We start from the raw sequence: 72089 nt of genomic DNA, 5'->3' as shown, positions 1-72089 counted from the left end.
AAATGGCACTACATCAAATTTAAAAACTCCTACACAGCAAAGGGGAAAAAAAACAGAAGAGTGAAGATGCAGCCTAAAAATTGTGGAAGGTCTTTGCAAGGTATTCTTATGGGACAGGAAAGATGTTCACTAACATACAGAATTTTTTTAAAGCACCAAAACAGTAAGAATCCACTCCTAAAATGGAAAAGTTAGCTGAACAGAAAATTTTCAAAAGAAAACAATTAAAAATTGTCAATAAGTTAACTCAAAATGGATCAAGGAGCTTGATATTAAATCAGAGACACGGCATCTGATAGAAGAAAAAGTTGGTTATGATCTACACGCTGTGGGATCGGGCTCCAAATTCCTCAATAGGACACCCATAGCGCTAGAGTTAACAAATAGAATCAACAAATGGGACTTACTCAAACTAAAAAGTTTTTTCTCAGCAAAAGAAACAATAAGAGAGATAAACAGGGAGCCTACATCCTGGGAACAAATCTTTACTCCACACACTTCAGATAGAGCCCTAATAACCAGAATATACAAAGAACTCAAAAAATTAGACAATAAGATAACAAATAACCCAATCAATAAATGGGCCAAGGACCTGAACAGACACTTCTCAGAGGAGGACATACAATCAATCAACAAGTACATGAAAAAATGCTCACCATCTCTAGCAGTCAGAGAAATGCAAATCAAAACTACCCTAAGATACCATCTCACTCCAGTAAGACTGGCAGCCATTAGGAAGTCAAACAACAATAAGTGCTGGAGAGGATGCGGGGAAAAGGGCACTCTTGTTCATTGCTGGTGGGACTGCAAATTGGTGCAGCCAATTTGGAAAGTAGTATGGAGATTTCTCGGAAAGCTGGGAATGGAACCACCATTTGACCCAGCTATTCCCCTTCTAGGTCTATTCCCTACAGCCCTAACAAGAGCATGCTACAGGGACACTGCTACATCGATGTTCATAGCAGCTCAATTCACGATAGCAAGACTGTGGAACCAGCCTAGATGCCCTTCAATAGATGAATGGATAAAAAAAATGTGGCATTTATACACTATGGAGTATTACTCTGCATTAAAAAATGACAAAATCATAGAATTTGGAGGGAAATGGATGGCATTAGAGCAGATTATGCTAAGTGAAGCTAGTCAATCTTTAAAAAATAAATACCAAATGACTCCTTTGATATAAGGGGTGTAAACAAGGACAGGGTAGGGACGAAGAGATTGAGAGGAATATTTACAGTAAACGGGGATGAGAGGTGGGAGGGAAAGGGAGTGAGAAGGGAAATTGCATGGAAATGGAAGGCGATCCTCAGGGTTATACAAAATGTCATATAAGAGGAAAGGAGGGGTAAGTCAAGAGAATACAAATGGATGAAATGATTTACAGTAGAAGGGGTAGAGAGAGAAAAGGGGAGGGGAGGGGAGGGGAGGGGGGATAGTAGACAATAGGACAGACAGCAGAATACATCAGACACTAGAAAGGCAATATGTCAATCAATGGAAGGGTAACTGATGTGATACAGCAATTTGTATACGGGGTAAAAGCGGGAGTTCATAATCCACTTGAATCAAACCGTGTAATATGACGTATTAAGAACTATGTAATGTTATGAACGACCAATAAAAAAAAATAAATAAAAATAAAAAATAAAAAAAATAAAAATATTACAAATGTAAAAAAAAAATAAAAAAAATTAAAAAATAAAAATAAAAATTGTCAATAAACATACATAAAATAATCTCGTACATTTAATTAGAGTAAAATGCTGGGATTGGAAGATGGTAGAGTGCAAAGAAAGCAAAAGGAGATAAAAGTAAAGTGCAAAGGCAAAGGAAAGTCTGCTTCTCTAAGCTGCCAGCTTTATTTAAATCCATAGGTTGCATTAAGTCATTGGCATCATTAGTACATACTGTTCATTTTATTACTGGACAGGTTACAAAGTTAGCAAAATTATGCAGCTTATTCCTCAGTTGCATACTAAGTTGCAATGTGCAGTGTTAGGAGCTTTGTGTATCTCACAAGAAAGTCCATTGTAAAAGTTATGTTATGTAGACAGGTTCAAGTACAGTGAACTATTGTGATTATCTAACAAGAGAGTTCCTTTATTGCCAGAAGTTCAGTGTCTGAGATTAAGATCAAGGATGACAATACATTCCACTATTGTCATGTATATGAAAAATAAATTTAAAAAACAATAAAGAAAAAAAAGATCAAGGCTGACAAGATTCTAGCATACAGCCTATTCTTAGCATTACCAAGCAACTAGACATTGCACATGTATTAGTTATCTTTCTAGTCCCTAGGAGAAACTGCAGAATATTTCATATATAGAAAACAAAATGTCTGTTATTCCCTGTGAGTTTGCTCATCAGAGAAAATTTACCATCTTGTACAGTTCCACATCTGGAACCCTGACAGTCGAAGAGAGAAGGTTGCTTTCCAAGCTGCTCCATGGCATGAGACCAAAAAAGCAAATAAACAGATTCTCAGTAAGGTGGTTGAAAGAGGGATTTTACTGGGTTTAATACCTCACTCTGAAAATAGCTAGGTACTAAGAAGACTGAATAAAATAAAATAAGAAAAACACACACTGGCAGAACTGATTCACTATAGGCAAAGTGGGGAGAAGGATTAAAGATCCACCTTTCGTTTGTCACTGTGGCAAGTGTTGATATGGAGATATCAGAAATGAAGCACTGCTGGACTGATGCCAGACAGGTATGGCTATGAGAGTAAGCCCAGAACCCAACACCTGGGTAATCTGATGTGAGTTTGAAAATTAGACATGGCAAAGGCCAGTCACAAATAGAGTGTGCCTAGGAGACCAGGAAATATTTAGACACAAGAAGTATTTTACCAGTCATTTAATACAGGTCATTGAAACCTGAGAGATACATGGTCTGATGGCTCACTGGGCAGGTCAGAAATTTGATCTCTTGAATGGGAGGGACTGCATGTGGGGATTGAGCCCAGGAGTCCAAGAAAGATAGAATCCATGGATGGTAGAGGAGGTAAAGAATTGCCACAGAAGTGGAACCCAAGGAAAATTTCTAGAATACAGCCTCTCAATGTGGATTAGAAGCCTCTGTGCCCTGGGGGTGCTCTGATTTAAAATCTGCAGGCCAATTACATTCAACAAACACCTGAGGTCTATCAGACCTAAACCCTACCTTCAAGAGCCTACAGAAACTCTTTTCAGAACTCCTCAGTGATCCTACTCTGAGAGTTGAACAGACAATATTCTCCAAGCTGCTGCCAATAATGAAAGCCAAGAATTTTTAAATTCAAACTGGTAGCTTAACAAGCAACACAAAAAAGAGAAAAAAAAATGATGTCTGTGGCTACTACACTTACATATTGTTCATACCTCAAGAAAATAGTGGTGAGAGATTTGGAACCAGACAATGAACATTTATTTTCATTGACAGTTTTTGACCTCCTCAATGGAAACAAAACTCTAATGGAGTTTTTTTAATCAAAAAACTCTTTTTTATTTTTATTATTTTATTTGTTATTTGTTATTTTTCTTTCTTTTTTCTCTATTTTTCGTTATTGATCATTTCGATAGACATTTATCTACAAATGTGCTTGTCTTAATTTTCTCATTTTTAATTTTAATTTGAAAGTACTTTTTTTTGACTGTCTTTTGAGGGTAAAGATTTTTGATCAATATATTTTGGCTTTATTTTTTATATTTTTCACTTGCCTATTTCTTTTACTTTTCTTTGTCTCTATTCTTTCCTAACAGATAAATTCTATTGTTTTTTCACTTGTTTTTCAAGTGTCTCCTCCTCCCTGATAAGCAGCACAACTTAAATTTCTTTGGCATTCTCCCTGTTCATCTTTTGAAATAGAGAGCCTCTTGTAAATGTACTCTTTTTATTTTTCATAATTTTTTTATTAAGCCAATTTTTCTTTACTGTGTTAATTCACATTAAGATGTTATAATCGGAATTAAATATTTAGTTTTATTATGCATATTGTTTTTATTGGTTGTTATTAACTTACCCTATACCATGAGGTATTGAAAACCTTTAGAGACACTATAAATTTATAGAATAAAAACTCTGCCACCTCTGATTTAAAATAATAAGTGGGCAGACACATGAAAAAACAAAGGAAATGAAACATACCAAACATATCAAAATATCTCAAAAAACAGAATTTATGACACCACAGTGCAGGAATAACCAGAGAAAGAATTTTTAAATTTTATACTTAAGTTGATCTATGAGGTAAGAAAAATTCAAGAAGTAAAATCAGAGAAAATACAGAACATAAGAAACACTTTAATATAGATATAGAGATTTTGTAGAGATTTTGAATAAGAATCAAACAAAAGTTTTCAAAATGAATGAATCAATAAACCGGATTAAAAAATTTAATGGACAGCATCACTAATATACTAGAACACTAGGAAGATAGAGTTTCACACAATAAGACAAGATATATAATCTTGAAAATAAAGTTAACTGTGGAGACAAAAGAGATTAGGAGACCAGGAAAAGAATTTTCAGGAAATATGGAATAGGATGAACAGGCCAAATCTAAGATTCTTAAGTAAAGGAATGCACAAATTTCAGTGAAATAATATCAGAAAATTTTATAAATCTTTTTTTATTGGTTGTTCAAAACATTACAAAGCTCTTGACATATCATGTTTCATACATTAGATTCAAGTTGGTTATGAACTCCCATTTTTACCCCAAATACAGATTTCGGAATCACATCTGTTACACATCCACATTTTTACATAATGCCCTATTAGTAACTGTTGTATTCTGCTACCTCTCCTATCCTCTACTATCCCCCCTCCCCTCCCCTCCCATCTTATCTCTCTACCCCATCTACTGTATTTCATTTCTCTCCTTGTTTATTTTCCCTTTCCCCTCACATCCTCTTATGTGTAATTTTGTATAACAATGAGGGTCTCCCTCCATTACCATGCAATTTCCCTTTTCTCTCCCTTTCCCTCCCACCTAATGTATCTGTTTAATGTTGATCTTTTCTTCCTGCTCTTCCTCCCTGCTCTGTTCTTAGTTGTTCTCAGTATATCAAAGAAGACATTTGGTATTTGTTTTTTAGGGACTGGCTAGCTTCACTAAGCTTAATCTGCTCTAGTGCCATCCATTTCCCTGAAAATTCCATGATTTTGTCATTTTTAGTGCTGCATAATATTCCATGGTGTATAAATGCCACATTATTTTATCCATTCATCTATTGATGGGCATCTGGCTTGGTTCCACAGTCTAGCAATTGTGAATTGTGCTGCTATGAACATCGAAGTGGCAGTATCCCCGTAGTAAGCTCTTTTAAGGTCTTCAGGGAATAGTCCCAGAAGGGCAATAGCTGGGTCAAATTGTGGTTCCATTCCCAGCTTTCCCAGGAACTTCCATACTGCTTTCCAAATTGGCCACACCAGTTTGCAGTCCCAACAGCAATGTACAAGAGTACCCTTTTCCCCAAATCCTCTCCAGCACTTGTTGTTGTTTGACTTCATAATGGCTGCCAATCTTACTGGAGTCTTACTGGAGTGAGATGGTATCTTAGGGTGGTTTTGATTTGCATTTCTCTGACTGCTAGAGATGGTGAGCATTTTTTCATGTACTTGTTGATTGATTGTATGTCCTCCTCTGAGAAGTGTCTGTTAAGGTCTTTGGCCCATTTGTTGATTGGGTTATTTGTTTTCTTATTGTTTAATTTTTTGAGTTCTTTGTATACTCTGGATATTAGGGCTCTATCTGATGTGTGAGGGGTAAAAATTTGTTCCCAGGATGTAGGCTCCCTATTTACCTCTCTTATTGTTTCTCTTGCTGAGAAAAAAACTTTTTAATTTAAGTAAGTCCCATTTATTGATTCTTGTTATTAACTCTTGTGCTATGCGTGTCCTATTAAGGAATTTGGAACCCGACCCCACAATATGTAGAGCAGAGCCAACTTTTTCTTCTATCAGAGTCTCTGATTTGATATCTAGCTCCTTGATCCACTTTGAGTTAACTTTTGTGCATGGCAAGAGGAGGGGATTCAGTTTCATTTTGTTGCATATGGATTTCCAGTTTTCCCAGCACCATTTGTTGAAGATGCTATCCTTCCTCCATTGCATGCTTTTAGCTCCTTTATCAAATATTAGATAGTTGTAGCTTTGTGGATTAGTCTCTGTGTCCTCTATTCTGTATCATTGGTCCACCCGCCTGTTTTGGTACCTGTACCATGCTGTCTTTGTTACTATTGCTCTGTAATATAGTTTGAAATCTGGTATCGCTATACGGCCTGATTCACGCTTCCTGCTTAGAATTGCTTTTGCTATTCTGAGTCATTTATTTTTCCATATGAATTTCATGATTGCTTTATCTATTTCTACAAGAAATGCCATTGGGATTTTGATTGGGATTGCATTAAACCTAGAGAGAACTTTTGGTAATATCGCCATTTTGATGATGTTAGTTCTGCCTATCCATGAACAGTTTATATTTTTCCATCTTCTAAGATCTTCTTCTACTTCTCTTTTTTAGGATTTTGTAGTTTTCATTGTATAAATCTTTCACCTCTTTTGTTAGGTTGATTCCCAAGTATTTTATTTTTTTTAGGATATTGTGAATGGAGTGTTTTTCCTCATTTCCATTTCAGAAGTTTTGTCGCTGATATACAGAAATGCCTTTGATTTATGCGTGTTGATTTTATATCCTGCCAATTTGATGAATTCATTTATTAGATCTAGAAGTTTTTTTGTAGACCCTTTTGGGTCTTCTAGGTATAGAATCATGTCATCCACAAATAGTGATAATTTAAGTTCTTCTTTTCCTATTTTTATGCCTTTAATTTCTTTCGTCTGTCTAATTGCTCTGGCCAATGTTTCGAGAACTATATTGAATAGAAGAGGTGATAGAGGGCATCCCTGTCTTGTTCCAGATTTTAGGGGGAATGCCTTCAATTTTGAGAATGATGCTAGCCTGAGGCTTAGCATAAATAGCTTTTACAATGTCGAGGTAAGTTCCTGTTATCCCTAGTTTTTCTAGTGTTTTGAACATAAAGGGATGCTGTACTTTGTCAAATGCTTTTTCTGTGTCTATTGAGATGATCATATGGTTCTTATCTTTTAGTCTATTGACTAAAATGTTATTGGTGAATAACATTTATTGATTTCTGTATATTGAACCATCCTTGCATCCCAGGGATGAATCCTACTTGATCATGGTGTACAATTTTTTTGATGTGCCTCTGTATCCGATTCACCAGAATTTTATTGAGGATTTTTGCTTCTAGGTTCATTAGAGATATTGGTCTGTAGTTTTCTTTCTTTGAGGTGTCTTTGTCTGGTTTTGGAATCAGGGTGATGTTGGCCTCATAGAATGAATTTGGCAGAGTTCCCTCTTTTTCTATTTCCTGGAATAACTTGAAAAGTATTGGTAATAATTCTTCTTTAAAGGTTTTGTAAAACTCCGCTGTATACCCATCCGGTCCTGGGCTTTTCTTGGTTGGAAGTCTTTTGATGGCTTCTTCTATTTCATCTATTGATATTGGTCTGTTTAAGTTGTGTGTACTTTCCTGACTCAATCTGGGCAAATCATATGACTTAAGAAATTTATTGATGTCTTCACTATCTTCTATTTTATTGGAATATAGGTTTTCAAAATAATTTCTAATTGTCTTCTATATTTCTGTAGCATCTGTTGTGATATTGCCTTTTTCATCCCATATGTTGGTAATTTGAGTTCTCTCTCTTCTTCTCTTCGGTAGCATGGCTAGGGGTCTGTCGATCTTATTTATTTTTTCAAAGAACCAACTTTTAGTTTTGTTAATTTTTTCAATAGTTTCTTTTGTTTCAATTCCATTGATTTCTGTTCTGATTTTAATTATTTCTTGCCTTCTGCCACATTTGCTGTTGTTTTGCTCTTCCTTTTCTAGGGCTTTGAGATGAAGTGTGAGCTCATTTATTTTTTGGTTTTTTCCTTTTTTTTTTTTTTTTTATTTTGAGGAATGACCTCCAGGCGATGAATTTCCCTCTTAAAACTGCTTTCATTCATTGTGTCCCATAGATTCCTATATGTTGTGTCTAAATTGTCGTTTATCTCTAAGAATTTTTTGATTTTCTCCTTTATGTCTTCTGTAACCCATTGATCATTCAGTAACATATTGTTCATTTTCCATGTGATGTAGGATTTTTCCTTCCCTCTTTTATCATTGATTTCCAGTTTCATTCCATTATGATCAGATAAAATGCATGGTATTATCTCCACCCCTTTATATTTACTGAGGGTTGCCCTGTGGCATAATATATGGTCTATTTTTGAGAAGGATCCATGTGCTGCTGAGAAAAAAGTATATACACTTGATGATGGATGATATATTCTATATATGTCAGTTAAGTCTAGGTTATTGATTGTGATATTGAGTTCTATAGTTTCTTTATTCAAGTTTTGTTTGGAGGTTCTGTCCAATGGTGAGAGAGGTGTGTTGAAGTCACCCATAATTATTGTGTGTGGTCTATTTGATTCTTGAACTTGAGGAGAATTTTTTTATGAATGTCACAGCACCTTTATTTGATGCATAAATATTGATAATTGTTATGTCTTGTTGGTGAATGGTTCCTTTTAACAGTATATAATGTCCTTCCTTATCCCTTTTGATTAACTTGGTCTTGAAGTCAATTTTACTCGATAAGGATGGCCACCCCTGCCTGCTTACGAGGACCGTGTGCGTGGTATATTTTTTCCCAACCTTTCACCTTCAGCCTGTGTGTCTTTTCCAATCAGATGTGTCTCCTGGAGGCAGCATATTGTTGGATTTGTTTTTGTAATCCATGTTACCAGCCTATGTCGCTTTATTGGAGAGTTTAAGCCATTAACATTTAGAGTTACTATTGATGTATGGTTTGTACTTCCAGCCATGTTTGATTATTTATCTTCTTTTAGTTTGTTTCTCCAAGATTAACTTTCCCCCCGCCTTCTGACTTTATAGAGGCACTTCCCATTGATGGTTTTGGTTACTGATTTTCATTTCTTCCTCGTGTAATGTTTTGCTCAAGATGCTTTCCAATGCTGGTTTTCTGGCTACAAATTCTTTTAGCTTTTGTTTATCATGAAAGATTTTTATTTCGTTTTCGTACCTGAAGCTTAATTGTTCTGGATACAGAATTCTTGGTTGGCATCCATTGTCTTTCAGTGTTTGAAATACGTTGTTCCAGGATTTTCTCGCTTTCAGCGTCTGTGATGAAAAATCCGTTGTTAACCTTATTGGTTTACCCCTAAATGTAATCTGCCTCTTTTCTCTTGTAGCTTTTAATATTTTCTCTTTATTCTGTATATTGGATATCTTCATAACAATGTGTCTTGGCATTGGCCAACTGTAATTTTGTGTGCTCGGTGTCCTGTATGCATCTACAATTTGTATATCTGTTTCCTTTTTTATTTCTGGAAAGTTTTCTGTAATTATTTCATTCAGCAGGTTACTCATTCCCTTGGTATGAATTTCTGTGCCTTCCTCTATCCCGATGACTCATAAATTTGTTTTTTTATGTTATCCCAAATCTCTTGGATGTTTTTTTCGTGATTTTTTACAAGCCTATCTGAGTTTGCTAGACTCTTTTCAAGATGATATATTTTGTCTTCATTATCTGACGTTCTGGCTTCTTCTTGCTCCACTCTGTTGGTGATATTCTCGATTGAGTTTTTAATTTGGTTTATCGTTTCCTTCATTTCTAGAATTATTGTTTGATTTTTTTATTATAATCTCTATCTCCTGATAAAGATGCTTAACTTCTTCTTTTATCTGTTTATGTAATTCATTTTCAATGTGGTCTTTAAGGTTCCTTTCCATCTGTCTAAGGTGTTCCATGAGTTCTTTATATGGCCATTTTTCTGATGACTCTAGGTCCTCCTGAATATTTAGGCTGTCCTTCATTGTTTGTACTCCTTTTCTTCCTTGCTTTTTTATGCTCATGTTACTTCTTGTTCTGTTTGACTGATGAGTTACTGTTTACTCTTATAAATTTATTTGATGCTTGGGAGGAGAGATATTAGAAGGGAAGGGAAGAAGTCACTAAAGAGAATGAGTGTAGGCAGGTAGAATTCAAGAAAGGGGAAATAAGAAAATTGAAAAGATATGAAAAGACAAAAGAAAAAAGTGAAAAGAAATAAAGAAAAAACGAAAACATACAAATTTAAAACCAAAAAAAAATTATAACGATAATAAAAAAGTGGAAATTGAAGTTTAAAAAATAATAGTAATAATAATAGAATAATAAGAATTTAAAAAATTGAATCCATTAATAAGAAAGTTAAAGAACAACAACAACATCAACAACAAAACGTGAAAATAAAATAATAAAAAAAGAAAATATTAATAATAATCATTAAAAATAATAATAATAATAATAAATGCAGTCATAGAGGTCAATTAACTTCTCTTCCAGTAGGTGGAGCTCTGCCCACTGGGCTAGGCTTCTCTTCTTGATAGGTGGGAACCAATCACTGTGCCTCAGCTCTTCTTCCCAGACTGTGCAGGTCTCCAATCCTGAGTGCCTAGGGCCTTCTCTTGTGGTTCCTCAATCCAGGCCCCGCTCACCTGTGATGCTTACCACAATACTGGCTACACGCTGGGTCTGCTTCTCCTGGGAGCCCTGTTTCATGGATGCCTGGGCACACCCTTTCTGTTTGCCTCCCTCAGACCCTAAGTTTGTATGGCTTGGGGCTGAGGACCCCCAGCAAATTTGTTTGCCCTCAGGTGGCAACTCCCCTGGTAGCTGGTGCAAGGAACCTCTGATGTCAGCACTGGTGGAAGCGATAGCCAGGATTTCTGCGCCGCTGGTCCCACGTCACTCCTGATTCCCTGGGTCTGGCTATGGTGCTCAGTTGGCTTTTACCTCTGTGAGTTCAGGTGGGCCGACTAGTTATTTCAGCGGGATCGTTAGTGCTGAGTCACTAGAAGCAGGCGAACCAGAGCTTGAATGCAGCTGATTCGTGCTCAGTGTGTGTTTTCTGAGGGGCCCAGACTGTACGCCCTAGCTCCACGTCAGCTCAGCATTGCCTAGTGATCCTGAGCAAACAGGCTTTAGATAGTTTACAGGTCCCTATGCCCTCGCAGTTGAAGAGGTCAGAGACTTGATCTCTCCGAGCCTGCCGCCATGTTAGACCTCCTCAGTGATATCCATGTTACCCTTACAGCTTCCTGGCATAAGCAAGATCTTGGGATTATACAAACTGCTGCTTCTGTTTCCAGTCCAGTTTTCTAGAACTGAAACCCTGCTGCTGTCTCCTCCACCTCTGGGCTACGCTCTCGGGCACCGCGCTTGTCCGTGACCTTAGCAGCACCGCTGAGGCCTCCGCCGCTCCTCGGCCCGGTGCCTAGCTCCCAGGGCCCAAGCGGCTGCTGCCGTGGCTCTCCAGCCCCCTCCTCTGGAGCACGGGTTCCCTTGCAGGGGGATGCCAAACAACCCCAGAGCAGGCTCTACCCAAAGGTACAGCGGGGAACAGGTGACCGAGGCGCTCGAGGCCGTGGTCCCACCTTTGGAGGACAGGGCTCGGCATGCAGCCCAGTTCCAGTCTCTAGATGCGGCAGCTGGACCATGTAGGCAGAGCCATGAAGACAGCGTGCAGAAAGCAAATACCAGCTCCCGCGGAGTGGATTTTCGGCCCCAAAACCAAGCCCAGCCAACAATCCCAATCCACTAACTCTCCCTGTATAGAAAATATTCAAAAAAATAAAAAAAGCGGGGTGTACTGAGCTTTCTTTGCCTCAGGTACTTACAATCCACTGCTGATTACCCATTCAGCTTCTCTGCTGGGAGCGAAGTGAAAGAGGAAGCAGATGGGAGCAAAGCGTCCGCGGCTCTGAGCAGGAAAGCGTCTGGGAGCCAAGCATTTCTTTTTCAATCTCTTTGTTTTTTCTGCTGCTTGGTAAGGTGGTCTCCTACAGATTAATGGTGAAAGGAGCTCTAACAAGCTGCGCGAAGTCTGGATTAAAGCCGCTACTCTCTATAAATCTTAATAAGAATGAAAACATGTATGATTCCAAATGTACCAAATTACATTACACCCATACCAAGTTATAGTACCCCCAAAAAAATTCCTAACATATAGAGTAATGATAGAATTTTAATGGCTGCTAGAGAAAAAACAATAAGTCACATTTATGGGTAACAAATCTAGATTTCAGCTGATTTCTCAACACAGATCCTCAAAGCTAGGAGGTCTTAAAATAACACATACCAAGCTTGAAAAAAAAATGAATGATGACAAGGAATACTATATCCAGAAATACTATATCCAGGAAAACTAAGTACAAATTGAAGATAAAATAAAAACTTTCTATAATAAGCAAAGCTAAAAAAATCACAACTAGGACGTCTGCATTATAAAACATTTTTAGCAAAATATTCCATGAAGGTAAAATTTAAAAAATAAAAATATAAAAACAACTAGAAGAATAGTCAATCAAAATAAATAAGGGTTATCCTGACCATACTGTCTCCTAATGCTCCCCAACTATCCCTTCTCCCTAGGTGTTTGTATCTCTTCCTGTTCAGAAGCACTGGTCAGGGGCACAGAATCACAGGTTGATTCAGTGTGATTCAAGGCCAGAAGATGCAGTGGGGGTGTAAGTTTGATTAAATTTACAAAGTATATTCTTTTTGGAAAGAAGATTCAGGGAAACCTGTATCCTCAAAAATACCTGGGAAATTGTTTCTGAGGGATTCATTTCAGGCATTTAGAGATTACTGCAACCCAGGTCTGTCCAGATAGACCTCATACTAATGGCAGACCTTGGCATCTGCCACATGTTGTGGTTTCCTCAGGCAAACAGAATAAAAAAAATGTCCTGGAGACTTTCACCAATTTTTTTTAACTGTTTAATTTTGTTTGTTCTTTTTAGATATACATGAAAGTAGAATGTATCTTTACATATTATATATACATGGAGTATAACTTATTCTAACTAGGGTAACATTCATGATATGGAGCTTCATTGGCTAGGTATTTATATAAGAATGTTGAAAAGTTATGTTCAACTCATTCTGCTATCTTTTGCATTATCTCCCTTCTCTTCAATCTCCTTTGTATAATCCAATAAACTTCTATTCTTTCCTCCCTCTCAACTTATTTTTAGTATCCACAAATTTTAAAAAATTGGCCTTTGATTTTGAGGACTGGCTTTTTTTTTAACTTAGCATGATAGCTTCCAGTTCTATTCATTTACTAGCAAATGCCATAATTTAATTCTTGTGTATGCCTAAGTTATGCTCCATAATGTATATATCTCCCATTTTATTATTATTTATTTGTTGAAGGGCAACTAGGATAGTTCCATAGCTTAGCTATTTTGAATTCAGCTGCTGAGACCATGCACTTTGCTGATGTTAAAATCTTTGGACTTGTATTCTTGATAATTGTCATTCTAACTGGAATGAGATGAAATCTCAGTGTAGATTTATTTGCATTTCTCTAATTATTAGACTTATTGAACATTTTTAAATATATTTTGGCCATTTATATTTATTCTGTGAAGCACCTATTAAATTCTTTTCCCCATTTATTGATTGTGTTATTTGAGTTTTTCAGGGTTAATTTTTGTGTGTGTATCCTGGAGATTAGTGCTTTATCTGAGGTGCAGATGGAAAGTTTTTCCCCAATCTGTGAGTTCTTTCTTTTTTCTCATTCTTGCTTGCTTTCTCTGCTGTGAAGACACTTTTTAGGTTGATACCTTTTAATTTATTGATTCTTAACTTTACTTCTTGTGCTTTAGGAAGTCAGTTTCTAAGCTGACATGATAGAGAGTTGGTCTATATTTTTCTTCTTGTAGGCACAGAGTCTCTGGTCTAATACCTAGTTGCTTGATTCCCTTTGAGTTAAATTTTGTACAGGGTGAGAGACAGGGATTAAATTTTATTCTACTACTTATGAATTTCTAATTTTCCAGAATCATTTTTTGAAGAATCATTTCCTCCAATGTATGCTTATGATGATTTGTCTAGAATCAGACAACAGTATTTAGGTGGGTTTGCTTCTGATTTCTATTCTGTTCCATTGGTTTTCATGTCTGCCTTTGTTTAACATGGTGAGGGTTTTTTTTTTTTTTTACTATAGTTACTATAGCTCTGTACTATGATTTAAGATTGGGAATTTTGATGGTTCAAAATTCAAGGCCATTTAAGACAGGTTTTGAGGGATTTGAGGAAACTATGATGGACTCCAGAGCTGCATGTGGTCTTTGATATTGCCTCTTAAACTTGGTCTTCATCTAAGCTGTTCCCTACCAAGAAATGAGTTGTTTGGAGGCAGGCAGCAACTGGGTAGAAAAACAAAAATGAGAAAGAGATGGACTTAAAGACCAGGAGCAAGAGGACCATCTGTGTGTCCACTGCTGGCATGCCCTGGCAGGTGCTGATGAATCCCTTGGTGTTGCTGGAGATGAACTGTTGGCCATCATGAATTGTCAGCCACACTGATCACATCCATATCGTTGATACCTGGTATGTAACTGCATATGTCGTCCAAGTTCATCAGAACAAAAAACAGACCACATGCAGCCTTCCCAGTTGCATCTATAGGGCTTCTCACCTGTGTGTTTGCACTGGTGATTCACAAGGGTGAGCGCTTGGTACAGACTTTTCCACAGTTCTTATATTGACAACAATAAGTCCTTGAAAATGGAGGCTGAGTGCCCCTTTCTGGCCACTGGAGTTCTCTACTCTCCCTGGAGCCTTCATGGGCATCTCAGGTAGGAAGAGGTCTTCCTGGAAGTCTGACTTATCCACAAGAGAATCAAAGGAGTCTAAGGTCAGCAATGACTGGGACCTATCTGATGCATCCCAAGGTCATAGGTATCTCTAGGTGGCAACATATGAACCATGGAAAGGAACAGAGCCTGGATCTCAGTGGAGAGAATGCTTAGGGCCCATTACACTTTAGGAGTTAAAGAGGGTCTGAGATTGGGGATCAAAATAAGGCATTGTTGCGACACAGGTGTGGGACACTGAGATGCCACTTGAATCTGGGACTGGCAGTCTTTAGATTCTCACTGAAGGTCCTGGCCATTCCTGGAATACTGGGTTCTCATAAGGGCATCATCATCTGGGGCTCCTTGCACCTCATCATCCCTGGCTGGGAGGGAGATACTTAAGTCATCTGGGAAGGGATGAGAGCCGCTTGGGGACATCAATTCATACAAATCTCAGGTAGAAACATATCGAACTGTGGCTGTACTTCATCCATGTTCTGCACAGGTGCCTCAGCAGACACCAAAAAGGTCCCTAACATCTCTGTGCCCTGAGGAAACTGTTGAGTGTCTGGTGGGCTATGGTTCTAAGAGGTGTGTACTCCGCTCTTCTGGAAGACAGAGACATATCCAAGATGGACATTGCTCTCTCTCTTTATCCAGGACCAGCTGGTGCACAGTTTGCCACTATCTCGACTTCTTAAGCTCCTGCTCCAACAAGGACCAGCTGCACCCTCTCAAATTTGTTTATTTTGTAAAAGTAATTAATAATTGCTTAAAAAAATAATTAGCAATGTTGTAACATTAAAAAACAAACTTTTCAAGAACATTTGGTTTCTATTTAATATTCCTGAATCAACTTTGCAAAGATAGAACATGTAAGGTAAAATTTTAAAAACTCATTTTTTTTACATTTCTTATTAATTTTTTTATTTCAATTAGTTATATATCAAAGTAGAATGCATTTATGCACTTTGATATATCGTACATATATGGGGTATCACATTGTTCCTGCAGTCAGACATGTACATAAGGTAATTATATATGGTTCTTTCTACTATCCTTTCTAACCCATATCCCCTCCCCCCTTCACTCTCCTCTATCTAATTTAAAGTAATTCTACTTTTTCCCTAGTTTACCCCTTATTGAGAATTCATATCCAGATATCAGAGAAAACATCTAGCTTTGGATATATATATATATATATATATATATATATATATATATATATATATATAATATCACATTTCTTTATCCATTCACCTATTGAAAGACAACAAGTTTGTTTTAATAGTTTAGCTATTTTGAATTGAATTGCTATAAATATCAACATGGCTACATCACAATAGTATGCTGATTTTAAGTCTTGTGGTATAAACTGAAGAGTGGTTTGTTGAGTCAAATGGTTTTCCCATTCCAAGTTTTCTAAGGAGTCTTTGTACTGCTTTTCATTGTGGTTGCACAAGATGGCATTCTCACTAGCAGTGTATAAGCATACATTTTCCCCACATCCTCACCAAATTTAATGTTCCCTGTATTCTTAATATTTGCCATTCTGACTGAAGTAGGTGAATCTTAAAGTAGTTTTGATTTGTATTTCTGAATTAGTTAAAGCTGTTGAACATTTTTAAAAATATATTTGTTGATAGATTTTATTACTTTTGTAAAGTGTCTGTTCAGTTCCCTATCACATTTATTTATCAGGTTTCTTGTTTCTTTTTGTAGTAAGTTTTTTTTTTTTGGGGGGGGGGAGTTATATATTCTAGAGATTAATGCTCTATTCAAGGTGCATGTGGTAAAGATTTTCTCCCAATCTGCAAGCTCTTTTTTTCACATTATTGTTTGTTTATTCTCTGAGAAGAAGCTTTTTAAAGTTTGAATCCATCCCATTTATTGATTCTTGATTTTACTTTTTGCACTTTAAGTTTCTTGCTAAGAAGTCAGATGATAGGCCAACATGGTAAAGACTTGGGCCTCCATTTTCTTTAGGTAGGTGCAGGGTCTCTATTCTGCTGCCTAAGTCCTTAATACACTTTGAGTTGAGTTTCAGTGAGGGGGAGAGACATTTAATTTTGTTTTGTTGCATATGGCTTTCCTATTTTCTCAGCACCATTTTTTAAATAAGCTATCTTTTCTTCAGTGAATGTTTTTGGCACCTTTGTCTAGTTTGAAGTAACTATATTTATGTGAGCTTGTCTATGTGTCTTATATTCTGTACCATTGGTCTACATGTCTGTTTTTCTACAATATCACACTACTTTTGTGTAGTGTAGTTTACAATCTGGTATTTTGAGGTCTCTTGCTTCAGTTTTCTTACTAAAAATTGCTTTGTCTATTCTGGGTCTCTTATTTTTCCAAATAAAATTTGATTGCTTTTTTCTAGTTCTATGAAGAATATCATTGAATTTTAATAGAAATTTTATGAAATTTGTATAATAGTTTTGTAGTATGGCCATTTTGACAACATTAATTAATTGGGAGCAGAGAAGATTTTTTCATCTTCTAAGATCTTCTTTAGTTTTATTCTTTAATAATTCTCTTCTGTCTGGTGGTGGGCTTTTCTTGATTTGTAGGCTTTTGATAGCATTTTCCATTTTATTACTTGCAACGATATGTTTTAAACATTGTAGAAGTCTTTTCCTCTCTTGTTAGATTCATTCTCAAGTATTTTATTTTTTGAGGCTATTGTAAATGGGGTAGTTTTTTTTCTTTTTCCTCTTTCAGTGGTTCATTGCTGATGTGAGTTATGGATGTTGATTTTATGCCCTGCTACTTTAGCAAATTCCCTTATTAGTTTTAGAAGTTTTCTGGTAAAAATTTTTATATCTTTCAAGTATAGAACCATGTCATTAACAAATAGTGATAGTTGAAGTACCTTTTTAAATTCACATCTCTTAAAATTTTTATTCTAATTTCTTTGGCTAAAGTTTCAAGTACAATAAAAATGGTGAAAAGGGGCATTTTTGTCTGATTCTAGTTGTTGGAGGAAATGCATTCAATTTTTCTCTTTTTATAATTATATTGGGGCTTATCACAAATAGCTTTTACAATGTTGAGGTATGCTCCCACTTCTCTATAGTGTTTTAATCATGAAGAAATGCTATCTTTGGTCAAGTGCTTTTCTTCATCTATTGAGATAATCATATGATTCTTGTTTTTAACTCTGTTGATATAATGAATAATGCTTATTGATTTCCATATGTTGAACTAATCCTGCATCCTGGGATGAACCTTCCTTCATCAGATTGCTCTATTTTTAAATATCTTTTTGTTTGCATTTTGCTAGAATTTTATAAAACTGTTTGCAATTATGTTCATTAGAAATATTAGTCTGAAATTTTCTAACCCTGAAGTATCTGTGTTGGGTTTTGGTATCAGGGTGATATTAACCTCATAGAATGAGCTTGGAAGGATTACCACCTTTTCTATTTCATGGAAGACTTTGAGGAGTATTTGCGTTAATGTTTCTTTGAAGGTCTTGTAGAACTCAGGGAAGAATCTGTCTGGTGGTGGGCTTTTCTTGATTTGTAGGCATTTGATGGCATTTTCCATTTTATTACTTTCAATTGATGTTTTAAACATATATGGCCTCCTCATTATGTTTTGGTAGGTCATATATCTCTAGAAATTTCTCAATGTATTTGACGTTTTCTATTTTATTGGAGTATTAATTTTTAAAACACTTTCTAATGATCTTCTGTATTTGGATGTGTCTGTTGTAATATTTTCTTTTTTATCACATATTTTAGTAATTTAAATTATATATTTTTCAATCTTAAGTAGCATAGCTAGCAGTTTTTTGTTGTTGTTCTTTGTTTTTTTTTTCTCTCAAATAACCAAATTTGTGTTTTTTTTCAATCATTTCTTTTGTTTCAAATTTATTAATTTTTTTGGCTCTCATTTTAATTATTCCCTGTCTTCTACTGCTTTTGCTGTTGATTTCTTCTTCTTTTTCTAGGGTTTGAGATGTAATGGTAAGTCATTTATTTGTTGATTTTTATTCTTATAACAGATGAACTTAATGTAATAAACTTCTATTTTAGTATTGCCTTCATATTTTCCCAGAGATTTTGATATGCTGTGTTATAAGTCTCTTTGATCTCTAAGAGCTTTTTATTTTATTCTTGATTTCTACTATTCACTCATCATTTAGTATTCTCCATTTGTTAGGGTAGCTTCTATTTTTTATTTTATCATTGATTTCTAATTTTACTATATCATGATCTGAAAGAATAGAGGGTACTTTTTTGTATATACTAAGTATTGCTTTGTGGCATAAGATATGACCTAGTTTAGAGAAGTTATGTGCTGCTGAGAAAAAAAATATGTTTATTAATTAATGGGTAAATTATTCTGTATATCTGTTAAGTCTAAATAATTTATTATATTATTTAGTTTTATAATTTCTTTATTTAGTTTTTTTTTAGAAGATCTGTTCACTAGTGACTGACTTGCATCAAAGTCACCCACTAATATTATGCTGTGGTCTAGTTAATTTTTGAAATTGGGAAGGGTTTGACTGATTTACATAGATGCTTCATTGTTTGGGTCATAAATATTTATAATTGTTATAAATATTTATAATTGTTATATACAATTCCCTAACTTTTTTTCTGTGCCTCTTTCAATTACCTTGGTATAAAGTCCACTTCATCTTAAATGAGTATGGACACCTCTGCAGGTTTATGCAATTTATCTAAGTGGTATTTTTTTTTCATCTTTTCACTTTCAATCTTTGCCCAGAAGGCCACAAAAAAATCAGGGTGAAACAAATTTCAAAAGCAGTAGAAGAAAGTAAATAATTAAAATCAGAGTCAAAATTAATGAAGTAAAAGAAATTTTCCAAAGTAAAAAACTCAATACAATGAACAGTTGGTCCCTTAAAATAATAAACAAGTTTGAAAAGTCCATAGTTAACTAACCAAAAGAAAGAGACAGATAATACAAATTAGCAAAATGATAGATGAAAATGAAGATGCCACCACACACATATATGGAAATTAAATAATCACTGGAAACTATGTTAAAAACTTAAATGCTAAATATAGAAAATTTGAAAAAAAATAGACACATCTGGCCTAACCAAATTGAAACAAGAGTACATACAAAAAATCTAATGCAAATTAAGTTATAACGTTGAGTCAGTAAGAAAAAATCTTCCAGTAAAAAAAACTCCAGGAACCAGATGGTGTCTTAGCTGAGTTCTACCAGACATTGAAAAAGTAGTTAATGTAAATTCTTCTCAAATTTTCCCATGAAATATAAACAGACAAAAATGACCTGAAATCATCCTATGTCACATTGATATTAATACAAGATAAAGATATGAAACTACAGACCCATATCCCCAATGAACACTGATGCAAAAATACTCAATAATAAATTTGCATTCAAAAACACATTAAGGATTCATGGGGCTATAACTTGGTTGATAGAGTATTTGTGGTGAAGGCGATCCCCCACTCACTGTCTTGACAGGGTCACAGTGAGAAAAAGTGTTGGCAAAGCCGCTCTCCCACTGTCTTGACAGGGTCACAGTGAGGATGAATGCTGGCAAAGCCACGCTGGTTGGTGGGACTTTGCATTTTCATGCTTATGTTTCTCACAGGAGGCATGAGTATGTTAAATGCCAAACAAATCAAATTTCAGATGGCTAGAACAGAACAGGTAGTTCATGCCTTAGAGGCTATTCTACTACCCCTCAGCATATCAAGGACAAAATAAAAGGCTATTCTTCTATCTTAGTACATTGTGGACAAACCTAATAACAGACAACAATCATCCTCTGAAAAACAAACTCTTTGAGAACTAGTGCACCTTGACTGAAAAACAAACTCTTTGAGAACTAGTGTACCTTGACTGAGAAACAAAGAAACTCTTTGAGAAAGCAGCTCAACCAGTTTTATGAGAATAAATTTAGGAATCAATTAAAATAGCTTTATAAGACACAGTTTTAGAATAATGTTAGAAATATTATTTTATTTAGATTCTTAAGTTTACAAATTCTTAAGTCTTTAGTTGTATAGGTTTCTGATATGTTTTAAGGATGATTCATAAACTTTAGGACATTTTAAATATAAGATTTAAAGGGACTTTTTTAGATGGGAATTTTATATTAAAAATAAAGTACAAGTGTACTTAAGGTTAATGATTGGTTAGGAGACTTAGAGTCTGGTTACGTAGTTTGGCATTAGTTAATAAGAAAATAACATATCTTGGGAAAAATAGTAAATCTTGGGAAAATCTGAAGGATGTAAATTGGTGGCATGTTTTATTGATGATTCTGTACTTTGATGATTGTATGGCTGGGGGTCATATCCTGGAAGGATGTAGATTGGTGTGCTCTCAATCATGGTTAAGGAAATGTCATGTTTTGGCAAAGTTTTAAGTTATATAATTAATGATATATTGTGAATCTATAATGATGAGAAAAATTGTAATAAAAGGGGGACCCAGAGAAAGTTGCTTTAGCTCTCTCTCTGAAGATTGCTCAAACGGAACGACTCCTGTCTCATCTTTTTGCCGAAGCCACTCCTCCTTCAGGACTCCCTGGACTCCTCCGGGGCTGGACCCCGGCATATTTGCCTCAAATTATAAAGGCCCTGGGTTCAACACCACACACACACACATACACACACACACACACACACACACACACACATTAAAGAGAGTGTATGATATGATCAAGTGAGGTTTTTCTCTGAAGGATGTCAGTTTAGTTCAACATACACAATTAGTAAATGTAATTTTTCACATAATGAAAATTAAGAACTAAAAATATCATATGCTCATTTTAATAGATACAGAATACATCTTCAGCAAAATACAACAACAAAGTAAAAACCCTGAGAACAAAATACTAGGAATAGATAAAACATATTTCAAAATGATTAAGAAAATATACAACAAACCAAAGGCTAGCATCATACTGATGGAGGGAAAACTGAAAGCATTTTGCCTTAAAATCAGAAACAAGAGAGGATGATTACTCTCTCAATTCCTATCCAAAAGAGCATTTAAGATTTTAGCCAGAGCAATTAGACAAGGGAAGGATAATAAAGGAATATAAATAATAAAAGTAATAACATTGAGTCAGTAAGAAAACTCTAGGAGCCGGATGGTGTCTATCTGAGTTCTACCAGACATTGAAGAAGTAATTAATGTAAATGATAATAAATGGAAAAAAGTAGTCAAATTATCTGTTCACAAATAACAAGATCCTATACTCAGACAATTTTAAAAGCTCCATAAGAAGATAGCTAGAACTGGCAAACAAATCTATGATATAAGACAACACATAATGCCATGGCTTTTCCAAGCCCCAAAATTAACTTTCTAGTAAAGAAATCAGAAAAACATGTCCATTCATAATAACCTCAAATAATAAATTACAATGCCTACGAATAAATTTAACAAAGGATCCAAGTGCACTGGCTTATGCCTATAATTCCAGTAGCTTGGAAGGCTGAAGTAGGAGGATCAAAATTCAAAGCCACACTCAGCAAAAATAAGAGCACTAAGCAACTCAGTGAAACCTTGTCTTTAAAATACAAAATATGACTGGGGATGTGGCTTAGTGGTCAAGTATGCCTGGGTTCAATCCCTGGAGTACCCCCACCCCCAAAAAAATTAACACAAGAAATTAAAAACCTCTACAATAAAAATTACAAAGTACTGAAAAAAGAAATTTAGAACATGGAATACCCATTAATTTTTGGAGAGCAAAATTAATCTTGTCAGAATTTCCATATTACCAAAAGTGCTGTATAAAATCTATAAAATTATTAAGGAAAACCAATGTCATTCTTTACAGATTACTAAGTAAATACTATCCTAAAATTCTATAGAAGAAAACTAAGACCCAGAATAGCCAAAGCAATTCTAGAGCAATAAGATGCAAGAAACACCAAAATACTGTAATTGGATTACATTAAAGATTTCTAGTAGTAAAATCAGCATGTATTAAAAAAAAAAATACAGGTATCAAGACCAAAGGAACAAAACAGAAAAATACAGTGGAAATCCACATATATTCAGTAATATGATCTTTGACAAAAACAACAAAATATTGAACTTCAATGAAAGAAAAGACCACAGACTCCAATTTTAAATCACATAAAAGCCAGCTTATATTTGTGTACACAAATTCCGGTCAGCAACTCTCTCACTTGAAACCCTGGGCTAGAGATTAGTACCCCAGCTTTCCAGGAACATGGTTTTATGACGCAAAAAGTTTCAAAGGGGTGGGGGTCTTGAGAGCTTACAGATAACAAGATTTTGACAAGTGTAATACAAAGGCAGACTGCAGGTTAATGATCCACATGGCATGATATTTTAAGATAGGGAGTAAATTCAGATCCCAACATGAGAATTTATGAGGCACCACTGAAGTTTTATTATCTGGTCAGGAGGAGCCAGGAATTATGAGGTGCTACTAAGGTTTTGCAGAGGGTTGTTTTCTGAAAAGCTAGGCATAGGTGAGTTCAGAGCACAGGCAGAAATTCCAAACAAGTTTAAAACTCAATAATTTATAGTAAAACAAAAATTAACGTTTATGATGAGATGGCTCCAAAACTTAAATTGGAATTAGGCTGGATTCATCATAAAAACAAACAAACAAACAAACAAACAAAAAACTCCACATTGGAAGAAAATAGTCCTTTTAACCAATGGTTCTAAGAAATCAAGATATTCCCAAGTAAAATAATGAAATAGGATCCCATCACTCACACTGCAAAAAAAAAAATAAAAATAAAAATAAAAATAAAAAATAAAATGAAAAAGCTAATTCAGTGGATCAAAGACCTAGGACATAGACCAGCTGTAAGAACCATCATTTTCTGCTAACTTGCCATTTTTCTCTCTGATATTTCTTAACATTTTATGTCAACACTTTTTAAGTAGCTTTGCTTGTATTTCTTTTAATCCCCAAATAAAAAATAGAACAATCTTTTTACTGATAAATAATTCTTCTTCTTAGTAGATATAAGCAAATGTTGCACTGTTAAATTCTTTTAGAGGTGTAGTTGAATGATATTAAATTGTGAATATAGGAAATGAAGAAAATTTCTGGATTGAAAATAGTGTGATTGTTAAACATTTTAGACTAAGAGTTCTCTAAAAGGAAGGAGTCATTGAGCTGCACAGATACTAATCAAAAGTTGGAGAAGCAGCCCTTGGATGAATTCTGTAAACTATTAGCATTAGGGCCAGTTTGAAAAATGACCACTGTACCTAAGGAATCAACGTGGTTCTTTTGTTGTTGTTGTTGATGATGTTTGTTTGTATTTAATTTTTGTAGTTGTCCATAGACCTTTATTTATTTAAACATGGTGCTGAGAATTGAACCCAGTGAGGCACACATGCCAGGCAAGTGCCATATTGCTGAGCCACAGCCCCAGCAATCAGCGTGTTTTATAGTGAAACTTTGGGTTGACTGTCCTGACCAGTGCAGCATCATCAAAGGATTATCTATAGCTGTAACAGGAGATGAAGAAAAGCACAGAGACAAAGAAGAAACACGGATGTTTTCACAAAAAGTTGGGGCCGGGTGGGATGTTGTGCTCTGACGAGGTACAGTGACTCAGAAGTTAAACTACAGAGGCATGATAAATTATTCAAAGCTTTTAAGTTGTCAAAGGCTTCTTTGTGCCCTAAAAAGTTACTGAGCTAGAAAGATATTTTGCAGTTCTCCCCCTGTTGCAATACTAAGAATATTCTGCAGTTATCCTGCTGTACCCAGGAAACTCATTGTCCTGGGACATTTGATAACTGTTAAGAGCTAGAGCTCAGAGACAAAGGTGATAACATCCTCACCTTTGGCAAGGAACGTTTCCTGGGCTTGGCTTTTTAAGGACACCGCAAGGTCAGGGGAAGGCAAGGGATCATCCACTCTCCACAGGAGTTGAAATAGAAATCGTTTACATCAAAATCAGGTAGACTGTAGATAAACAGGTAGAACAACAAAAAGCAGTTGAAATTCTAGGACGAGAAGTTTGTCCTTAAAGAGTGATTTTTGCTACTTCTTGGTTGGTGCATTCTAGAAGCAGAAGGCAGAATATATTCGCAGCTGGCCTGGTGCCCTCGAGGCTACTATTCAGACGACCACTGAACTGGGATTCTCCTCTATCCTCCAGGATTGAAACTTCCATGGTAAATTCTCCAGCAGGCCAGCGAGGAAGAGCCTGTCAGAGGGGGATGGATTTGCAGCGAGGAGTCCTCTGAGCATCCTCGCTAGATGGCGCTCTGCCTGGCAAGCTCACCTGAAGCAGGAGACTTGTGGGACCCTGGGCAGCGTCCAGGATGTTCCCGGAGCTGCTTGCGCTTGGAGGATTGACCATCCGGGCTGGGAGGGTTAGGAGGACTGACAGTCTTTTCCTGAGCCGAGTGTGGGAGCTGCTCTCTAGAAAGCTGCCAGCGTGGTGTGGCAGGAGTCAAGCGAATCAAGTCTGGAGCCGAGGAGCTGGAGTTCTTATGGACCATCCACTTTCTGCCTACACCTCTGCTAGTGCGACCCTCCTTCTAGAATTAAGAGGGAGCCGGCTTGTGCACCACAATCGAGAGGTAAACTTTCCGCAGCCTCTTTGCTCAGGTTTCGGCGCGCTGTGCCCCAAAGGCCATGTGCTCTGGTGAACAGGAGGAATGGCAACCTCCAAAGACCCTCTGACTCTTTCATGAATAATTACGAATAGTAATTATGAGTTCTGTCCAAGGATGCCACGGGAAGGCAATCCTAGCACGGAAGGATTTAGGAGTCCCAATCCCTACAGCGTGGCGACAGTGGCTTTCAGATATCGAGTCAGGGGGAGTGATTTCTGAGTAGAGAAGCTTCTAAGAAAAAGCCAGCGAAAATCCCTGGCGCGGGGACTCCGACATTGCTCTGAGTACTCTGGCCCACTTATCGTTGGCTCCCGAGGTGATGCCTTGAGGGGCGAAGGCCTTTTTCGGTTGCCTCCCACCAGAAGACCCCTTGCAGAAGCAAGTAGTGCCTGAGCGGGCTAGATCCGCAGGCCGGATTAGCATCCAATGCCTGGAACGCTTCACTGCTAAGAGGCCAGGATCCTTGGCAGCAGCTGCGGGTGGCGCTACTGCTGCTCCAGCTTTGCCTACGGGTGGCTGAACCAGGGCTGCTTCTAAGACCACCGCATTCAGGGCTCTGGGGATCCTGGCGGTAGACAAATCCCCCAAACCTGGTAGCTCCTATCTCTATGCTGTTCCTCATCGTGGGGGCCGCGTTTGTCTCTTTTATCATTTGGGGTCCTTTGCTTGTGGCGGTCTTTGATGTAAGGGCTTTTTAGGCCTGAAGCAGGAGTCCCAGGAGAGAGGAGCCCCTAGAAGGACGTCATCCCCAGGATTCCTAGCAGCAGAGTGGTCCCATCAGTCCAGTAAACCTCTAGTGCTTGGGAGCTCCCAACAGCATCAAAGATCAACTTTGGCTTGCCCGGTCTGACTATTCCATTCCAAGTTTTCCTAGAAATCTCCATACTGCTTTCCAGAGTTGTTGCACCACTTTTCAGTCTCACTTCCTCCTCCTTCTTCTCTCCCTTTTAACCTCTTCCTCCACATGGTCTTCCCCCTTTGTCTTCTTCCTTTCTTCCATTTATTTAGTCTTCTAATTGGTGCATGATAATTATACGTGAAAGTACAATTCATTATGATGTAGTCATGCGCATAGCCTAATTTGGGCAATTCATTCCCTAATTTCTCCCTTTTTCCAGCCCCCTTTCCCCCTCACTCTCAACCTCCTTCCTCCAGTCCACTATTCTCTCTTTCATTTTCATGAGAGATCATCCTTTTAAAAACTTTTTTACTCTCTCTAGCTTTACACGAGGGAAAGCATTTTACCCTTGGTTTTCTAAGACTAGCTTATTTCACTGAGTATGATGTTCTCCAGTTTCGTTATTTATCAACAAATGCCATGGTTATATTCTTCTTTATTTCTAAGTAAACTGTATATTGATAAAAATTCATTTCCACGACTTGCTTATTGAGAATTACACTGCTATAAATGCATGTATGTCTAAAGCATGTTGATTTTAGTTTTTTGGATAAATGGGGTACTTACCTGGGTCATATGGTGGTTTATTGTTAGTCTTTTGCAGAATCCCAGACTGTTTTTGCAGAATCCCAGACTGTTTCCCAAATTCATTATACTAATTTTTAGTTCCACCAGAAATGTATGTGTACCATTTCCTTTACATTTTGACCAGCATTGTGTGTGTGTGTGTGTGTGTGTGTGTGTGTGCGCGCGCTCGCGCATTGGGGGTGTGGGGGGTGGGTTGTTGCCTAATGATTGCCATTGGAGCGGAGTGAGATGAAATATCTATGTAGTATTGGTTTATATTTCCCAGGTTGCTAAGGATACAGAATAATTTTTCCCATTTATTGATTGGACATATGAATTTTTTTTCTTTTAGCAACTGTCTTTTTTACAACTTTTGCCCATTTACTGATTGGGTTACTTGCTTTTTGGTACTAAGATTTTTCAAAAGGAGAAGCCGAATAGCTAAAGAAAAGAATTGCTTAATTTTATTATGATTAAATTTACAAGCTTTTGAAAAATAAAATATGGAGAGTGTTTTATAACTAAAGATGAAGTCTAGGTTATCATATAGTAATATTGCTAAACATGGGAAATCCTGGCAAAAATGATAATTATGTTTACTCCCTTCACTGTCTAGAACTTATCTTTATTTGACCATGCATGGATACTAGGATCCTTGTTTTCTTTAAAAGTGCTTCTATTAGAAATGGTGACCTATTCAGACAGCACAACTTTATAAAAACTCTTCTCAAAGTTATACAATTAAATGCTACTTTCTATTTTTTTCTTCTCCACTGTAGGGAGAATGTCTTTAAAGAGAACATTTTGTTTATTGACATTTACACTTGATTCTTATGTATGCATTGATTTTAGAGAAAATAATGAATTGTTATTGTGGTTCATGAATAAAATTCATTTGAGTTTGTGGTACATGAACTAGTCCAGACTTTCAAAGATAACTTTCGTTCATTTTTTAAAAATAAAATCATCTGCTTGGTATCATGTTACAATCCATAATTGTTAGCTGGGCCCAGCAGTACATGCTTGTAATGCCAGCAGCTTGTGAGGCCGAGACAGGAGGCTCTCCAGTTTAAAGCCAGCCTCAACAATGGTGAATCCCTGGGCAACTTAGACAGAGACCTTGTCATTAAATAATATACAAAATAGGGCTGGGGATGTGGTTCATTGGTGGAGCATCCCTAGGTTCAATGCCCAGTAACAACAACAATAACAACAAATCTATAATAGTTTATAAGTGTCTTAAAAATGGATAAATTCATGTCTTCTGATTTTGTAGGGTAGCTGAGTATCTATTCAAATTTCTAAGTCTACCATGATGCCACCATCTCCATCAAAAAAGTGTAGATTGATATAATATTTTTCTTAACTGTTATTTTTAGAAGAAAGCAATACTCTTACACTGTCCTCCAGTTTTACTACAGTTAAAATGTTCTTGGAGTGCCTTCTTGATTTTTCAGGTAGAGAAAAAAAGGGTAATTCCTCTTATCAGGAACAATGATGTATTCAAGACTCCTCTCTTTCCTCTAGAAGACACAGGAAGGAAAAGCTTTGCAGTTCCTGTTCAAGCAGAGTAAAATGAGATTATGGTACCATTATTATATTCATGTAACCTAAAAATATATTTTACAAGATTAAAATTGAGTGATTTTAAAAAATAGGAAGCAGCAAATCCAATGATGATATTAAAAAAAACTTAGGACATAGTAATTTTAGAGCACTTACTGAGAAAACTCAATTTTTTATACCAAATTAAAACATTCTCTTTTGATTTAACTTTGTAATACAGAAAACCAACCATATAAATATACACATTGAAGTACAAACCAATGAAATTAGTATGTTTGTTATTTTTTTCTTCTTGTGGTACTGGGGATTGTACTCAGTGTCCTGAGCACGTGAGTTAGGCACTCTACCAACTGAGCTATAACCCCAGCCTGAGATTAGTACATTCTTAATGCTATGAATCCCTCTGTTTCCAAAATATTTGTGATTCTCCAAAAGCAAACTAGAACTCAGTACTACTTCTCTATTCCAAAATAAGCATTTATCTGCTTTCTCTTTTAATTGAGTTACCTTTCCAAAATGTTGCATATTTTATCTATTTTAGAGGATTATTCATGATGCAGCAAATATAAATACTTCATAACTTTCTGAGACTAAATATTGTTCCATTGTGTGAAAACATCACAGTTTTGGCAGCCACTCATTTGATTTCCTAACATGTTAAGGTATTAATTCTACAGATAAATATGATCTTTGTTCCACTTCAATATAAGCATACATCTTATAAGATCATGCCCATCAATTTTTATTTTATTTTCTGCTGTATTTCTTCTTCCTAAATAATCCCTCTTTTATTTTAAAGTTGGGTCATTTTCCACATTTGTTTTGACGTATGAGAGAAAGCATGTGATACTCATATTTCTGTGGCTTATTGTGCTTAACATGATGTCCTCTGGTTTCACCCATTTTCCTGCAAATAAGAGGTATATTGTTTTGAAAAATGGGGAATAGTTAAAAACATTCCTCACCTCTGTTCCCAGAATTGTAGCTAAGTTAAGAGAATAATAAGCGCAACCTGGGGCCAGAAATCCAGATATACATTATCTTAAAAGACTTGGCTATCTTTCCTGCAATTAACATTTTTCATAAAATGTTCTTGTGTGTACCCTTCTCATGCTGATTAAATAGGAAAACTACTGATGTCACTGCTTCTGCAGCCTAAGATATAAAACCCCTCACTGAGAGGGCACAGGCAGAAAACTGAGGACACTGTGCAAGGCATATGTGTCATTCATCCAGCCTGAACCATGAAGGTGCTCCTTATTAAAGCACCACAAGAAATGGAGGGGCTACCAGCCTCTCTTATTGGAATAGTCTGATTTTTTGTAAGTTTTCCCCAATAAATTGTATACCCAATGCTGTCTCCAGGCACTTTATTTGGCATGTCTGCATGAAAGCCTCCCCTACTGCTCTGGCACAATTGGGCTGCACATGACAGAATAGGATGCAGATGCAATCAATGTAAAGCACCCCAATGAGTGAGATGTGATAGAAAGTTGCATTATTCCCTTTGTTCCTACAGTACAGGTGTCTTCACAGTAGCAAGATCCAAGAATCCTCTTTCTTGTTATAGGGCAAGGACCTGCGAAAGAGACAAAGCAGCCATGGTAGTACTCTCAATGTTTCTTACAATCGCAATCACGTTTCAGTCATATCACTCAAGAGTAGAAGTCATGGAAAGGATGGAAAAAGAGAAAAGAGGAATCTCTCGAGGGAGCCAGTGAGTCCTCTTTGGAGAAAACAGCATGCCTCTTCTCCCCTTTTATTTTATTGGGGGCCCCAGGAAATTTTTCCACCCAGATATACCTTGTGCAATTTGACAAACAGCAGGATAGTCTGTCTGAACTCCAAGGGTTCTGGGCTCTGACCTGTGGGAAGAAAACAAAAATTTGCCCTTCAGGATCACTTGTGGTCTTCTTATTTATGTTTTGGGCCTGCATTTCTCTAGATAACAGGTGATTTTCAGAGGAATGTGATAGATCTCATAGACTTAAGCCAAGCAGGGCTCCAGATGAACTGCTTTTTAAAAGAAGGCATGTGGGGGTCAAAGCAGTGTGCCCAGTTTATAGATTTATCCCCTTCAACTTTAGTTCCCACTGTCCATGTCTCTCTGTTTCCAATCAAGCTGTGCCTATGTGGGGAAGAATCAATAGTGGCGTATTTTTTTCCTCACCTATTCTTTAATTTGAAGTATCCTGCAAGGTTAGGCTGGATTAGGGAATTACTAGGTATCTGTCAGCTGGGCTTGTAGGGTAGCTTAGTTGTAAAGCATCCATCCAACGTGTCCAGGCTTATTGCCCAAAACAAAACAAAACAAACAAAAACAAAATACATAATAATAATAATAATAATAATAATAATAATAATAACAACAACAACCTTTTTTATTTCAAAAAAGAGAAAAAGAAAACAATTAAAAATTTAACAATGTCTTAAAAATACAGTGATCAATTGTAACTTATTCCAAGTACCCTTTAATCTAGGTCTACTTAGGTTATGTGCCCAACAGGTAGAATGATAGCTACGAATTTTTTACCCTTCAATTCAGTGATAGCTAAGAATTTTTCAGCCTTTAATTTTTTTCAGTTGTAACTATGAAATATCTATTGGGAATGATTGGTTGCTGAAACTCAGCTGTGTTGTTAGCCAGAATGACCTATGGTATGTAATATTTACAGGCATGCATACACTTCAGAATTTTTAAGCTGTTTCTCTGGGGATGGGCAAAGGTAGCATGTGACAGATCTCTCAATGTCTCCATTGCCAAGATATATGCTGGGTGTGGTTGGGATGGGATCCATGTGACATGCTACTCATTATTTTTGCTTTCTCAGTCTTGGGAACATGACATTACTGGTCATATTCTACTTTCAGATGGCATGTTCCCTGATCTGCTGATTCTGGAAGGCAGAACATTTTATTTCTCTCTGCATCCTAGTTCACTTTTCCCAGAGCATAGAATTTTCATCATATTTAAATAAAGTCATTATTCAAAACTGTCTCTAATGTGACTACCCACTGAAGTAGTGTACTGGAATCCCTAAGGGGTCCCAGAGATATTTGGGTTTCAATACTGCATGCAAGTTGGTTTGTAAATTATTTCTTTTTTGCTGAGTTGATCCATCTACCATCCTATGGCCTTTTCCCCTACCTTTGCTGTGGTTGATCTAAAGTCTATGCTACTTTAAATGCTATTATTGCCTTCTTTGTATACCATCTGCATGGAACATCTTATGCCATCCAACTATTGTGGTCTATGTGTGTTCTCAGAGTTGAAGTGAGCTCTTAGAGTTGGAAGCATAATACAAGTGGGTCTTTACTCAAACTCCATCAGTTACTCTTTGCCTTTTAACTAGGTAAATTAATCCATTCACAATTAATCTTTCTTTATTTTCTACTTTTTGGAACAATAATGTAGTTACTACTTTCATTTTGACGTGTTTTTTGTCTTCATAATAAAGATATTAACCATGTTTCTACCATGTAAAATATGCAAGTATTCTTACTTGGTCTTTATATTGTTAACTGTGATTTTTATACCTTCTAATATTTCCACTTTAGTCTTTAGCATTTCTTTTGGTTTGAGGAACTTCTTTTACATGGTTTTGTAGGGCAGTTCTGGTGTTGATAAATTATTTCAGCTTCAGTTTGAGAATTTCTTATTTTCTCCTTTTCAAAACAAAACAAAACAAAACAAAAAAACAACTTGGGACTGGGGTTGTGGCTCAGTGGTAGAGTGCTTGCCTAGCATGCATGAGGCACAATCCTCAGCACCACATAATATAAAATAAAGATATTGTGTCCACCTAAAAAAAAAAAATCTTTTCTGGCTACAGTATTCTTGGTTGGCAGTGTTTTTTGCTTAATTCCTCCAGAACTGTGAAAATATCATGACATTCTCTTTTTGACTTGTAGAATTTCTGCTAAGAAGTCTGCTTTCAGCATTTGTGCAATACTCATTTATTTTTTCTGACTGCCAGGAAAATCTTCTCTTAATCTTTAAACTTGGAGAGATTGATCACTGGATGTCTTAGGGTATACTGGGGGGCCTTTTGATCTTTCTGTTCCTAAGTGTTTTTTCTTTCCCTACACTTTCTGTTTTTTTAGTCTCCTCCTGCTTTTAGCCATATATATATTTGTTCCAGGGGAGTGGGTGGTGCTAGGGATTGAACCCAGGGCCCTGTGCATGTGAGGCAAACACTCTATCAACTAAGGAATATCCCTAGTCCATTTAGCTTTATATTTTTATCTCCTCTGGCATTCTCAGTTCCTTCTTGAACTCTGAGAATTTAAATATTTGCATTTCAATGAGATATAAAATGTCTTGTGAGCTTTTTCCATTTTTCTTTCTTTCCCCTTTAAAATCTTCTCTGACTGTATTTTCAAGTAGCCTGCTTTTAAACTCAGTATCTCTTTTTCTGTTTGATGTAATTGGTTACTGATGCCTCCTATCATGTTGTAAATTTCACTTAGTGTACTTTTAAACTGAATAATCTGTTCTTTTTTTTTCAATTGATTACTCACTCACTGTTAAATTTCTCAGAGTATTGAATCTTCTCCTATGTTTTCTTGAAGCTCACTTAATTTCCTTAAAGAAACTGTTTGAATTCTGCATCCAAAAGTTTTTTGCTTATGGCATGTTTGAAATAAATCACCAGGTCAGTCTTGAAGTGGAACATGGAACTTTATTTGCCTGCAGGAGAAAAGGGCAGCAAGCAAGTTACCTCTGCAAACTTTGACCCTTTGTAGAAGGTAGGATACGTTTTTATAGCTCCAAACCACAAGCTGTCAGTAATTCAATACCATGGCAACATAGGAAATGGGCCAGAGTGACTCAAGTCAGGGTACACTGCCAGAGAATACATTGTACAAGAATAAAAGAAATATTTTTCAATCACTATGCCACTATGCCATTGACAAACAGGGTGTGCTAAGAGAGATGTGGGGTGCAGAGGTGGGAGTTTTCTCATGGGAGAAGCATTTCTTTATGAAATGGAATTTGTCTGGTGAAGGCACTTATATCCTGGCTCATAACAAGTGACATCAATTGTTCATTTGTTGAGGTCATGCTTTCTTGAAGATTTGTTGGCTTAAATGCATATGCCATCTGTACATTAAAGAATTGAGTACTCATTTTAGTCTTTATAATTTGAATTTGTTTTTTCTTGTCCTTCAAGAAATTCTAGGCTAGTTGCTCCTTTTCTCTATGCTGTGGATCTTTAAACTATTGCAAGGTTACAGTCTTGGTTTGCCCCAAGACTAAGGTTAATGTGATTGTCACTATTTCAGCACTAGAAGGCAACCTGAACTCAAGTTTGTCCCAAATCCACATTTAATGTGTTGTTTAGAATAAACTGAACAGAATAGATTGAACAAATAATTCTCCATAAAGTATGTGACCAATGTTACACAATTTATTTCAAACATCTTTAGGTATCAGGGAAATGCAAATCAAAACTTCTTTGAGATTTCCTCCCATCCTGGTCAGATGGCAATCATCAATAATAAAAATAGGAATAAATGTAGGGGAATGTAAATTAGTTCATCCACTATGGAAATAGTGTGGCAGTTTCTCACCAAACTAAAAGGAGAACTATCATACGATCCAGCTGCATTACTCCTTAGTATGTATCTGAAGGAAGTGAATTCAGCATATCCACATTTATCAAGACAAGATTCCCATTGCCCAAGTAATGGAATCAAACTAAGTGTCCATCAATTAATAAATGGATAAAATGTGGTATATGAATGCAATGTGGTATATGAATGCAATTGTAATCATACAAAAGAAAAAATCATGCCATTTGCAGGAAAACGAATAGGAGATTATCATGTTAATGAAAGTAAGCCAGACTCAGTCAAATATACATATTTTCTCTAAAAAGAAATGTTTCCTCATTTATCAAGGTGTAGTTGAAATACTCTTTTAAAAAGAAACATTTCCTCATTTATCAAGGTGTAGTTGAAATACGCTTCTAAAAATAAATGTTTCCTCATTTATCAAGGTGTAGTTGAAATACTCTTTTAAAAAGAAACATTTCCTCATTTATCAAGGTGTAGTTGAAATACTCTTCTAAAAAGAAATGTTTCCTCATTTATCAATCTGATCAACCATTTTCCGGGTTTTCTCTTAAATATGTTATCTCTGAGAGAAAAGGAACTAGAAAATTGTTTAATTTTATTTTATCATTTGACACTTACTATGGTGTATTTACTATCTGGTCACTTTCTGTTGATAAAGTGTGTGTCCTTGGCTGGGGCGGGGGAGTGGGAGATTTGGAGTTTTGTTTGCATTGACAGACTGGATTTCTGGCAGTTTCTTTTAGTTATTTGCGTTGTGCTTCAACATTAAACATGAAAGAACTGTTATTGCCAGTTCAAAAGTTTGCTTTGCTCCCCTGCCCACAGTGTCTTCTTTTAAAATCATGTTCTGTATATTTTATGTACACTGGATAACACATTTTATACAAGTTTTTTAGCACCTTTTTCCTGTCTGAAGTGCAATGATAACAAATATATACAAGGAAAGTTAAGTGTAAGTGGAACATTGTACATGAACATAATTGTAACATGATCATAAAATTGTAGTAACAGTTTTCTTCACAAAAGCCAACAAACAGTACGTGTCTGGAAATACATTAAGGCTTAATATGCTGTTGGTATGGACTTTCGTAAACACATTAAGTTCCTTGTAGCTTACACCCGCAGAAAAAATAGAAACATTGTTTTGCTTCTCATTATTCATTAGAAATATTAATCCCATTTATGCGTACACTGAAGAAATTAACCTACTAAGAAATACTGAGCCGAATCTTGTGGTAGTAATTCTCTCTCTGCTCAACCGCACTTGCTGGTTTTACACTCCTTCTGTTTACTGCGCAGGCGTGACGTGCGCAATGCTTCCCTTGAAAAAAGATCCGGCGATACTATTTAAAATCTTCCCTTCCGTTCCGCTCGAGAACTCTTTAAGTTAGGTGGGTTAACCGTCAGGCTGAAAATATTTTCCCGTGGTGAACTCGGTCCTCCATTTTCATTTTTTACTTAGCATGTAAAACGAGTGTCAGGTTTGGAGATAACACCTGAAGTATAGATCCGCGGAGTGACACGGAATTAGTAGGCGGAACACTGAATAGTCAAGATGGTGGCTGCAAAACTGCGAGCCACGAGGTTTGGTAAACAGCTTCAGGGATTAAACTAACTCTGGAATTTGGAAGCAAGTAAAGTTCCTGCGGCCGCGGTGTTTAGCTGGAAGTTCCATGCATCGCTGAAAAGATTGAATTTTATTTTGCGTCTTAGTACTCAGGTCGGACATGGAGCCAGCGTCCGAAGATTTCCTACCGCCGCCTGAGTGCCCGGTGTTCGAACCTAGCTGGGCAGAATTTCGAGACCCCCTTGGCTACATAGCCAAGATCAGGCCGATTGCAGAGAAGTCCGGCATTTGCAAGATACGCCCACCTGCGGTAAGTATGCTTAACGTGGAGTAGGGTAATGCTTTCATTTGCGTTAGGCTTCCCTTATTTAACAAGGCCTCAGATTTATGAATCTGAAGTTTAGATCCTCAGAGTTGAGATTTAAATCTTTCTAACTCATTTCTTATCTTACTTATTAAGTCCGGGCCTCAGGAAACTTGACCAATTGCCAAATTCTTTGTTATGAAGATTTGACGTGGAATGTTTCTGCAAAGAGCCATATGCTGAAGAAATTAACGTAGTCAGAAGTGCTTGATTTAATAACAGAAACAGCGAATAAGACAGAAATTTGTGTTGTTATTAGCAACTTGGCCTGGGATTTTTTTCTCTCTCCCTTAACTTGGGAGTGTGTAAAAACAAACAAAAAGGCACGGAGCATGCGGAAAGGCCTTTTCTGTTGATGATTTGAAACTATTAATTGAAACTGGTAGGAATTTGGCTTAATTAAAAGTGTGTCTTTTAAAAAAATATTTCTTTAAATTTTTGGAGTTGCTGGGAGATTGAACCCAGGGCCTTGTGCAAGTACTCTACCAACTGCGCTACATACCCTGCTTTGATTAAAAATAAAGAATGCTGACAAATGAATCATTATTTAAACAAAACAATGTTTAAGGCCTTAAATTTCTAACTACAATGATGGCTAAATTTATGCACAGCCTACTGCTCTTTTGGCAGGTTTTTACTCTGCACATTTGCTTTTTTTCTATTTATATGTTCATATTTCTCTTAGAATTGATAATTATAGTTAGATGCAACTTTTCCAGAGTACTGAGGGTAAGAAGAAATATTGGGTTAGGTTTGAAAATAAATTTTGTTCACATTAGGTTTATTTTCATTCTTCATAAGACATACTTTTATTCACTTATGTCTTTTCTCTTTTTTCCTTCTGTAAAGTTGGCTCTTAGGATGTGGAGGTTTTTTTATTCGTTTTGATTTTTGAGTGTTAAGGAGGAAGAAGAGCATTTATTAATAGGCTTTTTTCCTTATGGCTCTTCTTTTTTAACTTTCTTTTCAAGAAGCAATCATTGGAAGCTTTTGAAAATGCAAATAAGTACCAGGAAGGAGGGAACAAATGATTATAATTCTCATCCTCTTTCTTCTCCATTGTGCTGTAATCACCTATTTTTTTTTTAACTTCTAGGATTGGCAACCTCCTTTTGCAGTAGAAGTTGACAACTTTAGATTTACTCCTCGAATCCAGAGGCTGAATGAACTGGAAGTAAGTTTGTGAAGTTCACTTTTATAGAGGAACCTAAGTTTTAATCTTGTCTGTTAGTTTTATAATAATGTAGTTAAGGATCTAGGCTTTGAAATCATGCATGTTTAATTTTAACTACAGTTTCCTCTTAGAGTATTGATTTTTCAGGAAGTCTTTTGAAAATTTATTATTACTGTTGTAAAAGGTGGGATTATGAGGAAGGCCTTAAATTTCTGGAAATGATTCATGTATTCTGCAATAGAGTGAGCTTAGAGCTATCAAAAACAGATAAATAATTAGTTTCTCATTTCTTTTCCTATATCAACCTTTCTTATCATTTTGAATTTTCTCAAGGTAGTAAAAGGGCCTTTAAAACATCTTGAGTAAAGTAAACGCTCAGAAGCAAAGATTGCCTCTTAAAACAGTCAACCAAGTGTTCATATTCAAATTAGTATTCAATTTTGTTTTACTGACACTTTGTTTTACTGCTGTGATTTTCAGTAGAATGGGTACTGGAAGCTTCATTTGACTGAAAAGTTAAAAAGGGATAATTTTCAGAAAATGAATTTTGATAATATTTGACATAGAATGGAAAAATATTTTAGTTTTTTTTTTTTGATTGCTTTATCTGTAGTTGGCTATCTGAAGGAAAACATTAAATAGAGCCTAAAAAGTCTTGAGCAAGCCATCTTTAAGCCCTGCATAATTCTTTAAATGTAGCCTCTGAAGACTTTTTCATTTAAAGTATCACCTTATTTCCTCTTGAAGACCCAGCTTATTTGAGCTTTTTGTGGATATTCATGGGAAGGTACATAGTAAAGCCTGAAGTATAGTATATTAGTAGAGAACTGGTACTATAAAGATACTGCTTCTTTACCCACTTTGCACTGGAACAAAGTCAAGTTAAGGAATAAGCCAGCTTCATAGGGCCTTCTCCTCCTCAGGCTCAGACAAGAGTGAAACTGAACTATTTGGATCAGATTGCAAAGTTCTGGGAAATCCAAGGCTCTTCATTAAAGATTCCCAATGTGGAGCGGAAGATCTTGGACCTCTACAGTCTTAGTAAGGTAAGAGTAGTTGATATGTTAAAAAAAAAAAAAAGAAAGAAAAGAAAGAAAGCATTCTTTTATAGAGGATGCTTGTGCTTGGTAGTAGAACATTGTATCTTTGTGGTAGTAAAGGAATGAATGCAGAACCTGATAATATTTTTAATATATTTGGTCCTAAAATGGTTGGCATTGGGGATGATTATATCCCAGATTTCAAGTTTTAGTGCTATTTCTTCTTCTTTTTTGGGGTGTGTGTGTGGGGGGGGTCTCTCCAGTCCAGTTTATTCACATTCCTTTGTATCTTTTCAGATTGTAATGGAAGAGGGTGGCTATGAAGCCATATGCAAGGACCGTCGGTGGGCTCGGGTAGCCCAGCGCCTTAATTACCCACCAGGAAAAAATATCGGATCTCTGCTACGATCTCACTATGAACGCATCATTTACCCCTATGAAATGTTTCAATCTGGAGCCAACCTTGTGGTGAGGACCCTTAGATGGTTTGGGGCCCTAATATGATTTAATTGTTTTTGTTGTTATCTTCCCTTTTTTAATCTGTGCTTTTCTCTTACATTGTGATGTTCTAAGTTTGTATAAAGAGTCTGGAGATACAGAAGTTAGCCTTGGGCAACCTGTTTGTATAAAGAAATCTTATATCTGCTTTACTAATTATATAAGCAATAGAGGGTACTTATCCTGTTACCTCAGCAGTTCCCTGTCTGCTAAGACCTTTTAATGAACCAGATCTTAAGACTGGTGACAAAACTTAAGGTTCAGATCTCCATAGTCCAAAGACCATATTTGTTTCACTCTGCTTTTCAGTTTGCTCATAAAGGTCCAAGGATATTTACTTAAATATCCTCTATTGCTGAATGAGTAGATTTATTTGAATTATATTTTTTTTACTCCAGAGGTCTTTGGTTAACCGTAACGGTCACTCAATTCCTGACCCAATCCTTTTCTTGTTCAGCAGTGTAATACACATCCATTTGACAGTGAGGAAAAAGACAAGGAATACAAGCCCCATAGCATCCCCCTTAGACAGTCTGTCCAGCCTTCAAAGTTCAGCAGCTACAGTCGGCGGGCAAAAAGACTACAACCTGAAGTGAGTATATGTTTAACTTTTTATAAGTAAAGTTTATCTTAAACTTGCTTTTGCATTTTTGTATTGTATTCTTTTTTCCCTCCCATTTTTAATATAACACTGGTTCAATATGAAGTTGGTTGGAAATGAATTTCAGTTATTTTATTATTATTGTTTACAGTTATTTTGTTTTTGCAATTTCACTATTTCACATTTTAAAAGCAAACAAAGCTTTTAATACACTTGATTTTTTTGAAACAGGTTGAGTTTTGTAAAGTAGATCATACAATTTGTTTTTTTGACTATTGTTCTGTGATCTTTTAAGTTATGGTTAATAAAAACCTTGCTGCAAGGAAGGACACAGGAGAGGCTCAAGTAAGCAGTTTTTCATACTGATAAGTCTTCAAAAATAAGTCACTATATATCACTCAAGGTTACTGGGAAACTGTAGTCTTAGTCAGGAGTTAGTCTTAGTAAACAGGTTAGGAGGATTGAGTCCTTGGAATATGGTTAGGAGACTTAAGCTATATAAGCTATACAGGTATTCCCTGGTTGTATGACATCTAGTCTGGAATAATTAAGGTAGAATATTATAGTCCCCTAACTAAGGCTGGACAGACTGGCTAACTGTAAGGTGTTTATGCCTTTCTCTTAGAGGAAGCTTGGCTCTGGATTAATTAGCATTTACCAGAGACACAAGCTTGTGCCTTATGGTGTCTTAAGAATTGGACAGCAAGCTTTACCATTGCCAAATATAACAAAGAGTTGAAACTGTGAACAGTATAGTTTTATTACTTTTCTTCTTGCTAAGCCAATTTTAAATATTCTGCATACAGTTTTTCATACTACTTTATATGTCTGTAACATAAATTACAGTGAAGTAAATCAGATTGAAGTTGTATATTTTTAGGAGTTTTGTGGCTTTGTTTTGTGTGTGCATTGTACGGGAGCTTGAATCCTGGGCCTTACATGCTAGGCAAGGACTGCACAGTTGAGCTACATCTCCAAACCTTTCTTTTTTTGATACCAGGATTTGAACCTAGGGGCACTTATCAGCCGTATTTCCTGCCCTTTAGAGATAGGACTGAGTTGTTTTAGGGCCTTGCTAAATTGCTGGGAAGCCTTTAATCTTATAATCCTCTTTCAGCCTCCTGAGCCTCTAAGATTACAGGCATGTACCACTGCACCAACTTCAAACCTTTTTAAAATTTAAGATGGGTCTTGCTGAGTTTCCCTTTATAGCTTTGCATTTGTGATTGTTCAGCTCTGCTCTTTTGTCTAGCTGGAATTACAGACTTATGTCTAAATAATATTAAATTTTGAAAATTTTAAACTTGAGCATGTAGAACAAAAAATTGAGAATTTTCTATTAAAATTCAGCTGGATTCTACATTAGTCCTTTAATACCTTATGGAAGGAATTACCTCTGGGAAAAAGAAAAAAGAAAGAAGAGTAGCATGTAATAACTTGGAAACCAATAAAGGTTGAAATTTCCAGCCTTGTATACAAAATTTTTTAAGATCAGTCAGATATAGACATCTTTTGTTTTGTAACAGAATATCCATTTTTCTGGAAATTGTAATGATTATTCTTGACTGAATGTGGTGAATATCAGTTACATTTTCTATCAGTCACATTTTCTTTTTTTAAATTTTTTTTTATTTAATTTTTTTAATTATTAGTTGTTCAAAACATTACAAAGCTCTTGACATATTTCATACATTTGATTCAAATGGGTTATGAACTCCCAATTTTTCCCGTATATAGATTGCAGAATCACATCAGTTACACATGCACTTGTTTACAGACTGCTATACTAGTAACTGTTGTATTCTACTGCCATTCCTATCCTCTACTATTCCCCCTCCCCTCCCCTCCCAGCTTCTCTCTCAACTCCATCTACTGAACTTCATTTCTCCCTTGTATTTTTTTCCACTTTCCCCTCACTTCCTCTTATATGTAATTTTGTATAACAATGAGGGTCTCCTTCCATTTCCATGGAATTTCCCTTCTATCTCCCTTTCTCTCCCACCTCTCGTCCCTGTTTAATGTTAATCTTCTTCTCATGCTCTTCCTCCCTGCTCTGTTCTTAGTTGCTCTCCTTATATCAAAGATGACATTTGGCATTTGTATTTTAGGGATTGGCTAGCTTCACTTAGCATAATCTGCTCTAATGCCATCCAATTCCCTGGATGTGTGTAAATTCCACATTTTTTTTTTATCCATTTATCTATTGAATGGCATCTAGGTTGGTTCCACAGTCTAGCTATTGTGAATTGTGCTGCTATGAACATCGATGTAGCAGTATCCCTTATAGTATGCTCTTTTTGAGGTCTTTAGGGAATAGCCCGAGAAGGGGGATAGCTGGGTCAAATGGTGGTTCCATTCCCAGCTTTTCATCATATTTTCTTTATTCATTTATTTGTTAATAATATCTGATTGCATAGAAGCATCTGATTCCTTATATTAGTTACCATGAATACTGCTGAAATAAACATGGACTTAGAAATATCTTTGGCATATTGATTTATTTCCTTTGATTTATTTCAGAGTGGTGTAGCTGGATCATGTAATAGTTTTATTTTTAGCTTTTAAGGAATCTCCAGACTGTTCTTTTTTGACTATACTAATTTGCATTCCCCCCAACCAGTATTTATTCTTTTATTATTATTATTTTTTTTGGTTTGGTAATAGACATTCTAACTGGATGCAACTGTATCTCCTAGTTTTGATTTGCATTTCTGTGATGAATAATAATATTGCACATTTTTCATTTGTTTGCAATTAAAATTGCATTATATTTTTTATTTTGAGAACTTTCCCGAATGTTTGCCCATTTAAAAATTGGATTGCTTGTTTATTTTGTTGATTTTGAATTTCTTATACTAACTTGTCAAATGAATAGCTGACAAATATTTTGTCCCACCTTATAAATGGTCTCTTGTTGATTTATTATTGTTCACAATTCTGAGTTTCTAATCTGATGAAATGTTGTCAATTTTTGCTTTAGTTTCCTGTGCTTTGGTGTCTATCCAGAATGTCATTTCCTATACCAGTGTCTTGAAGTGTTTCCTCTAAGATTCTCTCTAGTAATTTTAGTTTTAGATCTTATATTAAGGTGTCTGATCTATTTTAAGTTGATGTTTATATGGAGTAAGAGATACTGGTGAATTTTCAGTCTTCTGAATATGGATTGCAATTTACCCAGTACTATTATGGAAAGACTGACTTTCCTCTGTCAATAGTTTTGTGTGTTTGAGACAGTTGGCTGTAGACAAACTTTATTTATTTATTTTTGTTGTTGTTGGACTCTATTCCATCTGGAGTACAAGTGTCTTATTTTTATGCCAATATCATACTGGTTTTGGGGGGGGGTGGTTCATGTTTTTTTTTTTTGTTAGTCTCTGTAGTTAGGTCTTAAAATCTGGTATTGTGATATCTCTAGCATTACTCTTTCTGCTCAGGATTATTTGGCCTTTGGGAATCTTTTGTACTTACATGTGAATTTTATGATGATTTCTTTTCTAGTTTTATGAAAAATGCTATAAATATTTTGATTGGGATTACATTCAGTCTTTAGAATTCTTTGGGTAATATAGACATTCAATTAGAATTAGTAGTGTGGGTTGTTAATACTTTCAACCCATGAACATGGGAGTTCTTCCCATTTTTTTGTGTCATCTTAATTGCTTTTTTTTCCTTCAGTTTTAATTTAGAAGTTTTTCACTTTCTTGGTTAAATTTATACCTAACAGTTTTATCTTTGTGTGGCTATCATGAATGGGTTTGCTTTTATCATTCTCAGAAAATTTATTATATCTCCAAACAGGGATAATTTGACTTCATCCCTTCCTGATTGTATACCTTTTTATTTTATTCTATTACCTAATTGATCTGGCTAAAATGTCTAGTACTACATTGAATAAGAGCCATAAGAGAGGATTTTGTCTTGTTCCTAATTTTAGAGGAAGTACTTTCAGTTTTTCTCCATTTATTCTGATCTTAGCTGTAAGTTTGTTGTGCCTTTATCAAGAGATGATTCTGCTGTGTACCTAATTTGTTTAGGGCTTTTATTATGAAAGCCCAGTGAATTTCATGAAATGCTTTTCTGCATTGGTTGACATGATAATTGATAATCTGGTTTTTATTTTTCATTTTTATTTACGTGGTGGATTACATTTGTTGATTTGTACATGCTGAAACATCCTCATATCCCTGGAATGACAACAACATTATTATGGTGAATGTTTTTCATGTGTTATATTTAACTTGCTAGTGTTTTGTTGAGAATTTTTGCACTCAAGAGGGAATTTGGTTTGTAGTTTTCTTTTTTTGTAATGTCCTTGTCTAGTTTTGGTAATGGGCTATTAATGCTAGCTTCATAGAATGAGTTTGGAAGGATTTCTTCTGATGATTTTTTGGTGTAGTTTGAGAAGAATTATTTGCCAGTCTTAATCTATAGAAGTGACTGATGACATGGAGAGATCAATGACTTAAAAAAAAATGTTTGATTTTTTTTTTTTTTAATACTTCTCAAATGAGTGACATAGCATAGTACACAGGATTATAGGGGTAAGTACCAACATCATTTAGTCAAGAGGCAGAAAGCACAAGGACCAACCATAGCCTGTGTTGTAGCAATTGTAAACATTTTAGAAAGAGCCAATTTGAATAGTTGTAGGGGTTCTGGAGCATGGTGGCTGCTTTTAATTTTCAAGTATCTGACCCTAAGTTGATTTTCAGCAGGAGAAATAATGGTTTTGTAGGTTAGAGGAGAAATTGATGTAGTTATAATTTAAGATAGGTTGATTCATGTGTGAAAAGATGAACTCTTTAACAAGTTTGGCAGTTATCTCTGCATGAGATTGTTGCTTTTATCATTTGTTTTTTAGCCAGTTTATTATTGGAACAAGAAAATTTTTGTGTGTTGACTTTATATCCTTCAATTTTCTTATTGACAATAAAGTCAATAAGTTCTCTCAACTTTAGAACATTACAAAATAGGGAAAACAAAAAATATAATTAATTGAATAAATAGCATTATTATTTATGATGCTCCAAAGTTGGAAATACCTTCAGTGTTGTGTAATGAAAGAATAGATATTAGTTCTAGAATACACATTGATATTTTCATTCAGAGTACTTAGTTACACAAATTAATATGAGAAAAAGAATGTTATTTGTGTTTCCATGTGTGTTTTTGTATACAGAAAATTTATATAGATTTAAGTGTATATAAACTTATGTATAGAAAATAATCTAAGAAATGTTACATGGGAAGGAGAAATGTAATAGGATTAATTGAAAGTGTATTACAGATAAAGTATGAATAAAATACTTCTCAGTGTTCACTAAAAATAGTTACATGCTGAAAATGATTGATATATATGCATACATACACATAAAAAATACATATTTTGGCAAATTATGGATTTACGTTTTCCTAGGTCTCTTGTTATACTGGAGAGAAGACTAATTTCTAATTATTTTCATTTAAAGAGAAAAGGAATACTCTTTTAACTTTGTATCTTTTATATCATTGTAGAAAGGTTATTTATGTTGGATTCTCTACGGTGTAACTTATGAAATTTAAGCATCCGTTTTGTTGCCAACATGGTTATTTCAATATCTTTTACAATATGAAAAAACTGAGAAATAAAAATTATCTTAGAAATATTTTTATTCATTTTTTTCTTACCTGGTTAGACCTTGCCCACAGGTAAAACATTCACAAATGGATGAAAATTGTTGGAAGCTTTTAATCTTTGTGATCTCTTTTACTTTTATAACACAGGGGTGTTTTCTAAATACGAAAGTCTGTATGTTACCTACAAAGTGTTGTGTCTTTACATATAAAGCTCTCATCTTTGTTTGAACTTTCTTTTAATAGCCAGAGCCCACAGAAGAGGACATTGAGAAAAACCCAGAGCTAAAGAAACTACAAATATATGGGGCAGGCCCCAAGATGATGGGCCTGGGGCTTGTGGCTAAGGATAAAACTCTACGGAAGAAAGGTAAACCTTAACTGGCTAAGTCAGTGTGAAAGATAGACTACTAAAATACCATGAGAGGAATGGTTTATAAATCCTGATGCCAGAAAAGGATGTTTTCAGAGTTATTTCTGACTCCACAGGTAAAGAAGGGGTTATGTCGTGTCCCCCAACTCTTACGGTGAAAGAAGAACATGGTGGGGATGGGAAAGTAGTATCAGCATTATCTAAAGAGGACTTGAGTCACAGCATAGAACCCTGCACCAAAATGACTATGCGACTCAGGAAGAATCACCACACTACCCCATTTGTAAGAATTCACCTGTATTTTTTTTTTTAGCAGTTTTAAACTATTTAAATTAGATTCAGTTATTATTATATTTTGTGACATCTTACTTTCCTTTGCTATTTTAGCCCTTTCCTCTTTGTATAAGAAGATTATGGCTAGAAAAAGGAAGAAAATTTTAAGGTATTTAGAGGCAAGAGCAAAATTCCTCTTAATTTTTAGATTAGGATTTTTCACCAAATTGTATTCTCTTTTCAACTCCTTAAAAACAAATCTGAATTTTCATAGTTAAATTTTATAGAAGATAATTTTGTCACATATAAATTACGTGAAAGAACAGTTGTTTCCAGTAAATGCTTTAGGACTTTCAGAGAGTCTGTCAATTTTTGTGTAGTAGTTCTTTTGTAATTTTGATTTACTTATGTGCTTTGAACAGGTGCAATTTATTCTCTTTATTTTACCTTTCTTTCTCCTCTTACTTGAAAGGTTTATATAATCTTCTACAGTCTGTTTTTTTAAATTTCTTTTTTTTTTATTGTCCATCTTTCTCTTCAGCTAATTTCACTATTTTGATTGCTTATGCCTTCTCCTGTGAAAGTATTTATGTTAGGGAAGGCTTATCTTTGAAGGTATGTTTTATATCACATTACATACTCTTCATATTTCTCCAAATAATCTTTATCTGATAACTTAGAGATTATCTTTAATATCACTATCATGTCCTCATTTGTCCTGGGTTTCTTATAGATTGTCATAGATACTTCTTATCCAAATTTGGGAATGATTATGTTTCTCTCAGTCCTGGTATAGTTATTTCTATTTATTTTTTTACTAAAGTATAACTTGGGTACATAAAAATAAGTAGATTAGTCTTGTTTGTTCTTTCAGTATTGGACAGTATATTCTCTTTCATGCTGTTATAGTTGAAAAGTTATATTGCTTAATGATTTCTTCTTGTGCTTTGTTTTCTTATCTCTGACTTTTACACAACTATTTTTTTTATTTTATTATTTTTTATTTTTAAAAATTTTTAAATTTGTTTTAAATAATTACACATGACAAATACAACGACCTTGACATATCATACATTTGAATCAGATGGGATATAATTTCTCATTTTTCTGAGTATACTATAACTGTATCTATTTTATTGTTCAGTGAATTTTTGGTAGATTTCAGTTATTTTTTAATATTTATTTTTAACTGTAGTTGGACACAATACCTTTGTTTTATTTATTTTTATGTAGTGCTGAGGATCCAATCCAGGGTCTCACACGTGCCTGGTGAGCGTTCTACTGCTGATCCACAATCCTACCGTCTAGTTCTTGACTACTTAGAATAATTTCACTATGAATATTAAGCTTTCAAATGTTTGCCTTTAAGTAATATGTAGATAATTTTTTATTGTGAATCTGCCCTAATAAAAATTTATTTACATGTTTTCTTTCTTAGTCCTTGGCACTAGAGTTTTTCAGTAGTATCTTAAGAATTCAGGTTCTTTAGTCTGTCCTTAATGTTTATTCTTGTGACTTCCATTTGGGTCTCTGATTGAATCATTGTTTAAACCAGACATTTTTAGAGTGAAAATGATTATTTACTAAACTAAAACTTACTAAAAGAAAAGGCATAGTTGGTTATTCAGTCTTTTGATCTCTTCTTTTTTAAAATTTATTTTGATCTATACCAAATATTTTCAACAATTTATAATTCTGTAAATGATCCATGCTAGTTCATATCTTATGATTTTGGTTTGTATTTCTGAAACTTTAATAAAAGGTCCTCAGTGTTACTGCCCCCAAAGACATTAAATATGGTTCATTCATTTATTAATGTGTTATATTGCTTAGTTAATTATTCATGTCCTGTTTGTTGTATTTTTACCAGAAAGTGAACTTAAGAGCAAAACATGGTGTGGTAGTTGATGTTAAGAATGAATGATCTGGGCCTGGGGGTGTGGCTTAGTGGTAGAGCACTTGCCCTGGGTTTGAGTTTCAGCACCACATATAAATAAATTAAGTAAAGGTCCATCCACAACCACAACTAAATTAAACAACAACAAAAGAACGAATGATTTTGCAATCTGGAATTTCGAATCCTGGAGTAAGTACCTTATATTTTTATTTTTCCTGTTAGATTGATTCATATATTTGCCGAATATGCTCCCGGGGGGATGAAGATGATAAACTGCTTCTCTGTGATGGTTGTGAAGATAATTATCACATCTTCTGCCTATTGCCACCCCTTCCTGAGATTCCTAGAGGGGTGTGGAGATGCCCAAAATGCATCTTGGCAGTAAGTCTTGTCCATCATAGATGTTTTAATTTTAGTGCTTTTTAATTTCTGTCATTTGTCTTCCTGAATTAAGGGAAACTAAAAGTATATAATAATTTGTATCCTTTTCTGAGTACCTTTTAATTATGTATCTCAAGAATGCTTAAGTAAAGTAGCCATAAGATGGGGACAACCAGAGAAAAAGGACAGTAATTATATGGCTTAAATGATGGCAGCAAAGACAGAAACATTCAGTTTGGTAGATACTAAAGAAATTATCCTACCTGGAAACATAGGAAAACTTGAAGTTGTAGAGTAAGATATTGAACAACCTAAAGAAACTTCTTTAGCCTATTCCTAGTACTTCTTCACCTGTTGCTTTTGTTTTGCTAAAATACGTTTTTATTTCAGGAGTGTAAACGGCCCCCTGAAGCTTTTGGTTTTGAACAGGCTACCCAGGAGTACACTTTGCAGAGTTTTGGTGAGATGGCTGATTCCTTCAAGGCTGACTACTTCAACATGCCTGTACATGTATGTGACTGGGACTGGGATGATATGGAGTAGTTTTCTGGTAATCTTAGTTTTCATGAAGACAAGGTAATAAAGTATAGTGGACTATACTCATATTTTCACCTGATATCATAGATGGTGCCTACAGAAGTTGTGGAGAAGGAATTCTGGAGGTTGGTGAGCAGCATTGAGGAAGATGTGACAGTTGAATATGGAGCAGACATTCATTCCAGAGAATTTGGCAGTGGCTTTCCTGTCAGCAGTAATAAACGGAACCTGTCCCCTGAGGAAGAGGTAATATAGTTGGTGATTTATGTTAATATTGTGATAAAGAAAAGTAAAATTTGTCCTTGTATGCTCTTACACAGTGTTTTTTTCACAATGAGAGATATTAATTTATCTGTTAGTTAACCAGAAGTATAACAGCTGTCATTACTACCACTTTTTTTATCCTTTACGTTAAGAGAGTGATAACTTGATGTAATCATTTAGGAGTTGTACTACTTTGTCATCGTTCTCTAAATGTAAATATTTAAAGCTATCACTCTTTAGTTATGTATAGTGAAAAACAAGTACTGTGATGAATTTTTTTATAGTCATAGCTGAAAAGAACTAAAAGGGTCTTCAAGAAATGCCCTGGCATGATGATGCATTCCTATGAAGTCAGAATGCTGAGACAGGAGGATTGCAAGTTCAAGTCCAGCATTAGCAACTTAGATACTTTCTTAAAATACTAGGAGTTGTGGCTTAAGGTAAAGGGTCTCTGGATTCAGTTCCCCGCCAAAATTAGTGCACTCATTAAATTTGCCATTTTTTTTACTTGAGGTGTAAGACAGACCACTCACTTTATCCTTTAATACAAGATACTATCTTAGATCATATAGATGTTCTAAATGCTCATTATATGAAAAATTGCCTTCAGTAGAGAAGCAAAATATTTGGAAAGATGAAATTAAAAAGTAATCTTCCATATGTAGTATAGGGAATGCAATGTAATATAATTAGATATATTATGTAGTATATAATATAATATGGAATTCCTACTGTAATGATTGTCATGTTGATCAGATGACCAGAGTAAAAATAATTAATATTTGGCTTTGTGTATAGATTGGCCTTTAGACAGATGATCTAGATAACAAAAGTAGTGTTTTGAGAAGATAGTTCAGCTATAAAATATTCAATATATTTATAGATCTGTATAATTTCTATATATGTAGTATCATTTTGCCTTGGATTTTTAAAAACAGACTGTTATGGAAAAAATAATATACTGATTTATATTTATATTTATGAGAAAAGAAGGAAATCACTTATGTCTCCACTGGTAGTATTTTAGTATATTTCCAGTTGTGTTTTGAAATTAAATAAAAATTATGTGATGTTTGAAGTCACAAAAATATGTAGCCTTTTCATTAATTATAAAACATAGTAATCAAATTCTTAAATATACATTTCATTATGAGGACTGAAAGTTTCAAAAATGATTACATTGAGAAACATGCTTTTCTATAAGTATTATATTTCCACTAATAACTAAAGGACCCAGTATCTTAAATTATTTGTTTTCTTACAATTTTTTAGCATTTAAATACATATATATATATATATATATATTATATATATATATATATCTACAAAACCTTCTTGGTCAGTTTTATGCTTTGAAGTTTCATCTGCATTGTTCTTGGCTTTAATTCTTGCTTTTCACTATTGTATAATACTGTGTCCCAAATTTTTTCTAACAACAAATTTATATATTTTCCTATATGAATCATCTTTTATTTTTGCTTTATATTTGCAGTTGAATTGAGGTATATTCAGAATTGATTAATAAAGTGAAATACAAGTTATGCTCAAACTAGGGAGAAGACTTCATTCAGATTTTGATCAATGATAATGGTTATACTGCTAATTTAGAAGCTATAAATTTAATCAAATATGCTTTATATTAGTAATTAATGAGGCCAAATACTTTTCATTAAGGTTAATTGTACAGTTGAACAACTTGAGACATATGATTCATATTTCTTAAACTGTTAGAAGTTCTCAGGCATTTACACATGTATAATAAATACGTGTGTATATAGAGACCTGAGTGTATGCAGTATATTTGTATGTAGTATATATACCTTTTTATATACTTACTATAATTAATTTGATGATTTTATGAAACACATAAATACCAGTCTTTCTTATGTCCCTCAATTCTGTTCCTTTTAGTTTCTCTTGGATTCTGGATGTAGGTTTTTTTTTTTTTTTCTCCTAAGTTATTGTGCTTTATACTTAGAATTATACTTCATTTTTTGCTTTGTTTCTAATTTGTTTCTCTTTCCATTATCTATTGCTTTTAATTTAGCAAGTCCAAGTACACTTTTCTTAACATTTTAAGAGTAACTTATTATTTTTTTGAGCAATGTTAGACTGTTACTATTCAGTCCTCCTGAGCTGTAAAATTTTGGGAGCATGTTTTTTTCTGTTTAAAAACAGAATTTTACTTATTATTTGTCTGTTTTTTTCGTGTCTTTTTGGCTTATTTTACTCATCATCTCACCTTTCCTACAACAGCTCTTTTTAGTATTGGTTGTTTTCCTTTATTAAAATGAATTGTTAATTATTTTCTTTTTATTTATAAATAAAGTCTTTATTCTTGTAGTAGTTTCTCTTGTTTACTCTCAAATACATTAAAAAAAAGTCTAATTTGACTCCATTTTGAAGTCAACTCTAAAAGTACTGTAATCTGTTTTTTTCTCTAGATGGTTATTAAGATCTCTTTGTTTTAAGCTATGCAGTTTCTCCTTATAGATATGACCTTTTGTTTAACCTCCTAGGGATTTAAAGGATTTCTCATATATGTGAGTTCAGTTTTTATAAATTTTAGAAAATATGTGGCCATTAACCTCTCTTTCAGACTTTGTATCTTTTAAGAATTTAATAATTCTAATTTTTTCTTCCACATTTCTTATGTTATATTTTTATATTATATATTTATATGATCATATGCTTATAATTTATATATAATATATATTATACATAAAAATGTTTTATAAAAATGTTTTATTTTTTTTCTATTATATTCTAAATTTCAGAATGTATGTTTTCTTATTTAAATGACCCTTTTAATTTCTGAAATATATTTTTTATTTTTAGAATTGCTGGTTGATTGTTTACCAGATTTACCTAACAAATATTGAGGTCATTTCTTCTTCATGCTTCCTTTCCTGTGCTTTTACAGTATAGTGTTAATTACCTAAGTGGTGTTTTTTTTCCTCAATAAATTTTCACTAATTTCACAACTTCATCCATATGTTGTGACTTTATTCTGTTAGTTTATTGTGAATTCTTTGAGCCATATAAATACATAGAACAAACTTTTTTTTTTTTGAAGTTGATTTTTAAATGTCCTGCTCAAGTTTACTTAACACTGGTTCTATTAAATACCTAAAGACACTGTAATCCAGAAATTTATAAAAATACTTTTATCTTAACATTTGCATGTGTGAAGTGTAGCCATAGTCTGTTTTGATAGGCCATGAATAAATCTGGATAAAATATTTCACAAGCATTTTTCTTTCTTTTCTCTTCACAGAAGCTAAGATAGGCAAATATGTTCAGTGTCTTATTCCTCCATTTTGCTGCCAGAGGGTAATGTTTATTACAGCTATGATAACTTTATGTTGCAATCTATTGTATTCCGTCTTTTGGAAGTAAAAAGTCTTGTTTTCTTATTTAAACTTGATATCCAAAAATTAATTGACTAAAGGGTAACATCAGTTTCAGAACTTCTGTTCATGTGTGCTTTGTCTTGTTTCGTCTTTCAAATATTCTTCTTATTTAAACAAAATTTGTATGCAGAACCTGAGGTGGTTTGTGATTTCTTTGAACATGTAACTATAATCACCTTGAAAATTAAATAGTATATATTAAATGGTAATCCAGAAGTTTTTCAGTATATTGTTGAGCAATAAAGTAGGTAAGTGTAATTCTATTGTTTTTTGTTTTCTTTCTTGTTTTTTTGTCAATGATTCATTTCTCTTTTTCTCTGATTCTTTTTTGATAGTCTCAAAATCAGAGCCTGACAAATTAAAATATTGATGGCAGCTTTTATTTAGGATTTCCAAAGTTTTGAAAATGAAAATCTCATGTAGAAATAACCTCTTATTGAAATACAGCCCAAACAAGTGGGATATACACTTAAGTAGGAAAGTGGATGGTAGATGAAAAAATTGGTCAATGTTGAGAGTAGAAATTCTTTTCTTGCTGACTTAGGGTTCTGTATGAGAACTGGGTTTTCTTGTATAAGAAAGTACAGAGAGTGCCCTAAGATAAACTTTACAAAACTGATTAAAATTTTAGCCAGTCTAAAAATTTTGTCAAAATGCTTCTTTTTCTCTTTTTTCCTCTTTTTTTTTCTATTGCATTATAGTTGTATATAATTTTGGGGATCATTTTGATATAGTTATACAAGCATAAAACATAATTTGCTCTAATTTAATGCTAAGTACTTTTCCCTTTTCTCCCTCCCACCCTTTCGTCCAATCTTGATCTTTCTTTCTTTATATATTTATATACATTGTTTTTATAAGTAGTGGCTTTGTAGATACACAAAGAAGCGAAATTCACTGGGGTGTATTTATGTACATACATGATTTTATATATATAAATACATATATACACAGACATATGATGTGTATATATACACACATGTGAACTTATATACATACACATGTATGTCTGTGGGCATATATATATACACACACACACATACACATGACATACATACACACAAACACCAATGAATTTCATTATTTTATATATGTTTATATTTGGATTCATAGTTTACTTTAGTCAGTTTTATTTCCCAGTTTCTCCCATTTCCTATCTCTCCTGCCCCTCAGTCTCCTTCCTTTATTCCATTGATATCTGTTTTTATTGGATTTCCTCTTCCTCCATCCCAAAGATACTTAAGTTGTTGTTTTTTTGTTGTTGTTTGTTTGTTTGTTTCTTATTTGGTCTAGCTTTTGCAAATGAGAGAAATCATTTGACCCTTAGACTTTATGGTTGCTTGTTTTATTTAGCATGATGATTTCCAGTATTATCCATTTACTGGTGAATGCTATAATTTCAACTATCTTTATGACTGATTAAAACTCCCTTGTGTACATATATCATATTTTCTTTATCTACTCATATGTTGATGGACATCTGGACTGATTCCATAACTTGGCTATCGTGAACTGCATTATTATAAACCTTGATATGGTTGTATCCCTTTCGTATGTTAATCTTACCTCTTTCGGATAAATACCCAGGAATGGGATAGCTGGGTTCCATTCCTAGTTTTTTTGAGGAATTTCCACATCACTTTCCAGAGTGGTTGCTTTTATTTGCAGTCCTATCAACAATTTATTATGTATGTTTTCCTTCACATTGTTACCTACACTTATTGTTATTCATATTCTTGGTAATTGCCATTCTGATTGGAGTGAGAAGAAATCTCAGTGTAGTTTTGATTTGCATTTCCCTGATTACTGTGGACATTGAACATTTTTTCATGTATTGGCCATTTGCATTTCTTTTGAGAAGCATCTCTATTGTTCATTGTCCATTTGTTGATTGGATTGTTTGGTTTTATTGGTGTTAAGTTTTTTGAATTCTTCATATATTCTGACTAGTAGTTCTGTAACTGAGGAGTGGGAGGCAAAGATATCCTTCCATTCTGCAAGCTCTCTGTTTCTGTTCTTGTTTCCTTTGCTGTACATAACTTTTTGATATAAGCCAGCCTACTTTCTGATTCTTGGTTTTATTTTTTGTGCTTTAGGAGTCTTCTCAAGGAAGTTGATACGGGTGCTGATATATTGGAGTGTTGATACTATTTTTTTCTACTAGCAGTTGTAAAAGTTCTGATCTAAGTTGTAGGTCTTTGATCCACTTTGCATTGACTTGTGCAAGATCAAGTTTCATCCTGTGTATGGATATCCTGTTTCCACAGTAGTGCTTTTTTAAATAGTCTGTCTTCCCTAACATACATTTTTGGCATACTTATCAAGTATTATTTGACTATCTTTGTCTCGTTGTCAGTTTCATTGGCTTTCAGGTCTGTTTTGATGATAGTACCATGCTGTTATTGTCACTGCAGCTCTGTAGTATAATTTGAGTTGTGGTGGTTTGATGTCTACAGCATTACTCCTGCTTAGGATTGCTTTGGCTATTCTAAGTCTTATTCTTCCAAATGAATTTTAAAACTGTTTTTCTCTAGTTCTGTAAAGAATGTCATTGGTATTTTGATAGAAATTATGTTAGATCTGTATAACACTCAAGGTAGTATGGCCATTTTGGCTGTTTTCTGCCATTCTGCCTATCCAGAAACATGGGAGATTTTTTCCATTGTCTTAGACATCTTTAGTGTTCTATAGTTTTCCTTGTGGAGCACCTTCACCTTCCTTTTTTTTTTTTTTTTTTTTTGAGGTAATTGTGAACGAAACAGTATTTTTACCTTTTCTTTCACCTTTAGTAAGTTAAGTATTATAATATAGGAAACCAGTTGATTTGTGTACGTTGATCTTGTATCTTGCTGATTTGATAAATTTGTTTATTAGCTATAGCAGTCTTACTGTGGAGTGTCTTGGGTCTTGTATGTGTGGGATAATGTTAGGAAAGGAGATAATTTGACTTCTTTACTTGCTTATTTCCCTTTATTTTCCTTCTCTTTTCTGATTAAACATAAATAGAAGTGAGAGTGGACATCCTTGTCTTGTTCCTATAGGAAATACTTTCAGTTTTTCTCTGTTTATATGATGTTGGGCTAGAGGTTGTCTTTCCACTGAGGTCATCTTTTCCCTCTCTGCTTCTTTCTGGAAAGGGTTGGGAATCTTCACACAATTTAGTTTAGTTTAACTTAGTTCCTAATACTTCTCAAAATATTGACCCACTGTCTTCTTTAAAATCATTATTTTCTAGTGTAATTTTTGAATTCTCTTTTCTTTTTATTATTTTAAATCTACTTAGTAGATACATCAGTGAATAAAGCAAATGTCTTATAAATTACAACAGTCTAGATTAAATGAAACCAACTTAGTTTCCATGGTGTACAACAGCTTTGTTTCTCTAGAAGTCCTTTCCTATCCCCTTGTCATTACTATAGCAAATTAATTTTTATAACTTGTATGCTTCTTAACATGATTAGTGGTGTTATATATGTCTGTATTGCATGTCTTATGGGGCTAAAACGTTTCAAAGAAAAGTGCAATCAATACTAATGACCATTACTTTTCCATATGTAGTTATCTCTATCATTACCTTATTGTATAGTCTTGAGTTACCCTTCAGTGTTTTTTGTTTGATAGGTTGTTTTCTTTATTTCTGCCTAAATAATTCTCTTTACCATTTTTCTGTATAATTATATTAAACCCAGATTTTGTTTTACAGGATCTATGTATACAAAATATAAAATAAATATGTATAATATAGATTACATCTTTGCTTTCTCAGTAACAGTTTCTATTTCCTTTCTATTCTTTCTCATTTTTGTTTTTGTTATTTTTAGTTAGTTTGTTTTTTAGTGAATGGTGCATTCTTCTTGTTTTTTGTGTGATAATCCTGAAAATCAAAACAGGACTTGCACATCTGAGTTTTATTTTTCTGCCTTTCATGACTTAAAATTGTTTATGGTGACTTTTCTAATCTATTAATTAAGACTTTTCTTTGTCACATTTTGGCCCTGAATACTCTTTCATTATTTGCTGTGAAACTCTACTGTGACCTTATGTTGGTTAGGTTGGCGTATGGCCTGCCATTTACAGCTTTTCTCTTCACTATCTGCTTGCATAATACTTGAAGCAAGTGACAATTTCTATTTTCTTTTTATCCCTTACAGATTCTAGTTTCTCTTTTGAGCTTATTCTCTATCCTGGGTAAATGTGGTTTTCTAGATTCTTTGTGTTAAGTGGAAGCATTTTAGAGCTCTTCCACTTTTAGATTTTAATATCTTGTCCATTGTTTGCCTCAGCTGCTATTTTTTCCCTGGGAGGAATGGCTAGACCATTTTCATTATCATATTTTGCCCTTTAAGTCTGCTCTTTGACCCTAAGATAATAAAATTACACAAAGTCAAAATAAATCCTTTGCATTTCTAAAGCACATTCACAACTAGCTCTAAACACAACTCTGAGAGCAAATATCTATTCTGTTCCATGGTGCCTACCCCAGAAATGTAGGCTGTTGTCTTCATCTACCAATAATCAAGAAGTGAGGCTTGGGAAAGGATAAGTTAAAATGTTATGAAGCTTTTCTGTTGTGCTTGATTCTCTTTTCTCTTGATGCAATATAATTTTTGGTTTTATCCTAAATTGTGATAAATTTGAATTTGGTGATTTTTTCACTTTTATTTTAATATTTCCGTGGACAGATGTCCCTTGAAGTTTCTGAAACTTTCTTAAAATTTCACAGACATCCCTCTGGCCTAGTAATGAATGATTAATAACTAGTTTCAGAGCGCAGAAAAGAAAGAAATGAATAAGACAATGTAATTAATAATTTATAATCTTGGGAATAGGAGAACCTAAAATAACCTATGGAAAGTAGTGAGTATACTAATACTGGTATCTACGACACACACACACATTTGTGCATCATACAAATTTCTACATAAAAGTCCAGTAGAATAGAGGAAAGGGAATAGCCGAGGGAGGAGGAGAGAAAAGTGGTAGTACTTTTCCAATTCAAAGACTGAATTGAAGCAAATTATATCTCATCCTTCTGTAATTGTTTCAAAATGTACCTCAGTATTACATGTAACTAATAAAGAGTTTATAAAATAAAATTTAAAGTAAAATAGAACTGTGATTAAAACTAAGACTTAAGAACATATTTTTTTTTAAATACTTGGGATTGAGCCCAGAGCAGTTTACTATTTAACTATATCTCCAGTCATTTATTTATTTGTTTATTCATGTATTTTTACACAGGATTTATTAATTGCTTAGGGCTTTACTGATTTGTTGAGACTGTAGAACTTGGGATCCTCCTGCCTCAGCCTCCCAGATGACTGGGATTGCAGACTTGAACCACCACTTCAGATAAGAACATGATATATTTTTTGGTATTGAGAAGAAATAAAGAGAAAGTAACACTATTACATTGTCTATAAATGTTAATTAGTGGCCAACAGAGGGTCTGCAGTTTAGCAGATAACTAATAAATGGGTTAAAGTGACCTTAAAGAATATTTATGAAGAGTTTCTGAAGCCAGGTGTATCTTAGTCTATAATACTTTAGGCTATAGGGCTCTTGTCCCTAGAAGAAAGATTTGTTTTATACATGGATGAAAGGATTGTGAATGCTAACTAGAAACATCCCTAAGAACACAATTATCTTCCTCTGTAGGTCTGTTTCAGTCCTGCTCTGTTGCCACTCTGACAAATCTCTGACCCAACAGGAGTATGCAACCTGTGGTTGGAACCTGAATGTGATGCCCGTGCTGGATCAGTCTGTTCTCTGCCACATCAATGCAGACATCTCAGGCATGAAAGTGCCGTGGCTGTATGTGGGCATGGTTTTTTCAGCATTTTGTTGGCATATTGAGGATCACTGGAGTTACTCCATTAACTACCTGCACTGGTGAGCAGGATCAACAGTGGCTGGGATAAATATCAAATATCAAGACTCCTCCCACTAGGCACAGTATATGTAGACTTTAATATATGTCCTCTCTATCTGAGCAGGGGTGAGCCAAAGACCTGGTATGGAGTACCCTCATTGGCAGCAGAGCATTTGGAGGAGGTGATGAAGAGTCTGACACCCGAGCTCTTTGATAGCCAGCCTGACCTTCTACACCAACTTGTTACCCTCATGAATCCCAACACCCTCATGTCACATGGTGTGCCAGTGAGTACATGGAAGAAGGGGAAAGGGGGAAAAATGCAGTAATCTCTGGAGGAATAGGAAGACATAATAAGAGCTCAATTTTGGAAGAAGTAAAGTTATAAGCACTTTACTGGGTAGACTAGATTTATCATCACATATGTCTCCCCTTCCATGCTGCTGTCAAGTTGCTGTCCTGTGTAAGCCACTGCTGTAGCAAAGAAGAGATATGAGAGGATTACTTAGAAACATAAAAGTGAAAATGAAAACTTGAATCCTGCATCTTAATTAGTGAACAATCATTTTCCTCTTAGCATTACTAGGCACTAATTTTAACTTTAAGAAAACTCAATGGAATGAGGGGGTGGTTGTAAACTTTTGGGATTCTCCAGGGTTGATTTTTATCAGCTTGCTCTGCAAAGGAATAAGCCATCAGTCTGTCAGAGATGAATGAAGGTGAGTACTCTTTTGGCACACTATGCTTTTTTACACAATACTTTTTCTCATTTCAGTGTGTCTAAACTATTGAACTTCTACAAAAAAAAAATGTATACTTGATTGCCATTTCCTTGAGTTTTTCCATCTGAACAAAATGGATTTGGCATCTCCAAGATTTCCTTCCTTATCTGATGTTTCCTGAATGCTATCTTGCATGGTTTTCCTCTTTTTCATAATATTATTTTATCTTATACAGAAAAAATAGAATGTTAAAGATAGTGAAATCATCCAGCTTTCTATAGTTGCACTTTTCTCCTTCCTCATGACTCTAGTTCTACTTTAGTCAGCTTTTTCATGCATGTGAAGAAAAGCTCTGACAGATTAATTTTAGAGGAGGAACATATATTTAGAATTCAGTGGTTTCAGAGGTCCTTGGGCCTAAGTGAGACAGAACATCAAGGCAGAAGATGTGGCAGAGGAAAGCAGCTCAGAACATCACAGGCAGAATGCATAGAGCTTTGTTCACAGGGGACAAAATATAACCCAAAGGCACACCCCAGTGACTTAGCTCCTCCAGCCACACTCTTCCTACCTGCAGTCACCACCTAGTTAGTTAATCCCTATCATGTGGGATTGATGCACTGATTGATGCTCTCATAATCCAATAATATTACTCAGAACCTCTTGCTTTGTGTTACACATGAGCTCTTGGGGAACATCTTACACAAATCATAACATTTTATTGTGTGTATTTCTGGGTTTTTGTTTTGTTTTGTTTTATCTATGTGCCCTACATGTGCTCTGCACAAAGTCCATGCACACTTTAGGTTGGACTTGTTTTTTACTAGGAAACCTATTTGCTGTTAATACAGTTGCTCATAGAATTCTCTGTTTGCATTTCTATAAATATGATATTAATATCCTCACATTCTTTTTTATTGGTTCTTTTTAGTTATAGAGTTCATTTTAATCATCTTATACAAGGATGGAATGTATTGTATTCTAATGAGGTCCCAGTCTTGTGGATGTTCACAGGGGTGAGATTTGCTGTGAAACCACAGAGATGTACCCAGTAGAAAAGTTAGGTCAAATTCTTTCCACTTTCTTTTCTATTTCTAACCCCCTTTCTTCTCTTTTGTCCCTTTGTCTAATCCTCTGAATACTATTCCTAATCTCCCCACTCCTGTTCTCCCATTGTGGTTTAACTTCCACATATCAGAGAGAACATTCAACCTTTGGCTTTTGGAGAATGGTTTATTTCACACAGCATAATACTATGCAGATACATCTATTTAAAGGCAAATGTCATGATTTCATTCTTCTTTGTGGCTGAGTTATATTCCATTGTGTTCCACAATTTCTTTTTCCATTTATCTATTGATATAACTTAGCTACTATGAATTAGGCTGTTTTAAACATTTATGTGGCTGCATTATTCTAGAATGCTCATGGTAAGTCCTTTGTGTATATACAGAGGAGTGGGATAACTGGGTTAAATGGTGGTTCCATTCCAAGTTTTTTGAAACATCTCCATTTTGCTTTCCAGAATGGTTGTACTAATTCAACAATGTATGAATGTTCCCTTTTCCCTGCATCTTCACCAACATTTATTGACTTGTATTCTTGATTGTTTCCATTCTGACTGAATGAGGTGAAACCTCAGTGTAACTGCATTTCTCTAATTGCTACAGATGTTGAATATGTTTTAATATATTTGTTGACCATTCATAATTCTTCTTTTGAGAAGTGTCTGTTTACTTCTTTGGCCCATTTGTTGATTGGGTTGTTTTTTGATGTTAGTTTTTTTGAGTTCTTTGTATATCTGGAGATTAATGCTCTATCTGAGGTGCATATGGCAAAAATTTTCTCCCATTCCGTAGGCTCTCTCTTCATGTCTTCATTGTTTCCTTTGCTATAAAGAATCTTTTTAGTTTGATTTTATCTCATTTATTGATTTTTAATTTTTACTTCTAATGTTTTAGGAGTCTTGTTTGGAAATCAGTTTCTAAGCTGATTTTTACATTCATTTTTAATTCAGATTTTTGCCTTCTCTGTCATGGTCAAACTAAAAGCTCCTTAGTTTTCTTAGCTGTTTCAAGGAGTAAAGTTGCTTTTCTCAGTCTACTGTTTTTCTGTTCTTTATTTCATTTATCTTCTTGATAAATCAGCCCATCAATATATATCAGCTTGTCTGTCATTTTTTCCTTTTGTCTCCTACACCTCCAGTCATCCCAGTCCTATTTTTTCAATGGGTGTTTGGAATATCTTTTTCTGTTCTTTTGTTTTCAGTCTCTATGTGCCCTTGCAAATAAGATAACTCTGTTATAGACAAGATAGTTGCAACATGTTTTTATTCTTGGTACCAAATTTTGGTTTCTTAAATGTGTGATTTTAATATGAATGGAATCATTGCTAAGAAAGGACCTCTTTCTGCCACTTACGGTATTTCCTTTCTACATATTGTATATTTTTATTCCTCGGTTCTTCAGTTGCTTTTTTTGTTTGTACTAGAGACAGACTGCCTCATTTTTGACATTGGGTTGAATTCACCATCTTCATCTTTCTCTTTTTTCCAGTATTTGAGATTGAATCTGTGATGCTTTACCATAATCTATACCCTCAGATCTTTTTTTTTTTTTTTTTTTTAATTTTGAGAAACTACATTGTCATTACATTGGTGAGGCTAGTCTTGAACAGGTAAATCCCCCTCTCTTATCCTCCTGAGTTGTTGGGATTACAGAAGTCTGTCACTGTGCCTGGCCCACACACCATCACTTTGAATATGTCACCCCACATCTTCCTAGACTGAGATTTCTAATGAGAATTTTATTGAGAATCTGTAACTGTAATGCATCTCTTCTTTTATTGCATATTAGATTCTCTTTATGTCTTTTCTTTTGCCAAAGATGTGTCTTTCATTTTTTTCTAGGTCAAAGTGCATTAAATTTCTGGAATATGTGTTTCATGTTTTCCTTAGAGTTTGGAAATTGTTGAGACATTATTTCTTCAGCTTTTCTTTCTGCCTCTTCTGGAACATGCATTCTGCATATGCTGGTGCATTTGATGGTCTCATAGACTCTTGTTTTTATTCAGCCTTTATTTTCTCTGCTTCTCAGATTTGAACTTAAATCAACTTCTTAAAGTTGGCTGATTTTTTTTCTGCCTACTAATTTTTAAACCACTATGTTTATCTAGTTATTGGACATTTTAAGACCTGCTTTGGAATGTAATGAATATTCACTCACTTATAGGGCTATCAGAACCAGTTTTTTTAATTGTTTAATTTTTGTAGCTATCATTGATTGATTGGGACTTTGGGGGAGACATCATTCTCTTTGGTTATTTATGTATCACTTCTTTAAGTATTTGAGAGTACTTTAAATAGAGTTTATGGTATTTCAGTTTTTGTGCTTGGTTTTCTTTTATTTTATAGCCATACTTGGTGGGTTTATTAAGTATGTGTTGCCAATTTTGTGTATGTTTTTCAACTCAAGCAATTGCATTATTCTTCCTGCCCTCTTCTTTCTTGTTTTTTTTTTTTGTGTAGTGCTTGTATAATTAATGACTTCTGAATTCAACACCCCACTGCCCCAAAGAAATCTCAAACCCATGAAGTTATTTCCCATTTACCTCTTCAGCTAGGTCTGAGACCATAGGTTTGTTTTTATGTTTATAATAAACTTACTTATTCTAGATATTTTTTATAAACCGAATATGTGGTCTTTTCTGTCAGACTACTTGTATTTTAGGTGTGATCATCCATAGTGTAGCAGCATGTGTCAGTAGTTCCTTGCTTTTATGGTTGAGTAAAAATAATGAAGGATAATGAAAGATAAAAACAAATTACATTGTGCTTATCCTTCATCAGCTGATGAGCAATAAGGCTCTATCCACTTTGGGGCTATTGTGAATGATGTCCTTGTGAATATTTGTTTCTAAAACCTGTTTAAGCCCTTTCAATTTTTTGGCCACACACCAAAAGTAATAAATATTATTGTATGGTCATATGATAATTCACTTTTACTTTTTGAAAAACCTCCAAAATATATATTAGTTCCAGGGTCTTTTCTCAGTCCCCTAAATGGTGCTTATGAGTTCCAACTTCTCATCTTCACCAAAATTGTTTTTTCCCTGCCCCGGCATGTATTCATCATGGTAAAAATTTTCTTTACAGTGGCCTTCATATGGTTTTGATTTACATTTTCCTTCTAATGTACAATGTTTTGAATCCTCTTACATGCTCTTTTAAAGTCTACATTGCTTTTCTGTATTCTTCCTAGAATATTTATCTACTAGTCATGGTTTTCTTTAGATCCCTCTACTATAGTCTTCCCAAGTTGCATCTGTTTTAGAATCATCTTTAGTACTATTTAAATTTGTTCAGCCTTCACCTCCTACTTGGGCAATGCTTGAAAAATCAGAGTCAAGAGCTACAGTTTTCTGAGGTCTTTTCTGATTTTCTCTGAATATTATTTTTAATATTCATAATCTTTTCTTCTTAGGGCCTATAGGTGAAGATAGAGCTTCCAACATCAAAAACAGCATTTGTAACATTCGTAAGTCAACATCCTGCCATTAGTTTTCACCCACACTACTTATTTTTATTTTCTTCTTTTCAGGTTGTCCGCACAAATCAGTGTGCAGGTGAGTTTGTCATCACTTTTCCCCGTGCTTACCACAGTGGCTTTAACCAAGGCTACAACTTTGCTGAGGCTGTCAACTTTTGTACTGCTGACTGGGTAAGTCTAAAACATAGTGAACCTGCAGATAGAAAGACAAAAACAATTTGAGTAATTGTGGCTGTGGTAAGCATTGTGGTTTCCAGCTAGCCATATGCAGTTTTAAACACATTTGCAGCTACCTGCTGGACGCCAGTGTATTGAACACTACCGCCGGCTTCGGCGCTATTGTGTCTTCTCCCATGAGGAGCTTATTTGCAAGATGGCTGCCTTCCCAGAGAAGTTGGATCTGAATCTAGCAGTGGCTGTGCACAAGGAGATGTTCATTATGGTTCAGGAGGAGCGACGTCTACGAAAGGCCTTGTTAGAGAAGGTGGGTGGTGAAGACCAGGGCTTCAGAATTCAGTGGATATCCTATTGTAGAGAGACACAGACCTGCATTATGTAAGCACTCTATGCCATATCTTTAAATCATGCATTTTGAAGTGAAAGGGCAGACTATATGTGTTCATATTTTCTTCTTCCAATTTCTCTACAGCTATCCTTACAAGGTTGAGCCCACAACAGGGGCTCAGTGTTGGCTGAGGTGGGGTGTTCACAACCCTGCTCCTAGTCTTTACAGTATATATGGGTTGAACACCCCCAGGGCATCACGGAGGCTGAGCGAGAGGCTTTTGAGCTGCTTCCAGATGATGAACGTCAGTGCATCAAGTGCAAGACTACATGTTTCCTATCAGCTCTAGCATGCTACAACTGCCCAGATGGCCTTGTCTGCCTATCACACATCAATGATCTTTGCAAGTGTTCAAGTAGCCAGCAGTACCTACGGTGAGTCTAAAGTCTGTCTTCAAGAGGTGAAAGATTACAGAACTGGGCCAGATGTGTTTTTCAACCCTCTTCCTCCAGATATCGTTATACCTTGGATGAGCTGCCAACCATGCTGCATAAGCTGAAGGTTCGGGCTGAGTCTTTTGACAATTGGACCAGCAAAGTGCGAGTGGCCCTAAAGGTGGAGGATGGGCGGAAGCGCAGTGAGTAATGGGAAATGGAAGGATGTTTTCAGCACATTCTTTCTTCAGTATTCCTAAACACTCTTTTCTGCCTTTTATAACCTTGCCCTCCTCTTGTAAATTGGATTATTTCTGTAGGTGTTGAAGAACTAAAGGCACTAGAGTCTGAGGCCCATGAAAGGAGGTTTCCTAATAGTGAGCTCCTTCAACAGTTGAAGAACTGCCTGCATGAGGCAGAGGCTTGTGTTTCCCAAGTCCTGAGGCTGATCAGTGGCCAAGAAACCAGGTATGTAGAGGAGAGAGCAATAACAGTGTGTAGTGTGTAACAGTGAATAGCAAAAATGGCTAGGCCACAAGAAGGAGTTTATTGAACAAAAATTAGTATGTTATATATGACTATTTGGTAAATGAAACTTAGATAGCCCAGTTTAAGAAATACGGACTCAATATTGGGCAAGTTATAGAAAGAATGTACATAACACTTGAGCGTTACCTTAGGAGTGGAGTATGGAACTAGAAATTATGTAAGTAGACAATTTCAAACTATAAGATGTAGTTTGGAATTATACCATAAATGGCAGTAACAATGAAGATGTCAGCAAAATTTCTTTACTGCCCAACTTTATAGAAAATCTTACAAAAAAGATTCAGGAATCAGAATTCTTTGGAAATCTATTCCTGGCTCTGTAGCTGGATGAATTTTAGTGATTAAATCCAAGGATTTTATTGGATTGTCAAATATAGATGAAATTAGATACATCTACTTGCAAGTTCAAATGATTATATTGTGTATGTTTTAGTAAAAAATAGAAATACTAATAGCTAATTGCAGTATTAAGTCAAGTATAATTTAAAAAATTGAAATACAATTTTAGAAAGATAAAAGGATAAAAAAGGATATTTACAAAGATAAAAAGTAACAAGGAATGAAAAATACATCAGGAATGGTTATTTGGTTAAGTGCCACTATCAGAGAACCAAAAAAGATAAAATAAGTGTATCATTTCTTTGAAACCACTTCTACCGAAGAATCTAAATAAATTTTCCAGATATGAGGAGACAGTAAATAAAATTTGAAATGGAGAAGTACAATAAAAAATAGAAAGTTCGATATTGCAGACCTGTATGGAGGATAGTTCCAACAAGGATGCCTCAGCCATTAATCATGAACTTGATCTATAATGAGGAATCCATATATTAAGATGGTATTTTTAAATTTTTTTACCTTTCTCTACCACCTTGATTTTCAGTAAGATTAATTTCAAACAAATTTTCTTTTAATGTCTTCATTTTCATAACTGCCATACTTTAGAAGTACATTATTTCACTTACGTCTGCTTTTTGTTTTGAACCTGTCTTCTCAATACTGAGTTTGTTGAAGAGATGAAAAATTTAAAATATTAAATTAAATAAATTGCCTTTTCTTAGTTTTTTTCTCTGTTTTATTTTCAAAAGAAACCAAGTTTTTTCACCTTGATCCCCAGTGACACTTGTTATCAGAAGGCTTTGGGTTTTAAGAATTATAAAACTTTGAAAATATTGATTTCTTAATTGACATACGAAACTTGTAAATATATATGGAATAACATAAGATGTTTTCAGTGTATGTGTATGCTGCATAATGATCAGATAAAGGTGAGCCTGTCTATCTCCACAAATGTTGTATCATTTCTCTTGGTTGTGTTTGAACTATATCATAAATTATCTGTATAGTTTTGATTTTAATTGATCTTAAGTTTTCCTTCTAACATTGTGGCCCAAAATTATTTTTCATTTTTAGACAGTGAGACTCTATCTTAGAACTTATCTTCCCTTAGAACTCTTCCATTTCTGACAAAATGAACTTTTATTTCTTTTCTAGAGCATATTTATTCTTTTAAGCATTCATATCATTACTCTATAAACTCCTTTTTTGTGTAAAAATTATTGTAACAACATTTCTATTTTTAGACTTATTATTTTTAGTTTCAGTTTGAAAGCTAATAATCAAGTCTGATGGGCTGTTTATTTTTACATTCTTCCTTTCTACTCTTAAAACTGAATTGCCATAAAAAAATAGATCTAAAAGCTCTTTAAGAGATAGTCATATTTTTGTTCTCATTAAAAAGTAACCTACTTGTATTAATGTGTTTTCTTCTGCCTAATATTACTAACCATCTATCTAATGGTAATAGCTTCCACACTATATTTCCTCAGAAACTTGAATTCTCTCATATTGTTATTTTAAGGCTCTTCTTTCATTTTTGTTTCTGTCAGCTATAAAATGTTCAAGTCTTGTCTTAACTTTTTGGTTCAGTATCTGAATTTATAAGGTAGATCTTTGCAAGTATATAACATGAAAAGAGAAATAAGAATGTTCATGTGTGACCTTAGCAGGTTCATTGAGCTAGTCTTTCCTCCCTGGCTCCTGCAGGATGGAAGCCCCGCTACTTACTTTGCCAGAGCTTCAGATCCTTTTTGAGCAGATGGGCAGCCTGCCCTGTGCAATTCATCAGATTAGGGATGTTAAGGTAAGAGAGACCTGTCCAGATGGAATTTTTGTGAACAGGATATATGGGGAGAATTCTGAGGACAAGGGGAATTTCAAAACCTGCTTGTTCTAAACAACCCTTACAATGTCAGATTCTTTTCTAGAAGATATAGAAATGGATGGTTCCCTGTTGTTTTTGTTCCTACAGGTTATAGTTCCAGGGATTTCTTCCAAATACAACTTTAATGTTAAAGATAGTAAACAGATATTATATATTAATATATTTTTTTTACATAATTTTTTACTCAGCTAAAGATCATGGCTTACAACAAGTATAAATCAAAAGAAAGTGTCTGAGAGAAGATGGGAAATGGGTTAAGACTAGGTCATTTGAATGACTGAATGGCAAAAATGTGTATTGTCTCCTAATTTCCTATACAGGATGTCCTGCAACAGGTGGAGGCCTACCAGGTTGAGGCTCGTGAGGCTCTGACCTCATTGCCCCCAAATATAGGGCTGTTGCAATCCTTATTGGAGAAAGGACAGAAGCTGGGTGTGGAAGTACCTGAAGCCCATCAGCTTCAGCAACAGGTGCAGCAGGCACAATGGCTAAATGAAGTGAAGCAGACATTGGCCCCCTCAGCCCAAAGGAGGTCTCTTGTTGTCATGCAGGGGCTGTTGGTAATGGGTGCCAAGATAGCCTCCAGCCCTTCTGTGGACAAGGCGCTGGCTGAGCTTCAAGAACTGCTGACTATTGCAGAACGCTGGGAAGAAAAAGCCCATTTCTGTCTGGAGGCCAGGTGGGGCCCAATCTCTCCCATCTGAACCCTTACAGTAATTTTGACCTTAGAGTTTAGGGGTACTCCAAAGCATTGGTTATAAGTGTCATTGACACCAGACTACCAATTAGGCATTGCTAAACTCCTAACAAATTATCATCCAGACCCATATCTTTTGACATGTTTGGTAGTCCCTTACTTTATTTTAGGTAATAATCCTGGAGGAATGCCATGGCCCAGTTTGTTTTCTGATCATAGATGCAAAACTTCTAAATAAATATGGAATAATAGAAGATGTTTTTAATGTATGTGTATGCTGTAAGTTTCCAGGAACTCCTCATGAGTAATTAGAACATTCCTCAGATGTGGGTCGTTGCTGTTTTCTTTGTCAGACTTATTGATTATGCTTTTACCAAGCTCAAAAAGTACATTCAGATATTGTCTAAAATATTTAATAGTGTGTTTCTTTCCCCAAATATTCGTAGGCAGAAACATCCTCCAGCCACATTGGAAGCTATAATTCGTGAGGCAGAAAACATTCCTGTTCACCTGCCTAACATTCAGGCACTCAAAGAAGCTTTAACTAAGGCACATGCTTGGACAGCTGATGTGAATGAAATTCAGGTGAGGACTGCTTTCCATTTTCCTGCTATAGACCTGCAATTAGGAGAAAAAAAAAAATCTACTTTGTTTTTACTTAGTTGGATTGTTGTAGAAACTGATGATGGGAGTTTGAGGGTTAGATGCCACTAGAAGAGAGAATTCTACTTCAGTTTTCATACTCCGTTGGGTTGTGCTATATAGTGAAGAGGGAGATTGAAGAGCTCAATTGAAGAGCTGAGGAATTAAACGTAACATCAGTGGGGAAAGAAGAAACATGGCCAAGAACTGAGCAGAGGCCCCAGTATAACTTTGAGGGAGTTACTGGGTTAAGGAAAATTTTTGTTCTGAGTTAATGGAAGTAGGATCCCCAGAAGATAATTTGTTGCTGTCCAGTTTTCTTTTGCCCTGTACTATGATTATACAGCATAATGCCAGCCTTGGTCACACAAATCTAGACATAATTATTGACATAATTTAACTGAGCTCTTTCTTGTCCATCTTCCAGAATGGTGACCACTACCCGTGCTTGGATGACTTGGAGGGTTTGGTAGCAGTGGGCCGGGACCTGCCTGTAGGTTTGGAGGAATTAAAACAGCTGGAGCTTCAGGTACTGACAGCACATTCCTGGAAGGAAAGGGCTTCCAAGACCTTTCTCAAGAAGAATTCTTGCTACACCCTGCTGGAGGTGAGACCTGGCAGCACTTTCTGTGCCTGCCTGTAGCTTTTGGAAAAGCTCATAGGAGAAGGTGAGCTTTGGGCACAATAGGGACAGACAGGCCAGTCATCTCTTTTGTCTGTCTGCTGTAGGTCCTTTGCCCATGTGCAGATGCTGGCTCAGATCGCATCAAGCGCAGTCGTTGGGTGGAGAAAGAGCTGGGGTTATACAAATCTGACACAGAGCTACTGGGACTGTCTGCTCAGGATCTCAGGGATCCAGGCTCTGTGGTAAGGAACTTGATACAGATGGGGTGAGTTAGGTTCTGGGTGTCTTCCTGAAAAACCTAGCAATGGCATGGTATATGAACAAAATGATCATAAGCATTGTTTGCTGCCTGAGGCTTTTTCCTGGTTTAGAAGTATTCAGGGGCCAGAACAGAGAGAGAATGGCCTGCTGACGTGGTTTCCCCCTCCTCTTCTGGGCAAATAGATCATAGCCTTCAAGGAGGGGGAACAGAAGGAAAAGGAAGGTATCTTGCAGCTTCGTCGCATCAACTCAGCCAAGCGCAGTCCACTGGCATCATCTGCCCCAGTCTCTGCAGGCTCCATCTGTGTGTGTGGACAGGTGCCAGCCAGGGTGGGAGCACTGCAGTGTGACCTGTGTCAGGATTGGTTCCATGGTCGGTGTGTGACGGTGCCTCGTCTCCTCAGCTCCCAAAGACCTAGTCTTACCTCATCCCCACTCCTGGCCTGGTGGGAATGGAACACCAAATTTCTGTGCCCACTATGCATGCGCTCACGGCGCCCACGCCTGGAAACCATCCTGACACTTCTGGTAGCCCTGCAGAGAGTGCCTGTCCGTCTACCTGAGGGTGAAGCCCTGCAATGCCTCACAGAGAGGGCCATTGGCTGGCAAGGCCGTGCCAGACAGGCTCTAGCCTCTAAAGATGTGATTCCTCTGTTGGGACAACTAGCTGAGCTTCGTCAGCAGCTTCAGACTGATCACAAGTCCAAGACACCCCATACCAATTCTTCAGTCCCTGCCTCTGAATCTATCAGAGAAGCCAGAAGCAACACTGTGCTTAAGGTGAGCTGCTCAGCCCAATCCTTTTCCTCAAATTCTTGTCTTCTGGCCCTGTTTTGATTTATATTCCAACCTTCCTGCCTACGTAATTCTGCATCCAGCCAAAGTCCGTAAACACTGCTCCTTGCCAGCAGACTGATTCTGCCTTCTTCCAGGAGGGGCAGACCCCAAGTTTAGAATTGGGAGAGGAAATATAAAGTCTGGTTCTTCAGTTAAATTATTGCTACCCATTCTTGGTCCTTTTGGCAGGTGGAGGGTTTTCCGGAGACTGGAGAAAGCATGACCAGTCTTGAGAAGTTAGCTTCAGGGGAGGTCTCAGATAAAAGTGGTAGGTATAGATGTGTATAAGTGGGCTGTTGACTGGGTATCATAAGAATGATGCCTGTGGTCTTTAGCTCTGCTGTGGTGTTAAGACTCAGGACAAATTTAACTGAACTTGTTTCCCAACTCCTTAGATCTGGAACTGCTATCCTCATTGTTGCCAAAGTTGACCGGTCCTGTGTTGGAACTGCCAGAGGCAACCCGGATTCCCCTAGAAGAGCTCATGATGGAGGGGGACTTGCTTGAGGTGTCCCTGGATGAGAATCACAGCATCTGGCAGCTGCTACAGGCTGGACAGCCTCCAGACATAGAGCGGATCCGCACACTTCTGGAGGTGAGGAGAGAGGTCATAGCCAGGGGCCAAGTAGGCAAGAAGCTGAGTCTTAACATTTCACCCACAACCTCTTTCTGTTTGTGTATTGTAGCTTGAGAAGCCTGGTCATCAAAGAAGTCATACACGGGGCCAGGCACTAGGGAGACAACAACGGAGGCGGAGGCAAAAAGTGGATCAGGGAAGGAAGGGTGAGGATCTTATTCAAGAAGAGGTACAGTCAAAAAGGGTCCGGAGCTCAGGGATTAAACTTCAGGAAGAGTCATTCAAAGAAGAAACAGACAATGAAAATCTGTTCCTGACATGCCCTGGAGACCACAGTCCTATCTTGGAAGAGAACCAGGATAGCTTACAACAGAAAGATCAGTACCCTTCAGCTTCTCCTCTAATGCCTTTGCTCCCTCAATCCTCCCATCACCAGCAAGAGTTGTGACAGTAGCACACATGGTGGTTTTACTTTCTTTTTAAGCTCTGCCTCCTGGTCAGGACTTAAGTAGTGGTGTAGACTTATTTCCTATCCAGAATCTGTCATCAGATTTTAAATCCTAATGATACCATAATACCATATTAATGGTCCTCTGTTCCCAAGAACCACTTTCTGTTTGCCTCCTGCCAGAAATCTCTTGCCAGCAACAACCCTGGGATTAGCACAGAGAAAGTGATTTCTTCACCCAGCTTAATTCTAATAAGGATAGGAACAAATAAAATTTGAGAAAGGCCAAGCTTAAGACCTTCTCCCAGTCCACTTTGTCTGAAACACCCTTATCTTGATCTTGTATCTTTAAAATATTTTGGTGCTTCAAGGCTTCATCTTCTCCTTTTTTCCTTCCCTTGGTTCACACTGTAAGAAAAAAACATTGTATGTTGTAATTATTTGCTAAGGGCAAAAAAAGTAGGGTGAAAATTTGAAAGTATTGGTTTCAGTTGTATATTTTTAATGTGCTTCTTTTGTTAAAAATAAAATATGATTGTATTATGAATCTCTGGATCTACTTGTAGTTTTGGGAACACTGGAGTAGAGGACTGAAATCTGTTCGCATCCCAATAATGAGTCAACACAAATTCTACTCTGTTGTGGGAGAGGGAAGTCATGAGTAAGTAATATTCACATAAGATGTAAGGAATTAGGAGAAGGTTATTTTATCCACCCTTCATGATTGTCCATTTGCTCCAGGATCATTAAATTGAAAGGTTGTCCTTTCTCTGTCCAGTTGTTTATGCAGCTTTGACAAGACCAATTAATCCCAAGTAATAATACAGGTTCCTATCTTTGCATTTTTTCATATTCCATTCATATAAACTATTATGCTTCCCTTAATCTTTATGGTAATTACATGTTGTCCTCTTCATTTTGAATCTTTTAAATAGTTTCCTATTTGTTTATTTATTTTTTTGGTACTACACAGTGTAGACTTTGGTGTTTCTGATGTCTGTATTACTACTGCCCTTCTTGCCTACACTACTTGTCCCCTTTTTTCCCCACTTTACTCATTTCTAAGCGGAGCTTTGTTAACTGGAAATAATCATAATCCTCTTCTCTAGTTATAGTTTTCTTATTCCTCAACATACAGTAATTCCTCCTTACCTCATTATAGAGATCAATTAAGATAACAAGGAAATTTTATAATGTTTTACCTAAATGTGAGAAATGTTGTTTGATCCTT

The 72089-nt window shown here is 35.5% G+C and overlaps 1 protein-coding gene across 7 annotated transcripts; it reads left to right on the top strand.

The window, feature by feature from the left end:
• Positions 1–35302: 35302 nt before the first annotated feature.
• LOC113175926 (lysine-specific demethylase 5C) lies at positions 35303–71353 on the top strand. 7 transcript variants are annotated; one of them, XM_026380291.2, is made up of 27 exons: positions 35303–35314; positions 35637–35800; positions 36951–37028; positions 37952–38074; positions 38366–38536; positions 39024–39158; positions 45027–45150; positions 45270–45436; positions 47546–47704; positions 48095–48214; positions 48329–48487; positions 57629–57810; positions 57915–58077; positions 63111–63230; positions 63349–63543; positions 63817–63998; positions 64077–64201; positions 64319–64466; positions 66594–66690; positions 67092–67450; positions 67915–68053; positions 68538–68717; positions 68840–68977; positions 69180–69776; positions 70023–70101; positions 70229–70428; positions 70520–71353. In XM_026380291.2, the coding sequence occupies exons 2-27, from the start codon at positions 35651–35653 to the stop codon at positions 70856–70858; spliced, it is 4629 nt and encodes a 1542-aa protein (XP_026236076.2). In that variant the 5' UTR covers positions 35303–35314; positions 35637–35650; the 3' UTR covers positions 70859–71353. The 7 variants fall into 7 exon arrangements, with proteins under 7 accessions (XP_026236076.2, XP_026236079.2, XP_026236077.2 ...); XM_026380294.2 differs by lacking the exon at positions 35303–35314 and having other exon boundaries at positions 35323–35800; positions 67092–67241; positions 67323–67450; XM_026380292.2 differs by lacking the exon at positions 35303–35314 and having other exon boundaries at positions 35323–35800; positions 39027–39158.
• The last annotated feature ends 736 nt before the right edge of the window (positions 71354–72089 follow it).

The sequence above is a fragment of the Urocitellus parryii genome, chromosome Y (assembly GCF_045843805.1).
Source record: "Urocitellus parryii isolate mUroPar1 chromosome Y, mUroPar1.hap1, whole genome shotgun sequence".
Classification (NCBI taxonomy): domain Eukaryota; kingdom Metazoa; phylum Chordata; class Mammalia; order Rodentia; family Sciuridae; genus Urocitellus; species Urocitellus parryii.
The sequence above is the reverse complement of the archived record's forward strand: the minus strand, read 5'-3'. Positions and strand labels throughout refer to the sequence as shown.

Excerpts from the sequence above, each read along its gene's own strand:
- LOC113175926 (XM_026380291.2), top strand. The coding sequence starts at position 35,651 with ATGGAGCCAGCGTCCGAAGATTTCCTACCGCCGCCTGAGTGCCCGGTG. Across the intron at positions 38,075-38,365 it reads ACCTCTACAGTCTTAGTAAG|ATTGTAATGGAAGAGGGTGG; the intron begins GTAAGAGTAGTT and ends GTATCTTTTCAG. Across the intron at positions 48,488-57,628 it reads ACCTGTCCCCTGAGGAAGAG|GAGTATGCAACCTGTGGTTG; the intron begins GTAATATAGTTG and ends CTGACCCAACAG.